Raw genomic sequence first — 71146 nt, forward strand, 5'->3', positions numbered from 1 at the left:
CTGCCCAGCCCTCGGCCCTCGGCCCCGTTGCAGCAGCTCCCGGTGCTGCGGCTCGAGGCTCCGGGCGGCCCCGCGCCGGGAGACGCTGCCCCGCGCGGCACCAGCCACCTCTCGCCCCCTCCCTCCCGGCAGCGCCTGGGCAGCCCCGGCCCGGCCCTCGCTGCCCTCCTCTGCGCCAGTGCGCATGCTCCGTGGGAGGCGGCACTTCCGGCCCCCTGGGGGCAGGGCCGGTGTGTCCATGGCCACCGCCCTGGTGCCGCCGGCCCCGCCCCCGCTGGGCCCCGCCGCGGCGCCGCTCTCGAGGCCGCGGAGAAGCAGCTGCGGCAGCGGCGGGTGTTGGCGGCTGCTGCGCAGGGAGCCCGGAGCGACGCTGCGGCCCGGCGTGTGCTCGTGTGCGCGGAGCGTGCGGCGGCTGCTGCCGGCCGGGCCGGGGCCGGGGCGGAGGGCGGTGAGCGAGGGGGAGCGGCGCCGGGCTGGCCCTGGGCTGCGGGAGTTGTGCTGCAGGGGAGCGTCGGCGGGGAAACGGTGCTGCCGGGGCGCTGCTGCCACAGGGCCCCGCTGTGGCCCGGGGCCTGGGCGAGTCTCCGCAAGGGGATGCAGGCACATGTGACAGGAGCCCTGGGAGGCCGCGGCCTTTTTTTCAGAAGTGGGTGAACAACCCAGGGGCCATCGCAGCCTTTGGCATTATCTGCCATGAGCGGGTGGCCCTGAAATTTTGTCTCCATCAGCAGCCCAAGAAAGGGGCTGGAGGGGGGATCCCAGAGTGTCCCTCTGCCGGGAGAGCATAGAGAAGCGCTGGAGGCCGGCCCAGAGGAGCCACCTGAGCATAGAGATGGTAGGGAGGGTGTCCCCTCCAGGTGACCATAGAGGTGGGGCGTGGTGCCTTGCAGACTGTCCCTCGCCATGGAGACCTTCAAGCTGGTGCGGGTGAAGCCAACCCCAGAAAGTCCCTGAGACTCGTGACCCTCCTGAACTCCCATTCTCACCGTGCTTTCCTTTCCACCCCTTCTTCATCCCACGCCACTTCCAGTGCTACCTCCAGGAGAGAAATGTGATTGGTTCCAGTTTCTTGCACGTGTTACACATCACAGCAAATACAGCCCTTCCCTATTTCTGGGGTTCAACCACAGGTGTGAAACACTAGTGCTGGCTGACATTCAAGATCTATTCACGGTAGAAAAAGCATTCCCAGCTTTTACAGTTGTGGTGCTTTTCCATGTAGACTGGGCTCCTCTCTCACAAAATCCTGGACAAACCATTTAAAGACTAATAGCCAGGGCCTTGTGCTGCCCCAGATCTACACATCAGCTTGCAGTTAAGGCCCCTTATTCTTGTGCCCATGTTATCTTGTGCCCAGTCTCAGAGCAGGCAGAAATGGCAATAATGCAGCTATGGAGATGTTTGTGCAATGCCTGACGGAGCTCAAAAAAGTTCCTCAACCCAAACACCTTCCTACTGTGATATGTGCTAATTTGTTGCATCAAAGTGAGAAACAGCCTTGGGAACATCTTGTATTGTGGTATGTACTAATTTGTTACATCAGCGAGAAACAGCCTTGGGAACATCTGTGGGAACATCCTACAGCCTGTGGTGGGGGGCATGTACTCCGCCTGAGAAAATTGAGCTGAGCTAGCGAAGCGGCAATGTTAGTTTAGATAGCCTAATATGGCACACAATGCAGAGGAAGACTCCAGCCTTCATCCCCACGAGCACCAGAGGGCTGAAGAAGACCCCCTAGCAACAGCCGGCGCAACCGCAGAAGTTCCAGGAGGTGCCCCGTATACCCGGAACTGGAATCGCATATAAGGAGACTGTGAGGGGGGGGTTGTGCGTGCCGTTGGTGGAGCAGGAGACTCCCCCCGGCCGCCCAGCGCTGTTTTGCTTACTTGTGACTTGCTCAATTATTTTATAAATTGGAATTTATGCAACCCGGCCCGAGTGGTTGTCAATTTGTCACGTTTACCTATAACAATTTTGGTGCCGTGACTCGGATGCAGGCTTCCCTGGTTTCGGGACTCTGACTCGGGGGGGGCGCCCCATCCCGTTTTCGGATGGCCCCTGAGTGGGTGGTTCCCCTACCATAACCTGTATTTCCGAACCCTAAATCAGGACAAGTAAGCAAAAGAACTGCAGTACCCCGTAAACTTTGTGCACGAAGATCCGAACGAAGACTCAGGACTGAGTGAGTATATGTATGCGGTTCCGTTCGGTTGGGGTGGGATACCCGGAGCACGTGAGATGTCCCCAGGGAACGGAGTGAGCGCGGACCCTCCAGGAGAGGGGGTCCTTAGCGTGGACCCTCCAGGAGAGGGGGTCCTTGTGTAACTGGGGACGGTGTGAGTGCGGATCCTCCAGGAGAGGGGATCCTTGTGTAGTGGGGGACCGAAAAGGGGCACCCGACAGCCGACTGGGCCACCCTCTGCGAAGGGACAACCGTCCTAGCAGTAGAGACTCGGGTGGTGTGAGTGTGGTCCCCTGCAGAGAGAAAGAGAGTTGTAAAAGAAAGTGACTGAGGTGGGTGCTCCGGAAGATGGGACAGAAAAAGAGCAAGTCTTCTGATCCCATAGAGGGCTTTACGGTACGGTTACCGGATATACCGCCCGATAGCCCTTTAGGATTAATGATTAAGTATTGGAACGATTGGCCCTCCAGAAAAGGCAAAAGCCGAAAAAAAAAAAAAAAAGGTATATTACTGTATGCAAGTATGGGGTGGGAAGCAGATTAGAAGAGACCACCTTTATTGGCCAGTATACGGGTCTTTTGAAAATTGGATATGTCAGGCTCTAAATATATATGCGAAATCAAAAGAGCCCTTTAGTTTAGAAGAAAGTGAGTATGCTAGTTTATGGATAAGACCAGATACTCGGACCATGATATTTACCCTGAAAGAGAAAGGTCCGAGGAAGAAAAATAAAATGCTGGAGGAACTTCCCGTTTTTCCTCCCCCCCCCCATATTCCCTCAACTCCGGCTCAGAATGCCGAGCATCGGACGCATATGTCTGATCTAAGGACCATAATGGTTCAGGGAACCAGGGAATCTGTTCCCAGGGGGCAAAATATTAATAAGGCCTTCATGGAACAACAGAAGAAGGACAAAACACCAACAGAATGGCTCGAGAGACTTAGGAAAAATCTGCAACTTTATTCCGGGGTAGACCCCAGTACCCCTGTGGGACAGGCTCTATTGAAAACAGTTTGTAGCAAAGGCCTTTCCAGATATCAGAAGGAAGTTAGAGAAGTTAGCTGATTGGCAAGATAGAGGACTGGACGAATTGCTGAGGGAAGCTCAGAAAGTGCATGTGCGAAGGGAGGAGGAAACCCATCAGCGGCAGGCAAAGATTCTGGTGGCAGCAGTCCGAGAAGGACAGAGAGGAATCCAGGCACAACCCCCTAGGTCGTATAACAGACCTAAAAGAAAGCCACTTCACCAAGAAGGACAACCCAGAGAAGTTGTGACGAGGGACTTGAGGCAGGTGGAGTGTTTTTATTGCCAGAAAAAAGGGCATCTGAAGAGGAATTGTAGGAAGCGAATGCAGGATGAGCAAATGTTCCAAGAAGATTAGGGGGGTCAGGGGCTCTATCTGCTGGGGATTCATAAAGGAACCGAGCCCTTGATAAAACTGAAATTGGGTCCCCAGCGACAAGAAGTAGAATTCCTTGTGGATTCTGGGGCAGAAAGATCTACTGTCCAAACGGTACCCTGGGGGTGTAAACCATCCTCAGAGAAATTACAAGTGATAGGAGCTAAGGGAGAACCCTTTAAGGTCCCAGTAATTAAAAATGTGGAAATAGAATCAGACTCTCGACTAAGTGTTGGATCCTTTTTATTAGTTCCCGAAGCTGAATATAATTTACTGGGCCGAGATATGATGGTTGAATTAGGAGTCAATTTAGAAGTAGAGAATCAAGAATTAGTTATAAAATTATGCACCCTTACTATTGAAGATGAGGCCAAAATCAACCCTGAAGTTTGGTATACCCCAGAATCAGTAGGAAGACTAGATATTGCTCCCTTTGAAGTGAGTATACGGAATCCAGAAATCCCTGTTAGAGACAAGCAATATCCAATGTCACAGGAAGGGAGGCAAGGACTCCGACCAGTAATCCAGAGGCTAATAAATCAAAGGTTACTGGAGCCTTGTATGTCTCCCCATAATACCCCCACCCCATACTCCGTGTGTTGGCTGAAGAGCCTGTCTGCCCCCCATGTGCGGCTCCAGGCACAGAGCGATGAGACAGCCCCCGCCCTGGCAAGGAGCCCCCTTCCCGCATCAGCCCCTACACCGCCCCGGGAAGGCAGGATGAGACCCCGGCTGCTCCTGGGCTGAGCACCCTGCTTGGGGTCCCAGCAGGCGCTGCGAGAAGTGGGGTGCAGGCTTCCCCCTTCTCCCCGCTTGTTGGGGCCCTTGCGGTACTTCAGAACAATAATCTATATGAAATATAGAGTATGGAACTACACTGTTTAGGATTAGTTGCTTAGCACAACTTGCTTAGCATAAGTAGCTAAATTTGCTGAAGCCTTAGGCCTCAGACTGTAGCTGCTGCTATGTGCTTTGAAGTAGTTTACCAAGGACACTGGTGCAGCTGGGAATGATACATCCTGAGAAAGTACAGATAAACTAGCAGAAGCCAGTGGGAACCAAGGTTAAGGGCTAGACAGCTTTGCTAAACAAGCAGCAAGGTACAAGGCATGACCGCTGTGTGCGTGATCGGTGCAATGATTGGCTACCTGTGACATAATCTGTATGAACCACAAATCAAGGGCCAGAGCGCCGAATACTTGTACTTATAAAATAGGCAAATTGCTGAATAAAGATGGAATTGAACCTGCATTCTGTGAATGCGTATGATTCATTCCCGTCACTCCCGCGGACCGCGACATCTGGCGACCCCGACGTGATACTGCAGAGGAGAAGCTGGCTTTGCTAAGAGTTCGAGTAACGGGAGTGGATACCGCCCGGGAGGCTCGTGCCCGGGGAAAACGAGCCTGGCCGTCTGAAAGAAGACGGGAAAAGAAAAGTCGTAGCTACGCAACTCTTCTGACCGGTGAGTCAGGCGCCCTTGTGAGGCGGCGGGCGGTATGGGAAACGCTGTATCAGCGGTAGAAAAGGCCACGTTAGAAAAATTGTTACAAGTGGCAGCACAAACAGAGCGCCAGGTGGAGCGCCAGGCGCTGGTGGACTTGCTGTGGTGGAGAAGGCGGCGCGGTTTGTTACGGGAGTCCAGCCAGGTCTTTAGCGCGGTAACCTGGAAGAAGGTCGGGAAGGAACTGTGGGAATCCATCCAGAACGGAGAAAAAGAGGCCAGGCGTCTGGCCAAAATATATCGAGACGTGCGGCTCATGATCGAACAGCTGCACGGGGAGGCACAGGCGACTGCTGCCATACGGAGGGCGCTGCAAGTGGAGCCCTCTGCAGCGGCACTTTCGCCGGGGAGTGAGTGCGCGGAAGGAGCGGAGTGCGCGGTGCCCGGAGCGGAGTGCGCGGTACCCGGAGCGGAGTGCGCGGTGCCCGGAGCGGAGTGCGCGGTGCCTGTCTTTGATACACCATCCGCGGGGGGGCCCTCGGTGACAGATGAGCCCTCCCTGCCGTGTGCGGCACCTCTCTCTAAGCTAGAGCGGGAGGCTTGGGGGACTGGCTCAGGATATGAGGACTTGCCACCGTACAAGAAAGGGGACGTTGCTGATGCCTTTGCCGCCCCCCCGCAGCCGTCCGCTCCCCCTATGGAAGTGGATCCGGCCACTGTGCCTTTACCTGAGGAGAAAAGCGTTGATCTGACTGAATATTCAAAAAAAATGGAGGAACTGTTGGAGGAAATGAGGAGGTTGGATAGGGGGTCGAAAAAGGCGCATGTGAGGGAGGCGTATAAGAAGGCACATCAGGCTATTGTGGACGGCCTGAAGGCGGTTGAGGAACGGTTCTCCGGGGATCCTGCCGGCGGATCCCAGGAGAACCAAGAGATCGCCCCCAGAGACTGGGTGATTACCAATGTACTCAAAGGGACGTGGTCCCTTGAGGAGGCGGAGCAACATCTGCAAGCCTGGAAAAAAAACCCTTTAACACAGAAAGAGTATCGAATGATTTTGGACTGTTTACCGAGAGCACCGGAGAAAGCCCTACCACCTAGGGACCCTGACTTTGACATGGCAAAAAGGTGGCGCGGGATCATTCAGAATGCTGAACTGGTTGGGGACATGCAGTTTTTCCCTATAGTAGCCCCGGTCGTGACCACGGGTCAGGGACAGACGAGGTGGGAGCCTCTGGATTGGCAAGTGGTAACAAAGCTGCAACAGCTGGTAATGCAGTACGGGATAAATAACCATCAAGTGCAAGCGCAGCTGAGAGCACTGGTAAAATATCAAAACTTGGTGCCGAGCGACATCCGCGCCCTTGCCGAACTGATTTTGGGGCCCACCTCTTTGCTGGTGTTTCTGAATAAGTGGCAGGAACTGCTTGGTCAATGCCAATTATCTAATTTGGACTTACCGGCAGATGACCCGTTACGTATGACATCTTTGGACGTGCTGATGGGCAACGGAGCTTTTAGAGACCCCGCTCGACAGGCGGCACTGCATCCCCGAGTCCTGATGCAGTCAAAAAACGCTGCCTTAGAGGCATTCGCTGCACTGCCCCAAATAGGGAAAGCTAATCCGCCTTACCTGTCAATAAGGCAGGCGGAAGACCAACCGTTCCTGCAGTTCGTGGACAAACTTAAGGAAGCCGTTGATGCGGCCCCGAACGTGCCACAGGATATGAAAACAATCATGGTTAAGGAGATCGCTACGCAGAACGCCAATCCAACCTGCACAAAACTGCTCGCCACCTTGCCTCCAGGAGCGACTTTGCTCCAAATGGTGGAAATTTGCTCCCGAGCACCCATGGAGCTAGAAAAACAAAAAGCGAAGATCCATGCTACTGCATTAGCTGTAGCTATGAAACAGGGCCCTACACAAGGAGGGGGCGGCCGCAAAACAGAGAACTGCTACATCTGCGGACAACCTGGGCACTGGAAGAAACATTGCCCCCTCAGACGACTGGCTAAAGACAACCGTATCTGCCAGCGTTGTGACAAGTTTGGGCATCGGACAAGTGAGTGCCGTTCAAAATGCAAGAAAAGCGGCACCCCGTTGTCGGGAAACTGGAACAGCCGCGCCTGGGACGCGGCGAAGAAATATCCCATGGTTGCCTCTTCGAACACCATGCAGCCACAAGAGGGAGCGCCGGAATCGATCTGGCCCTGGCAGAATCAGTAAGCATTGCCACTGAGCAGGTCCACTTGGTAAATTCAGACGTTTGTGGCCCCTTGGGGGGGGGGCTGTCAGCCTTACTGATAGGACGATCATCTGCCTTTAGACAGGGAATTTTTGTTCTCCCTGGATGCATCGACGCCGACTACCGTGGACCTATAAAAATCATGCTGAAGGTCTTCTGTCCCCCAGTTACAATACCAGCAAAAAGCAAAATTGCCCAATTGATCCCTTTCAAGTCTGCGGTCCCCCTGGCCAGCGGAGATGATAGAAGAGGAGGTTTCGGCTCTACGGGGACGCCCCTGGCCTTGTTCTCGACTGCTGTGTCCTCGACTAGACCCATTCGAAAGGTCATCATTACCTCTCCAGACGGAATGAATCACCTAAAAGCCGAGATGATGATGGATACCGGTTCCGACGTCACCATAGTACCTCGCGACTCCTGGCCTGCCGCTTGGGCGCTAGTGGATAGCACCACTGCAGTACAGGGGATTGGTGGTTCAGCCCCCACCTGGAGAAGTGCGAGACCCGTGAAGATCTGCGACGAAGAAGGTCATTTGGGCGTGGTAACACCATACGTAATGAATACCCCTCTCTGGATCTTAGGCCGGGACCTTCTGTCTCAGTGGGGCCTAGTTCTCTCGTGCCCTTTTTAGTAATGGCCGCTGCTGACACTTCTCCGCCCACGCTGAAAATTACATGGAAGACTGACGAACCAGTGTGGGTCGAGCAGTGGCCGCTGCAAAAGGAGAAGCTAAGGGAACTTAACAAATTGGTAGAAGAACAGCTACAATTGGGACATATTCAACCTTCAACCAGCCCATGGAACACACCTATCTTTACCATACAGAAAAGGTCAGGAAAATGGAGACTGCTACACGATCTGCGAGCTGTGAACGCAACAATGGAAGATATGGGAGCGTTACAACCAGGACTGCCATCACCTACCATGCTCCCGCGGGAATGGAGTCTGCTAGTAATTGATCTGAAAGACTGTTTCTTTAGTATCCCCTTACATCTGGAGGACTCCAAACGCTTTGCATTCTCAGTGCCAACGATAAATCGATCTGGTCCTTCGAGACGCTATCAGTGGGTCGTTCTACCCCAAGGTATGAAAAACTCCCCCACGATATGTCAATGGTATGTAGACCGAGCCTTAGAACCCTGGAGGCAGAGACATCCCGAGGCTATAGTATACCACTACATGGACGACATATTAGTCGCAACAGAAACCCCGCTGCTAGAAGAGAGTCAACGGGAATTGAGTCAACAACTCCAGGCCTGGGGTCTTACCATCGCCCCTGAGAAGATCCAGCAACACGCACCGTGGAACTATCTTGGTATGGTCATAACCGAGACCCGAGTCTACCCAATGAAAACCTCGATCACGCGGAAGATCGCAACAGTGAACGATGTACAGAAACTTCTTGGGGACATTCAATGGATCCGTACTTACTGCGGCATTACCAATGAGGAAATTCAACCGCTGGTGAATTTACTTAAGAATAGCAAGAACCCCAGAGAAGCAAGAATGTTGTCTCCTCCAGTGCAGGAAGTCATGGCTAACATAGAGAGGAAGCTTGGAAATGTACAAGCCTATCGCTATGACCCCATGAAACCCATTGACATAGTGTGCTACAATAAACAACAGGAGGTGGTTGGCATAATTGGTCAAACAAACGAGACAAATCAGCTCACGATCCTGGAGTGGGTGTTTTCGCCAGTCCAGCCACGCACAGTGATTATGCCCAGGAAAGATGCTGTGGGAGAACTGTTACTAAAAACAAGACAGCGCGTCCGCATCATATCAGGGAAGGAGCCCTCACGCATCATTCTGCCCCTGGTTTCTTTGGATCTCGTATCCGAATGGACCCAACAGAGCATTTCATTCGCCCTGGCGACGTGTGGGGTTCCCCTCGACAATCATTATCCAAAGCACCCACTACTGCACACGCAATTGATGCTTGAAGAAAGGAAGGTAATGGCAGATGGCCCCATCCACAACGCGAAGTCCGTCTTTACGGACGCTAGCGGCAAAACAAAGAAGTACGGATACGAATACGTGAATGTACGAGGAGAATGGGCTCGAAAGATCATGCAAGGTGCCCCCGAGCACTCCGTGCAAATTTTAGAACTCATGGCAGCTGTACTCGCGTTGAAGGACTTTGCAGAAGAACCTCTTAATCTTATAGTTGATTCACTATATGTGGCGGGTGTGTTACAACGACTACACTCTGCTCTTATTGGGCAGACCGCTAACCCCAAGATTCAGGCGTTGTTGATACAAGCAAGCGGCCATTTAAATTCTCGCGTTCAGCCATTCTGGTGCACACACGTCCGTAGTCATTCGGGACTGCCGGGAATATTGGCGGAGGGCAACCAGCGCATAGATGCCCAAGTCTCAGCCGCCGGTGAAGAAAAAACTAGGTTACAGCTGGCACAACGATCTCATGCGTTTTTTCACCAGTCAGCTAGATCTTTGCAAAAGGAGTTCAACTTATCCCGGGCAGAAAGCAGGGCCATAGTGGCCGCGTGCCCTGATTGTGCACACATTCCCCCGCTGCAGGATACAGGGACAAACCCACGCGGGTTAGAACCTCGCCAGTTATGGCAGACCAATGTCACAGAAGTCCCTGCCTTTGGGCGACTGCGCTTTGTCCATGTATCAGTCGATACATTCAGTAAAATGACCTGGGCCACTGCCGCAACCTCCACGCGCTTTACTGCCTGCCGCCTGCATTGGCTGCAAGCCTTTGCCGCGCTGGGGAAGCCGGCTCAGATAAAAACCGACAATGGACCTGCCTATACGAGCGCCGCGTGCGCTGAGTTTATGAGAGCTTGGGACATTACACATTCCACGGGGGTCCCCTATAATTCCACTGGCCAGGCCATAGTGGAGCGCCGTCATCAGGATTTAAAACGCCTTTTTGCTATTTTGAAAAAGGAGGGGGAGGTATCTCTCCCCGTCCATGACATCGTAGCAAAAAGCTGTTATGTGTTAAATTGGCGCAACCTCATTGAAATAGACCAAGGGGAGTTGATCAGCCCAGGGGCACGCCATGCACAGACTACGAGACCTATTAAGACGCTCGTGTCCCGATGGGTACCACAAACACATTCATGGCAGGGGCCTGTGGAATTACTCACTTGGGGCCGAGGGTATGCTTGTGTCATTGCAGGTACTGGTACGGAGTGGATACCCGCGAAGTGGGTTCGACCGTGGTTGAAGAAGAGTAACGTTGGACCTGCGGACGACTGCCCACTGGAAACAGCCCGTGAGTCAGCTACTACCTGCGCTTGAAGACCAGCGGCAGGAACTGGAAGCTCTTGACAGAGGACGAAAACAAAGCACCAGCCTCACCCGGAACGAACGGGATTGTGATTGTGAGCGTGCTGCAATGACTGGGCACGAACAAAAGAGTGTTGGGGGGGTTGGTGGAAGAGCGGTCATCAAAATGGGTAACCTTGAATTCCGCCTTAAGCAGCGGTGACGTGCATGGCCAGGTGTATACGAACTGCAACGCAACAAGCCACATAACAGCGAAAGCACTGCCGCCTGGTATATTTCTGATATGCGGGGATAGGGCCTGGAACGGTGTGCCACGCATCCTGCGTGGAGGCCTGTGCTACCTGGGGAGATTGAGTCTGTTCCACCCCAATCTCACCCAACTGCAGAACTTGGTCTTGATGAAGCGCGGGCGGGGCAGAAGGAGTGTGCATGAGCTAGAGTGCAAGGACATTGGCGATCCCGTATTTTGGTCAGGCTTCCGGCAGCTGGCGACTGCTACGCTACTGCCGGGAGCCGCTGGGCTTAAGGCGATGAAATTGGCAGAGCAATTGGCTTGTTGGACCAAAAATGAGTTAACTATTACATCACGAGTACTAGATGAGATGTCTCAGGATGCACTGAGCATAAACCACGCTGTGTTACAAAATAGGGCCGCTATAGATTTCTTGCTCTTAGCTCATGGACATGGGTGTGACGAGTTTGAGGGGATGTGTTGTCTCAATCTTACCGACCATTCACAATCAATCCACGCGCGTATACGAAACATTCAGAATGGGCTATATAAGCTGAAGCAGGAGAATGGCCTTGGGATTGACGGGTGGCTTCGGGGGCTGGGGATCGGGCCCTGGTTGGCAGCAGGATTAAAACAACTGATTACCATAGGTATCGTGGGTATGTTCCTATTGATTTGTGGGCCTTGTATACTACAATGTATCCTAGCTCGGGTACAGAAAATGGTTGATCTATTATTTGAAAGAAGAGGGGGAAGTGTTGGGGCCCTTGCGGTACTTCAGAACAATAATCTATATGAAATATAGAGTATGGAACTACACTGTTTAGGATTAGTTGCTTAGCACAACTTGCTTAGCATAAGTAGCTAAATTTGCTGAAGCCTTAGGCCTCAGACTGTAGCTGCTGCTATGTGCTTTGAAGTAGTTTACCAAGGACACTGGTGCAGCTGGGAATGATACATCCTGAGAAAGTACAGATAAACTAGCAGAAGCCAGTGGGAACCAAGGTTAAGGGCTAGACAGCTTTGCTAAACAAGCAGCAAGGTACAAGGCATGACCGCTGTGTGCGTGATCGGTGCAATGATTGGCTACCTGTGACATAATCTGTATGAACCACAAATCAAGGGCCAGAGCGCCGAATACTTGTACTTATAAAATAGGCAAATTGCTGAATAAAGATGGAATTGAACCTGCATTCTGTGAATGCGTATGATTCATTCCCGTCACTCCCGCGGACCGCGACACCGCTGGAGACGCTGCTGCCCTGGCCGGCGGTGGGAGCAGCCCCAGGCCCCCCCAGCAGGCAGGTAGTGGGGTGACGGTGCCTCCCCCAGCCCAGCACCGCCTGTGCTGCTCCGCGCGCCGAGGCGGCTCGCTGTCTTCCTCTGCTTTAGTCTGGTGCTTGGAGCCGGGGCCCCACCTCAGCTCTGCCAAACAGAGACCTCCACTAGATGTAGCCATTCACCGAGTTAACCCTGGAGACAAGGTTTTAATTAAAAACCTGGAAAGACTCGTCCTTGACTCCCCGCTGGGAGGGACCTTTTCTTGTCTTACTTACCACAGACACTGCTATTCGTACCGCAGAGCGAGGATGGACACACGCTAGCAGAATTAAAGGACCGATTTCAGAATCATCGTGGGAAGCCTTTGGAAATCCGGACAATTTAAAAGTAACCTTTAAGAAGAAACCTGGAATCCTCGATAAGTGAGACCACATTTTGTAAAACCTAACATAGTATTTGTTATAACCCCACACTGTATTTGTTATCCCTTCATGTGTTATGCATGTAGGGTTTGTAAAGGGAAGTAGTGGACTCATTGTTAGTACGGGTATCTCCCTAGCGGCATTTGCCGCCCTTGTTACGACAAAATTGACTTATTGGACATTAAAAGATCATAAGAAAAGATCGGTAGAATGGTGGGAAGCCTTTGTTAAAGGAGTACAACCTGAGAAAGGTTGTACCCATGCCAACCACCCCGATCACATAAGGCTAAAATTAAAAACACCAATTGTAGGTGGACTGTGCCGTATGTTGGGTGTCTCTCTCGAAAAACTGGGAAGCCTTTCAAATCAGAAAGGCACACAAAGGAAGTTCCCCTGAAGAATACGGCTGCTGTCGAGAAGACGGTACACCCTGCTGCTCTGAGCAAAAGAGTAGGCAGAGGAGACAGAGACGTATAGAAACTGTGGGGATCGAGGCCGACAAGCCACCTCCTAAGCAGGAATACCTGAAGTTATAAGACCCAGACTCTTTAAAGTCCCAGATACACCTGGCATCACGGATCGCCCCTCCAAGGCATTAAGGGTTTGTAAAGTATCCGTTAACCAAGCCATGGGTCCACTACTCCTCTGGAAGATGATTGTGCTAGGATTATTAGGAAGACGAATCAAAGGGGAACATAACGTACACCAACCCTTTAAATGGTAGAAAAATCCATCACCGCCTTAGAAAAGTCGTTGACATCGCTATCAGAAGTGGTGTTACAGAACAGAAGAGGGATGGACCTCTTATTTTTGCAACAGGGAGGATTGTGTGCAGCCCTAGGAGAAGAATGTTGCTTTTACGCGGATCATACAGGAGTTGTCAGGGATACTATGGCGAAATTGAGAGAAGGCCTTGAAAAACGTAAAAAAGAAAGAGAAGCCCAGCAAGGGTGGTATGAATCATGGTTCAGTCGTTCTCCCTGGCTAACAACCTTATTGTCTGCAATAGCGGGTCCATTAGCTTTACTAGTACTCGTGTTGACCTTTGGGCCGTGTATAGTAAATAAAATTATTAACTTAGCAAAAAGCAGACTCGAAGCTGCCCACCTACTGTTGATAAAAAGTCAATATGAACAACTCAGTGAAGATGAGAGTAAGCATAACCCTATGCTCTCCCTGGCACAGGAGGCTGTTGCTCGATTTGATGAACAAATTAGAAGGGACCAAAACAAAAAGGGGGGATTGTGATATGTGCTAATTTGTTGCATCAAAGTGAGAAACAGCCTTGGGAACATCTTGTATTGTGGTATGTACTAATTTGTTACATCAGCGAGAAACAGCCTTGGGAACATCTGTGGGAACATCCTACAGCCTGTGGTGGGGGGCATGTACTCTGCCTGAGAAAATTGAGCTGAGCTAGCGAAGCGGCAATGTTAGTTTAGATAGCCTAATATGGCACACAATGCAGAGGAAGACTCCAGCCTTCATCCCCACGAGCACCAGAGGGCTGAAGAAGACCCCCTAGCAACAGCCGGCGCAACCGCAGAAGTTCCAGGAGGTGCCCCGTATACCCGGAACTGGAATCGCATATAAGGAGACTGTGAGGGGGGGGTTGTGCGCGCCGTTGGTGGAGCAGGAGACTCCCCCCCGGCCGCCCAGCGCTGTTTTGCTTACTTGTGACTTGCTCAATTATTTTATAAATTGGAATTTATGCAACCCGGCCCGAGTGGTTGTCAATTTGTCACGTTTACCTATAACACACAGCCTCACTCCCTCTCTGTGGGCTCAGCTTCAGGACCTCCTCCAGCTGCTCTAACCCCAGGCCAGCTGCGGAAGCAGGAGCTCCCTGCTCCTGTGAACCTCTTCCTACTCATAGGGCTCATTTTCTGCCACAAATCCCTCTCACCACAAAATGGCAAGGACTGTCATGGGCTAAGAGCAGGACTGGAGCCGATGGGCCGTGCACTGCTGCAGCTTGGTTTTACGCCACCCTCAGCTCCATGTGTCACCAGACCCTAACCTGCACCATGAAAAGGGAAAAAAAAGCTGAACTCTAGTGCTGAGGTTCATGAGACGGGCTTGTTTCTCCCCACACTCATTTACCACCCACAAGCCCCCTGCCCTGTGGCTGCCCTGAAGAGCTGCGCCGTAGCCCCTTGACTCTGCCCTTTCCCATCGTGCCCCTGACACAGTCAGAATGAAAGGAAGCCCTTGAGTTGGAAGGGCAGGGGAATGGAGCCAATACCATTAATTAACTGCACTTGATATGCAAGCTACTGACTTTTATTGAAGAAAAAAAGGTTCTTTTCTGTTCTTCCTCTCAATTTCCTGATTTTTCCCATAACAAGAAAGCAGAAAATCTGTATCTTTTAACAGGCTTCCCTAGTTTTCAATACCTCCCTTCTGCACCTTTTAAGCACCCCCTCTCTCCCCCACCTCCCACACACGCACGCGCACACACACACACACTAGTGCCTTTCCTTTGCTTCTGCAGCATGCTAAGATTGAGAAAGCAGAAGTGGGGAGGGAAAAAAAAGGAGAGTCAAGAATGAACAGCGGAGGGAAGACAAAAGAACATTGTGTATGACAATGCTTGCAAGCCCTGTCAGACACACAGAAGAAGCGCCTAAAAAGGGAACCAGTTCTGAACCCCTGTGGAATTTGGTACCTATGGTTATCCATGTTGCCAGGGACACATGGCTGTAATAATCACTCCTGAGATGACAAAGCCTTCCAAGAGGCAGCCTAGCCTGGAGCAGACCACTTCCAGGACCAGGACAGAGCAGGGGAGATATCTTGAGGGTGCTCCCCTTCTCGTCTTAGCCAGCCCTCACTTTTCATAAACATGTTTCTGATCAAGCTTTACAGCATGGGAACTACAGGAAGAGGAAAGCAGAAATCATCACTTGTGCACTTCCAGATCAGCACACATGAGGGAAGGGGCAGTCATTAATAAACTGGTATCAAGGTACATGAAGGCAATATCAATTGTGGTATCTGAAATGCAGAATTAAAACATGAATGCTCAGGACATATTTCTTCTTCTTGCATCAGTGCACGCTCAGATCTGCACGGTGGCTGCTGCCGCTGGAAGCATGTTCCGTGCATCACTGGGCCAGGGCCAAGGCCACCCCACGGGCACTGGCTGAAGCCACCAGTCCCTCTTGCACTGACTCTCTCGCGCTCCACGGTGAAGCGGCAGCTTTGTGTCCCAGAATGTCCCCAGAACAAAGCTGATATCCTTAACTGCACCCTTCCTGTCATACAGAGAACATTGGCTACTAAAGTCGAACAGAAAGAATTGGAGGGGCTGATGTTAAATGCAAATCCATTCCTCTAAAAATACATTCTCCATCAGCACATGCTGGTATTTCAGAAGGTAAAAACCAAGGCAGCAAATAATGCCTGTGTGCTCCAGTTCAGCTTTTAGCCACAGACACATTTCATGCTGCTCCTTCAGTCACAACTCGCCAGCATCGCTCTCCCGGCAGACACAAAGCACAACCCAGCCTTCTCCAGGGATAACTACAAACAGGGTGAACATGGGCTGGGGAAGCTCCGGGGGAAGGAGCGGCCCTGGAAGCGCAGGGTCATTCCCCCATGCAGAGGGGGCTGCGTGGGGCAGGGCTGCTCACAGCTCCCGCTCGCCCCCACAACACTTCCCCAGGGGCTTCTCAGGAGGAAGCGCAAGGCAGGGACGACACCAAAGGCAAGGAGCCGCCCTGAGTCTCCGCTTTCAGGTCCCTGCTGCTGGCGTGGCGGGAAGGGAAAAGGAGCTGCCAAGCCTGGACAAGAGCCCCAGACTCCAAAGCCCACGCAGAGATCAGCAGGACTGTGAGGAAGCTCAGAAAGTGCCTTCGCCCACTCCCTGCCCACGGACAGCACCAGCAGCACCTTGGCTGGCCCCAGCAGCCTCTGTCCCAGCTGCTCCCGAGCACCTGCAAACACGCAGATGCCCCTGCACACCGCCCCGCTGCTGCCAGCTGCCTGTCTGTGGGGCAGAGCTGAGCGCACAGGGGCTGCCACGGCGGCTGGGCGCCCGGACAGGGAAAACACGCAGCACACACAAACAGCTGCCAGCAGCAAAAGCTCCAGGCACTGCAGACACGGCCAGAGAAGGAGAGGAAACGAAAGCAGAAATGCTGTGGCAGCGGGAGTTTGGAAACCCCCCTCCCATCCCCTCCACTGCAGACGTTGCCCTCCGAGCAAGCCCCCGCGCGCCCTCCCCACCCCGCACCGCCTCTGCCCTGGACGCCGCGGGGGCCAGGCCACGAGCCACCTCCGCTGCCGCCACACCTCCGGCGCAGGACAGGGGCCTCGCTCCTGCCGCGCGCCTGTGTCCCGCTGCCCACACAGGGGCTGAGAGCCACGGCCCTGCGACGCCTCCTCGCGCAGCTGGCAGCACTGCTGCGGCAGGGCAAGGCTGTCCTCAGGGCCGGGCTCTCTCTGCCCCCCGGGCTTCCCCCAGCACCAGCAGCACAGCGTTTCCCCTCCTTTCGGCCCTGCCTGTGCTGCTCCGCGGCTGCTCCGCGGCTCCCTGGGCAGCACGCTGCTGGGGGTGTCACCGAAATCGGGAGTAAAAAAACTCCTTAACACCAGCGTAGCATTAAGAAGCAGACATTCTCTTTATTACAGCGCCAGATGCACGGGGGATCGCTCCGCCCAACGTGCATGCCGTATGTTGCATCAACCAAAGTTTATATTGCTTTGTTACATACATATGCATTAAATTTCCCAGAATGATTATACATATTCATTCTATGTCCTGGAACTAATTATCATATTTGCATAGTCATTATGCATGCAGTCTGCGTCTCCGAGGGGCTTCTATGGGGGTCTCTGGTGGTCCCTAGTGGTTGCTTAAGAGGTGCCTCTTAGTGTCTTTCCATGAACTCTGAGCTCCTTTTCCATATATGGTCTCGGCTTGGCTCATCGCTTTGTTTGCAAAAGCTGTCTGGTTCCTTATCTTGGTTTCAACTGGTTTCTGCTGGTTTATCTGTACTCCTTCAGGATGTACCAGTCACAGCTGCAAGAACTGTGCTAGGGTGCATTCTTGTCTGAGGCCCCCGGTAACAGGGGCAGGAGCACGGTGGTCAAGCTCCTGCGCTGACACTGATGCTGAGGGTCCCCTCGCAGCGGCGACGGCGCTCACAAACGGCCACCGCAGCCGCCACCGAGCCCAGGGGCCGCCAGCACAAGGGCTGCAAGAGCCGCCGGCTAACGCGGGGCCGCAGGCGGCCCAGGCCCAGGCCCAGGCCCAGGCCCAGGCCCAGGCCGCGCCGCGCCTTCCCCAGCAGCTGCTCGCACACAGCCGGGCCGCGGCGGCTCCGGCTGCCCCCGCGTGCACAGCTGCTCGCTCTGCTCGGCCCGCGGCCCTCGGCCCCGGTGCGGCAGCTCCCGGCGCTGCGGCTCGAGGCTCCGGGCGGCCCCGCACCGGGAGACGCTGCCCCGCGCGGCAGCAGCCGCCTCCCGGCCCCTCCCTCCCTCCCCGCAGGGTCCTGGCAGCCCTGGCCCCGCCCCTGCCTCGCCCCTCCCCTCAGCCGCCCTCCTCCGCGCCAGCGCGCATGCACCGCGGGAGGCGGCACTTCCGGCCCTGTGAGGGGGCGGGGCCTGTGTGTCCAGGGCTTCCGGCCCCGTTGCTCGCTGGCCCCGCCCCCGCCGGGCCCCGCCGCGGCGCCGCTGTCGAGGCCGCGGAGAAGCAGCTGCGGCAGCGGCGGGTGTTGGCGGCTGCTGCGCAGGGAGCCCGGAGCGACGCTGCGGCCCGGCGTGTGCTCGTGTGCGCGGAGCGTGCGGCGGCTGCTGCCGGCCGGGCCAGGGCCGGGGCGGAGGGCGGTGAGCGAGGGGGAGCGGCGCCGGGCTGGCCCTGGGCTGCGGGAGTTGCGCTGCAGGGGAGCGTCGGCGGGGAAACGGTGCTGCCGGGGCGCTGCTGCCCCAGGGCCCCGCTGTGCCCCGGGGCGCGGGCGAGTCTGCGCGAGGGGCGGCCGGGCCGGGAGGGGCCATGAGGGGCGAGAAAGCTCTGCGCGGGGGGCGGGTGGGGGCAGGGGCTGTTTGTGAGCCCCCCAGGACCCAGAGGGGTGTTTTCAGCCCGCGCTGCGGCCTGGCAGCTGCAGAGAAGCCCTGAGCTGTGAGAGCTGCCATCGCCAGGGAAACCAAGGCAGCAGGTGAGGAGGGAGAGGAGCAGAGAAGCCGCTTTCTGTGCTCCTGCTGCCCCTCGATGTCCTCCCGCGGTGGAAAGCTGAAGGGCTCTGGGTGCGGGTGGGGAAAGCGGTGGGGAAGTAGATAGGCCTGAGCTGCCGTTGCAGTGTGCCGGGGAAGTGCAGCATTCAATGGTTTTGAGTAACCTGTGGGAATGTGACACTTGTTTTTTCAGCTTAAAATGCTGATCCCTGGCAATCTGTCATGTCCAGGAATGGTGAGAAAAGAGGGCTGTGAAAAGAGCAGGGCCTGAACATGGGTAAATATACGTAGAGTTCAGGTGCTTTTTTGATAGCTTCCTTTTTTCCTTCAAGTTGCTAAGGAGGAAAGTAAAAGGATGCCCCCAAATGGGCAGTGTCCTCGCTAGATGAAGGAGAAGGACGTGAGCACACCCTTGCACAGAGCATTTTCAAAAGGTTTACAGGTTTGGGCTCATTTTTTCAGTTTGTTCCCAACATTCATCAACACCGGGGTCCTTATTCCTTTCTCCCAGACCCTTAGTTATACCTAAATTGTGAAGTCAGAGTGTAACCCTCTCATGGAGGTGTGCTTTGCTGTTGGAGAAGGAGGTAGCTAAGCGTAGATTCATTTTTCCTTGCTTCTGTGTTGTGTCCATCTATTTTCCCTGGCTGTCACTGCTTTAGCAAATCCAGGATTTCCCCATTCATTTCTGAATCATGAAGAGAAAAAGGATCTTCCAGTGTGATCAAACTGCTTCTAACCCCCCAAGTGTCTGATAAAGAAGGACAGAACAAGAGTGTCGCGGGTGGTGAGTGCTCTTCTAAACCTGGCGAAGGATGTGCTTTTGTTCAAGAGCAGGTATTGTTACTGGAGCCAGGTCTTTCAACTGTAGGTATCCCTGAATGTCACATTGGGAGGGTTGAATTGTACTTTCTCTCTGCTGGGAGGCTGATGCTGGCAAGCTGTGACTGCAGACAGCCTGACTGAAACTTGTGTTGTGCTACATCTTGAACGGGAGGACACAGAAATAGTTTGCCTTCTTGAGTTTTACCTTCCGAAAATACCAGACCGTGCTGAATGAGAATGTATTTTATAGGAATACATTTGCGTTTTCCATCAACCCCCCAATATTTTCTGCTTGACTTTAGTAGTATATTGACAGCAAGTATTGCATGTGTTCTAGGAAGCGTGTGGTTAAAGATATCAGTCCTGTTGTGGGAAGTTTTTCTGCACGTGCCGCAGAAGGGAGATCATCCAGTAGAGATGGTACCAGTTGTGTTTGGGAGCAAAACAGTTGAGAAGGAGGGATTTTGTAGAAGACAGTCTGAGGAAGCCTTACAGAGTTTCCTAGTCTTCTTGAAAGCAACTAGAAGAAAACTTAGAAACCACTTTCAGTCTCTGTTGCTGAAGTAGAACTCTTTGCAAGACTCCATCTTTGTATCAGCTGACAAAATCTTTCAACTGACTGTTACCTTCTGCCTGGTGAGGAAGTGTGCAGCTGAGACTTATTGAAAGACGTAGTTCCTGAGCCCTGCTTTAGCAGGATGTTGTTTAAGTGGTTGTGAGCTGCTTTTCTGTCTTTTATCTCCTGTCCTACATAGACTTTTCTTTTCCTGGAGCTTACAGGAGGTCGTCATTTACATGTTTGCTTCTGCCCATAGATGGCTTAGTACTCTTTAGTGTGTTGCTTTCCTTGAGGAAGGAGGCAAGCTTTATGTCTAGGCCAGGGTAGTATGTTGTTGCTAGTACACCCAGAAACGTTGGGTGCTGGAAGGGGGTGTTAGTGGAAGGCATGTGAGAAAGTGGCCAAAGACGCTGCGGTGGGCGAAGTAGCCGTGTGTGAGCGGTCTGTTGCCTGGGCGAGCTGTGTGGGGTTGCTGAGATGCTGCAGTGGTGGCAGTAGCTGCTGCTGGAGAGACCTTCCCGTGTTTCTGTGGGAGATAATCCGGGATGTGCTTGGAGGGGAGAACTTTGGGAGCTGAAATGTGATGTTGGGAGTCAGGGCCCTGTGCAGGGCAGGCAGTCTGTGAGAGACTTCTCTGTAGCTGCGCAGCCCTGTTGTGCCTGTTCTTTCCTCAGCATTGAGTTACATGTGGAGGACCCTGGCCAGACTCGAGCAAGGAAGAGAAAATCAGGAGTTACGCATTATTCAAATAACTAATATGTCTGATTGTTCTTAGGTGTCATGTACCGTGGAAAAGTATGGTTCTTCTCCTGAATCATTGTTACTGAAGTTGTGTGGCTTTTCATCCATTCTTTTGTCTTTGTGAGTGTCCGTGTGGCCAGGGGCCCGAGGAGGTGTCGTGGGGGCTAGCCCTAGGTGTGATATTATCTGTGCTGAGTGAATAGGAGAGGATACACCATGTCTAGCGCCAGCAGGAGGGATCCCACGTCAGTAGAGTGCCCTGGACTCCAGGCAGTGTTTTCTGGTTGCGTGCCTCTCCCCGTGGGCAGCAGCGAGAGCATTTCAGCTGAAAGTCTAACATCTTTTGGTCGAGGAAGTCCAAAGCAGCCAGAGCATTTATGCTAATACAGCTTCTGTTGGAAGCTATAGAATGAAACAAGCTCTCTCTGGAAAGAAAGGAGGGGAAAAAAAGCAGGAAAGAAAACACCTCATTGCTAGTCGTTGGCTGAAGTGGCTTTGTAAGGTTTATGTGAAAGGGAAAATGTGTGTTAAAAGAGTACGAGAGAACCTTTAGTGTGCCAGTGGTTTTCTTAGGTGTCGACTGAGCTCTGTTCTCATGGGGGTGACCTTTGTAGTGTCTGGCTGTTTGCAGTAATGTCAGATAATAAATTCCTTTTGCAACCTTAGGAACCCTTTACTTAACTTAATGTTGAGTTTAGACAAGCCTCTTAAATAATTCCTTTTTTTTTGTTTTTTGTTTAGTGATGGCAGAGCTTTCAAACCAAGTAAGCAAATTGTTCGTGTTTTAGAGGAGCCCAGTTGCACTGTTTATATTATATTTATTTGTGAAAAGCTTGTTTTGTGGTGCAAAATGACAAGGTCTAGTGTGGAGCCTCGGAATCAAGCCCCTAGCAGGTGGCCTGCTTCAGTTCTCCTGAATGTTCCCATGGTATTCGAAAGGCCTGTTTGTCAGAGTTCAGGCTTCCTCCTCAGCCTGTCAGTATTAGGAAGTTGTCTGCTTATCACCCCTAAACTGAGAGCTCCCTACATGTAATTGTCCTTGAAAGCTGACTTGTGGTTTTTCTCTCAACACTTTGCCATCTTTCAGTGCAGGTGTCAAGGGTGGTGATACTTGGGGGCCCAGAGTGGTCTCAGAGGAATGGTCTGATTGGGTACAGGGTCTCTGTTACCACCCTGGACTGAATGCCTTTAAAGCACAGTGAGCGTGGGATACCATGAGGGTCAGTTGTAGGTCTCCCGGCTGCAAAGGGGGATCTTTGTCAATGAAAATACTGTTTTTTGGAGGAAAAGGGCTGTATATAAGGAAGCTTCCGTGTCTGTGTGTTTGCTTGGTCTTCAGAGTCTGCGTGGTTTTAATTGTGCTCCTTTCCAAACGGGGTTAGTCACCCTTCTGACTAGCCTCTAAAATACAAGCGAACCTTTTCACGACGTCCATTTGTAAGTCAGTGCGCTGGTCTTTGGTTTGAGGGAGCTAGCTGTGCTTGGATGCAAATATGGCGTCAAATGTTCCTGTTTTCCCTTGCAGGATAATACCTAGCTTGCAGTCTTCCTCCCCAGTAGATCACCAAGCACTTTACAGAGGAGGTGCTGGTGGCTTCCCCATTTTCCAGCTAGTGAAACTGAAGCAGAGAAAGAAAAGGGCTCTTGCCCTGTGTTGAGGGAAGAAAGAGGCAAGGGACCCCAGCTCTCCCTTCTCTGCCACTCCTGTTGCTGCAAAACAATAGTGCTGGAAGCTGATGTGATATTTGCTCTTGTTCATGTGTGCAACGGAGGTTGTAGCCAGATTCAGCTCTGCCAAAAGCCTTTCTTAAGCAGGAAGTGGGTTCTTCAGAACTGACTGTGATGACACTGAAACAGCTCGTTTGTGTCTTTCTCTGTTTCTCTCCGGCATTACAGACCAGCAGAAAATGTCCATGACGAGGGCAAACCAGTGAAGCAAGCCAGTGCAGAGGTAACCTGTGTTGTTTATTCATTCTTTTTTAGGGAAAGCTGACTGAGTATTTTCAGCCATAAATGTTGCACTCGTCCTTGTATGTTGTTGAGTAAAGAGTGCTCTCGTGCCATAGGCTCATTCTAGAATGGGAAGAAACCCATTCTGACTGATGCAGGAGAGAGAGAAAAGGAGCACCGGAACGAAAAGGATTCAAGGAGCAGCTGAATGCTGGTGACCTGTGTCTACACAACAGGGAAGTGTGGGCTTTAAAGGCAGAATGTTCTGTTATTAACAATAGCAACAGATAAACACTGTGTGCTCTTCAGAGAGTGGCGTCTAAACATTTGTCTCTTAAAAAAAGGACTTGATAATTGGTATGGATTAAAATCCTGTGAAAGGGAAAGAAATGCCATTGGTCTCCAGCTCTGCAGAAGTTAGAAGTAACACTGATACAGCTTTAATGGAAAATTCAAGTCTGTGTGTTTCGGTTTGGAGTTTTCTTTAATGATTCATTTGAGCTATTTAGTTCTTTGAATTATTTCTTTGAGATTCAGCGACAGGGTTTCTACTGTCCTCTTCTTTTCAGAATGCTTCTTGACATTCCTATATCAGCCAGAGCTTTCTTCTCTGTTACGGATGGGGACAATGAGCAGAACATGTAACACTCCTGTGAGTAAAGACTTCACCAGTAGCCTTGATTTTTGTGAATCCCCTAGGACAGCTGAAGTGGCTAGTGTTGCATCATTTAATTTGGATAAGTTTACAGCCTACAGTGAATTGTGGGGAGTTTGCGTCTAATACACAGACTTGAGAAAAACATGTTTCATCATTGCTATTCAGGTCTTCCATTATTGACACCTCTTTGAAAGATAAGACAGCTTGAAAGAAGTTCTCATGTTAACAGGGCTAGCTGCTGTGCTAGTTACTCGCTTATTTTTATGTCTTTGTCCTTACATTTATTACCATGGAATTACAAGTAGACGTTTGTGGTTTAAGTTGCAATCAGGAGAAAAGAAAAAATTGAATTTATAGTCAGGTTAAAGACTCTAGAGGGAAAGGAACTTGGCAAGAGGTCCTGAAATCAGAGTAGTAGCTTCTTGATTATTAGAAGTAATAAAACAGGTCAATAATTTTTTTCCTAAATGGTGTGCTGACCAGCAAATTTCAGTGGCAGTATTAAAGCTGTCTATAGTATGTTTTTTTTGTTTTAAATTATAGCTGGTTCTTCAGGGTGCTCATATACAGAACAGTACTTTTTAAATATCCTTTCTTAAAACAAACTGTTACAATTTCTTTTACATTCTAATTTTCTTGCAGTCATTAACGATAGAATTGCTCTGCCACAAAGGATTCTTCTTCCACCTGGGAAGATTTCCATGGATTGGCAACAAACACCAAGTGTTGGAGCTGGCCTCTACAGTCTGAGCAGTACAGGTTTCCTCAATTCTGTTCTGCAGCATATGACTTGGGCACCCTCTCTCATCAGTTACCTGCTTTCTCTTGAACACACCCACACTCGAGTGAGTCCTTTTGAACATGTTCTTTTCAGTCTGTTGGACAGGTCGGAAGGCAAAAGAGTGACGGTGATTCTGTGAAGAAAACTCTTAATTTTCCTATTTTACCTGCAGAAGCTGCCTTTGAATATTGCATTAAGAGTGGGCTCAGAATAGCTTATGGAGTGCGTTCTTTCGTTTAATGCACCATGCTAAAACTTCAAAGAAAGATCATTTCTTGCTTCATGTAAATAATCACATGCATTGGAAAGTAATGCATTTAAGGAATAGTTGGCATTTGGTTTTCCTGTCAGTAGAAAGATGATAAAATTTAGGATGTGGGCATCATAGATTCTCATTGTCCTTGACAGCCTAGTTTCCATCATGCTCTAGTACTGTGATAAAGGATATGGTCACTGTTGAAGCACTGGGGCAAAAGGAAAACGAAACAATAAAAAGCCACGTGAGGGAGCCTCATGTGAACTCAGATAGAAATTTCTGTGGGAAATTATATGTATTAAAATCTAGAGTTTTAATTTGGGTAAAAACAATGCTTATTTTTCAAACACTTGAGTTTGTGTTCTTTGAATTTTATTCTTGGTCTTGAATTTATTTAAGCCTAGAAGCTCCTTGTCATATCTTTATGTGTTTATTTTGACAAAGGCACCTACATGCTTTTTGGTCTGGCACCTTAGTACATATTCCTCGCAATTTGACTCTATTTGCATATTGCATATAACAATTATTTCAGTTAATCATCCATTTGAAAAAAGGCGGGTAGAAATACTTATACGTATGTGAGTGCAAGGCAGGAAAGGGAGGGTTGGATACTGTGCAGAGAGACACTCAAGGTTCAGAAGGGGTTAAACAGGATAGATTTAATAAAGAATTTACACTGCAGACTGCACGGGGAGCCCTGGGAACCGCGCAGAGGGGTCGCTGATGGGAGGCTGCTGGACACATGGGCCGGACGCATGGATTGGATGCCCAAGTGAGACTTCACTCGTTGTTAAGAATTAACTGTCTGCTTACATCTTCTGAGCTCTGCTTACAATTTATTTCCAACTTGGACATGTCTTCTGAAGCTACCAGAATCATTCATCAGATATTTGGATCATTTCTAGGATCCGGAACTACTTTTTTAAACTATTACTCTCCTTAGAATTGACATGTGCCTTTTCTTCTTTTTGTAGAAAACAGCTTATAGAGTGACTAAGTAGAATGTATTAATACTTTAAATCAGCACAGTTAGGCTCCTTCACATATAGTTAAGCATTTACCTTTGGATTCCAGTAACCTGCTTGAGCTGCAAAGCAGTTTTGGCTACCTGCAAGGCATTCCTTGGTGTTCCTTTGGATCTAAAGGTAAGATTGTTTGTAGCTATGGTTCAAGATATTTAAAGGCACCTGCAGCTTTCCAAAAGAAACTCTGTTTATTTAAAAATGTTTACCGTTAGCACAAAAGAGCTTGGTGGTGGATGGGAAGTGGATTGGACTTTGCCCTTCTGTGGCAGCCCTGCGTGTGCTGGATTTAAGCTGGACAAATAAAAATTATCGTATCTACACACATGATGATACTATCATACTTCCATGTTTTGTACTACCTCGATACACATCTGATTGTTATACTGATGGCTTTTATTGTTTTTGTTATTTACGACATCGCATACCACAGAGAACTTACCTGTATGGTACCACAGCCAGGAAGCTACATCTGTCAAAGTAAAATCATTTTAAAATGAGGTAAATGTTCAGCTTACTCTGTTTCTGCCTCCCTCTTCACTGCGTTTGCTGGTTCCCAGTAGGTCTCTGAAGTGTGAACTAGCAAGGTCCTGTTGTAAACTCCTGATAAGTGTTTGGGATTTTGAGTTTGCAGGAACTTAGTGCTCTACTTTCTTACTCATCCTGGCAGCCTCATGTGTCTCTGGAGCTCTAGAAGAATTTGTGAAGCCTAAACAGCTGGGTGGTGAAAATTGCTATAAATGTATGAAGTAAGGTTACTCCCGATTACCTCTTCATACTAGATTCCTGTTTTTATCTGTTGCATGCCTTAGAACATAAGTTACATTTTGACTTAATTTAGGAATACAATGAGACAGAGCTTCCTTTATATGTAACTCATCCACAGAAACCATCCAAAGCTGGGAAAATCCATTCGTTTCTAAGAGAGTCATTTTTTTCATTCTGTTTGAATATTGGAACTCTTTGGTAAGAAGCGCAGTCATCAAGTCCCATTAGAATTTTATTCCTAGCGCTGGCTACACTGGGTCTGGTCAGCCTCCCTAACTGTGAAGTTGCACGCAGAAATGTTCATGCGGCCAGAAGTTAAAAGACATATCCTGCATGTAATGGTAAGCTGAAGCAAGGAGGAACTGTGGAAAGCCACCTCAGAACTTGGTATCTAATTCTGAATTTCATAGGATTTTACAGAATGCTGGTTTTTTGGGTTTTTTTCTTGTTCATAGGCATTCTCCATAGGTCTGGAATTCTCTGCCTTGTATTCTGACACAAGAATTTGAAAAGAGATTATTTAGATCTTTCCACTCTATTAGCTGTCGACAGTATTTTTCTTGATGATGTAAACTGACGTATTTCAGTAGTAATCTCCTTCTCTGTAGTAGCAGTTGAATTCCAGTGGTTACCCTGTATGTGCTATCTTTGAGTGGACTGTGTAACAAATTTACAATTAACAATTTCATTTCAAAGGTTTTCAGATGTTTCTATCCCTTTTCAGACAACCTCAGTACCTTCCTCCTGTCAATGTCAATTAGTGACTCATTCCTGTCAATGTCTTGCTCTTGTAGAATGACTGTTTTCTGCTTTTGTGTTCTCAGCCTTGATAAATGATCCATTTTGGGAATTCTTTGCAGTTTCTAGTCCTGAGGAAGGAGGCTCCCTTTCTGCAGTTCTTTCCGTTTTTGTATTACAGCAGAAAGCATTTATCCAGGACAGGAGTTGGAAATAGGCACTTCTGCACGACAAGAAGTGCAGCTTTGTGTAACAGTGTGGTCGTATGCTCTAGGGAGAGATTCACCTTCCTGCAACATTATGAGCTGGTGGCAAGCCTTACTCTCTGGCATAACAGAGATACCTAATCTGTCAAAAGCTAATGTTCTCAATGCTTTGTTTTGTAGAGCTGTCCTCTTCTGTCCTGCTGTCTTCTCTGTATTAGCAAATGTGAAATGCAGCATATGGATTTATGAAAAGAAAAACTGTATTATGCAAGTAAGTATCACTCAAATAGCAGAAGCATGTGCGAGATGTTAAAATTGGTTTGGCTCTTTTTGGGGGGGTTGTTTAGGCAATGCTGTGAGGTATTGGTCAGATTTGGGTGCCCTGAAGCAGCATCTGAGGGTGACTGGAGCCTCTGTGGCAGGTTTCGGTATGTCTGGGGGCACTTTGCAGTGTTTCAGAGTGTTTGGGGGCTGGCGGGAGTTTTGGGGCAGCTTTGGGGAATGTTTTGGCATTGGTGCTGGAAATGCAAAGCGAACTTGGTGTGAAAAAACTAGAAATGCCTGGAGAGCAATGACAGGCTATGCACATGAAAGTCTTTCCCAGCTAAAAACATCAGGATGTTTTCTATTAAATGTCTACAGTTGGAAGCTTCTTCTTTGCACCTGTAGCAGGCAGATCCAAAGCAAACAGTTGTGTGGTAAAATCAATTTCACAGAGTCACAGAAGCGATGAGATTAGAAGGGGCCTCTGGAGATCATCTAGTCCAACCCCTTGCTCAGAGCATGGGGTGGCTGGGGGGACCATCGTCTTCCTCAGCCCACATCACTGTGGGGTATCTGGGGCGCCTGGTCATGCACTTGGTTGGCCCTCTGTGGCCTCCTCACCCTCTCACCCTCTCTGAATGACCTGCCATGGTGCCTGCATCTTTAGAGCCAGAACAGATCTGAGTCCCATCTCCTGGGCTCACGGGTTACAGGGCATCAGCAGGGCTGTACCGGCTGCAGGGAGGGAATCACTGCATGGAAATGTATTGGGGAACTGTGTTGCCATGTGGTGCTGCGAAACGTGACCCAGAACCTACGAGAATCTTTCTGGAGCATTAGGTGATCACCAGGAGAAGCATCTCAAGACCCCTCAGTGAGACATCTTATCTCTCTCCCTTGATTAGAAAGGGAGCTCCAGACTCCTGGGTTAGACGGAGACATCTGCAGTGAAGGTACCTGGCATTGTGTGAGATCAGTGTCATCCCTGTTGTCACCTAAAATGGAGTCGCATTTCATTGATGCATTGCAGGGAATGAAAAGGGAGTGTGGCTGGATGTTTAGAGACTCCTTTAAGATGTCACTGTAACACAGGTATGTTGAGAGAGGTGCAGATTGGGCCACCCAAAAATGCAGCGTTTCATGAAGCAGCATGCTATTAGCTCTGTCCAAAGAGTAAGGAGTGGCATGGACAGCCCTGGGCAGGGAGTGGTCTTGGGCCCCTGGGCTCTGTGTGGGATGTAGAAATAGCTTTTTTAATAGTGTGGGTCCTATTAGAAAAGAAATGTTTAAAAAAGTCAATAAAAAACGAGAAAGAATAATAAAAAAAGATCTAAAGAGAAGAAATGTTTTAATAAACTTTTTGGCTTTTAACACTCTGTTCATATAGTCCTCCTTGATTTTGTTTCTTTTTTAATGTACTGGTCTCCTGGAGGTTTGTGTGTGGTCTTTTTTTAAGGAAAGTGATTTTCAGAACTGGGGTGGGATGCCATCACAGGGTCACGGACATCTGGTGCCACTGTAGGTGCCCTGATCCCCTCTGCCCAGCCTCCATCTGCGGCTCCGAGGGGCTCCGGACTCCCGCAGGTCCCCTTGAGAGCTGCCAGGCCCAGGCAGGTACCTCGGAGACCCTGGGGCCTCTCCAAGTGCCACTGGATGCTTGTGGTTAAATGACTGAGCTCTGCCTGAAGAGGTGAAGTACTGTTTTCAACATTTAAATAAACATGAGAACCTTTTCCTCAGCTGAAATGGTTGAATAATTTTAATAAAAACGTCCATGTTTTCCCATGATGAAATAATGGAAATCTTCAGGAAGGGCGTGACTCTCAGCAGAAGAAATATTGATCTGCCCCTGAACTTGCATTACCGCTGCTCTATTATTCTGTGTATATAATCTCAGTAATCTTTCCAATATTTTCGGATGTCCTGATTCAATTGATCATTTCTGAAGGCATCTTTGCATCAGACTCTCTGGGCATATGCACTTCCACTTGTTTCCAGTTTTCCTCCTCCCCTTGCTCTTTATCCCTTCAGATACCTCTCACCTCTCTAGTTGCTGCTCTGAGCTTCAGGGAGTCTAAAGCTTGCCTCATCTTTCAGGAGTCCTATTGCCTCTTTAGCCAACTCCGTAATTGTATTTCTATCCTTTCCTATCTATCTGTCTAGAACACTTCTAGTAAGGCTGTCCCTTGTGGAAAGTGGACCTCACTGGCGGCAGCCTGCACTTGAAATAAAGTTGAGGAGTGTGGGTTTTGTTAAACTGTAGCATGGTTTATTTTTGTCTGATCACAATTAAGAAAAATCCTTCTGTATCTATTTGCAGCTAGTTTTCTAAGGAAAGCGGGTGGGAATTGGTGCACAGGAGCTGTAACGTTCGGCTACAGAGTCTAGTGGAGAAAGGTTAGATTTTTCACAAAATGATGCGAGTCCCCAGTGGCTGATGGGAGAAATGGCAGGCTTGGGGAGGTGAGGGGGTAGATTGTCCATACAGGTCTCCTGTCAAAAATACTGCTTTTTTACACAGAAAGGTTCATTAGGACACACTCTGTATCAATAGCAGTTGGAGAATGTGGCTATCATGTATTCTATAAGCTGAAAAAGAAAGCAAGCTTTAAAAGCAGAAATACTTTTTTTTTTTTTAAGTGCTCATTGAAATCTTCTTTTAAATGCTCTCCAGAAACCTCTCCAATTAGCCATACAAGAATTGAAGAGCTGAAGAAAATTATGGGGAGTGCCATGAGTTGCTAAGGCTTTTTGCATTTAACGACTCCTCTGATGTATTTGGTGCTGAGTCCATTAATCTCAGACACTGAGAGGAGACTGAACAAATCTCTGAAAAAGTTAAAGCAAACCTGAGTTTCTTGAAGCATTAATGGGTCCCAGTGGGGGCCATTACTCACAGAGCCTCCCCAGGGGCTGATTAGAGCTGAAAGTTGGAAGCACTGATGCAGGTAGGCAAAAGCAAGGTGCGGGTGGCTCTGATGCCAAGTAAATCTTGATGTGTTTTATCAAGCAGAATGGTCAAGCCCCACACCCAGGCCCTGAGCAGGGTGATCCTTTCCCTCGCACTTTGCTCAGGGCTCTTCCTGGAGGCAGTGTGAGGGTGGGGGTGTGCAACGCCGAGTGCAGCACAACGGTATGGCACCTCCTGGCCTCTCCAAGGACAAGAAGGCAGCGAGGCCACAGTGCCATAGGGAAAGAGTGTCTTCTCATAGGCCTCAGTGGCAGATACACCAGCCATAGCCAAGAGGACAAAGACCTCAGTTCTGTCACAGGCTTTCAGCCTCGGCAGTGCCCTTTGTTGTTTTCTCCACCCCAGACTGTCCCATGCTGTCCCAAACCTGTGCCTGTTTCCCTGCAGCCTGTAGACATCCAACCTGCTTCCCCACCTTGCTCTCACCCTGGGATCTCCCCGCCTCTGCTGATGTCTCTCTGCCCTCACTGGCTATTCCTTGAAACACAAAGCCAGGGGCTGATCACGGAGTCCCTCTGGGTGTCCTGTTGCACCACAGCACAAGTGACATTTCTTTTTTAAAAGGGTCAGTCTGAACTTCTCAAGATGCAGTTTTTTGGCTGTTTCCCCTTCTCATGCTATTTACGACTACCAAGAATATCTCCATCATCTCTGAAACCACCCTTCAAGCAGTCACAGGCTACTTCTCTACTGCCCGTAGCCTCCACTTCACCAGGCTAAAGCAGCCCACATCCCTCAGCCTCTGCATACAGGCCAAGTGCTTCAGGCCCTTAACCCCATCTTGGCAGACTCCTCTGGACCCTCTCCAAGTCCTCCCCATTCCTCCAGCACTGGACAGTCCACACTGGGACACACCATTCCAGATGTGAGCACCAGTGCTGAGTCAAGGGGGATAATAACTGCCCTGGCCTGGGTGGCCAGGCTCTTCCTAAGGCAGCCCCATATGCAGCTGGCCTGATTTGTGGTGAGCACGCACCACTGGCTCATATGGCATCCCTTGTAAGATCCTGGCCCTTCTCCTCAGGGTCACTCCTCTGCCGGTCAAATCCCAGCCTGTCCTGATTCACAGGTTTTGCTGCCCCCAGCGCTGGACTTGCCACTTCTCCTTGTACAATTGCATGAGGTTTCTGTTGGCCAAATCCGCAAGTTTCTCAAGGTCCCTCTGCACTGAAGCTCCTTTGTGTCAGCTATAAATGTGTGTGCAAATGGCGCATCCTGTCTTGCGGTGCCTCTGACAGTGTAACAGCATGAGGAACTGCAGGACACTACAGATAAAAGAAGGAAGCGCTAGTTTAGTGGAACTGCCAGCCAAGGTTTTTCCTAATACCCAACCTGAACCTCTTTTGCTTCAACTAATGCTCGTTGGCCCTCATCCTCCCATCATTCACAACAGTGAAGAGCATCATCTCGTAACGCACAGGTGTCGTAGGCTGTGAGGAGGGCCCGTTCTGGACAAGCAGTCATTCGTAATTAAACTTTGAATTGAAAACCTTTCAGGCCCAAGAGGCACCCTCACACCGCTAGGAGGAGCTGGCTCTGGGGATGCCATGTCTTGTGCTAACCCTTGTGCAGAAAAGGCATTCACGACTGCAAGAATCACAGTAGCTATTGCCAGAGGTGACAGACTCACCAAACCATTCCGGTTGGAAGGGAACATGGGAGTCTCTAGTCCAACCTCCTGCTCACATCACGATCAACACTAAATTCAAACCAAGTTCCTCAGGGCTTTGTCCAATAGCATCCTGAAAGCCTTCGCGAACAGAGCATCCATAACCTCTCTGGACCCTTCCTCAAATGCTTCATTATCCTCAGTGATTTTTCTCCCTTATATCCAATTTTAGTTGCACTTCTTTCATCTTTTAGCCATTGCTTCTAATTCTCCTGCCGTGAATCTCTATGAAGAGTCTGGTTCTTTATTGGTGGTAACCTTAAGCTGAGAAGCTGCTATGAGTCCCCCAAAGTCTTGCCTTCTCCATGCTGAACAAGGCCTGTTCCCTCAGCCTCTCCTCACAGGGCAAGTGCTGCAGCACCCAACAACCTTGGGTCCTGCCACTGAATTCACTCCCAGTGATCAACAGTATTCTTCTACCAGAGGCCCGAAACTGGTTGCAGTATCTAGATGTGCCCCAACGAGCCTAAGTAGAGGGGGAATAATCCCTTCGTTCAATCTCCTGGCTTTGCTCCTGTTCAGGCAGCTCAGGTCGCTGTGGCCTCCATTGCTGCCAGGACACACGGCTGGCTCACATTCACCTCGCTGCCCACAAACATTCCCAGGTCCTTTTCCACAGAGCTGCTGGCCAGCCAGGCACTCCCCAACCTGTATTACTGCAGGGTGTTGGTCTCTTCCAGGTGCAGGACGTGGCATTTGTTTCATTGCTGAATTTCATACGTAGTGTAGACCCTTGCATCCTCCACTTGCCACTAGCTTCCAGGTAAAGCGCAACTCATTCACAAAAATGCTCTGAGCTCGATCATCCAACCAGCTTTTTGCCTACCTTGTATACAAGAATATAGTGTGAGACAGTGTCAAACACCTTGCTAAAATCACAGCAAATGACATCCACTACTCTCTGCTCCTCTGCAAGTACAGGTCTTTTATCACAGAATTCAATCAGGCTGCTGAGGAATGATTTACCTTCAGTAAATCCATGCTGACTGTTCCCAGGCACCTCTTCTCTCTCACATGCCCAGAAATGTGATGCAAGAGGACTCACTCCTCACCAAAGTGAGGCCAAACAGCCTGCAGCTCCCCAGCTTGTCCCTGTAGCCTTTTTTGGAGATGGGCATAACATATTCCTTTTTCTGCTCATTGGGACCTCCCTTGATCTCCACAACCTTTCAAAGATGATAGAGAGTGACCTTGTTGTGATAGCAGCCAGATCTGCCAGCGTCCTCAGAAGCCACCCATCCAATCCCATAGACTTGTATGGGCTGAGTTCTTGCAAGTCATCCCTCACTCAAATTTCATCCACTGCTTGCAGTTTTTCTCCTCCGGAGGCCTGACTCTAGGCACAACAGCCCAGGAGACCTTGTTGGTGAAGCTTGAAGCCAAGAAGGTACTGAGCTCCTCAGACCTGCCTGCATCTGCGGTTACTAGATTTCCTGCCCCATTCTGCAGTGAGCCAACATTTTCCTTTTTATTCTTTTACTGTACTGAAGCAGTAGCAGCTCTTCTTCATGTGCTTGATGTCCCCTGCAGGTGTCTACCATCGAGGAGCTTTGGCTTCCCTAACACCATCCCTGCTTCACTGGACACTGTTTCTAAATTCCTCCTTTGCAGCATCTCCCTCCTTCTGCTTCCTGTATGCTGCCTTAATGCCCTGAAGCTCAGCTGTGAGTTCCCAGCACAGCCAAGTCGATCTCCTGAGATGTCTGTTAGTTTTACGGAGTATTGCGATGGACCATTTTTGTGCTTGGCAGGTGCTGTCCTTAAGGACCTGGTGGCTTTCCTGAGCTCCTGGGCCCTTCAGAACTGCCTCCCATGGAATCCCCCATCAATCCCCTGAACAGGCCAAAGCCTGTTCCTCTGAAGTCCAGGGTCTGTGCTCCGCTACTATGCTCCCTCACCCCCTTCAGGATCTAGAACTCCACTTTTTTGTGGTCAATGTAGGGAAGTATGACACTGACTATCCCATCCCTTGTCAGTTCCTCCGTTTGACATTTCCAGATACAGAAAGCATCACGATTATTGGCCCAGTGTGCACCTGCATGAAGAAGTTGTCCTTGACGCCCTCCAGAAACCTCCTGGACTGCTTGCACCCTCCTGTTTGCCCTTCCAGTGAATGTCACGGAGATTAAAGGCCCTGCCATAAGAAGGCTGGTCTCTCTTTGTGAATGGGCTGGTCTCTCCCGAAGAGCTTGTACCCTACCATGGGGGCCCACCAGTCATGCAAGTGACCCCACCACATCTCAGTTATTCTAACAATGTTTCAGTCAGACTGGTCATGATGAAACCTGTTACCAAGGGCCAAGGACATCGTGTGTGCAATGACCCCACTTGAGAGCAGAGACAGGCTGGCATACAGAGCAGGTGGCAATGTAATGGTGGAACAAGGTTCCCACTAACAGGGAAAACCCTGCAGTACCCAAGGCCAGGGAGAAATAGAACTGGGCTGTACAGGAATGGCAGGAGAGGGGCTTGCTGCCCGAGTTGGCTCCGCAACACCTTGGGGCCTGTGACAGAGGTGAACCAATCTCCAGAAAGGACAAAGTGCCATGGAGAAAGTCCCTGAGCGTGGACAGCCTGTGATCCAACCACCCTGTGGGCATCATTATCACAGTCCCTGTTCATATCCTGTGGGGGGTGAAAAGAGGGTCAGGGAGAGGAGAACTAGAAGGTTTTAAGAGTCCAGGGACATGAGTGGAGACCTTGGCCTGACATGCCTCCCATTTATGAAGCATGCTTGCATGTAGATGGTATGGACTGTGCCTAAAGGCAGAGGTAGGACTCATTTGTTTGGGCGCAGGTAGGAAATCCAAGATGCCCTGGGGCACTTGCCCACCAACCACTCCAAAAGGGCATGGTTTTTCCTCTAGGTCCCATGCTGTATCTGCTAGAAACGTGGGGTTGTGCAAGAAACCCCAGGCATCTGACATGGCCCTGCCAACCTATTTTTGTGTCATTAAATCAAGGGTCTGCACTGAATTACATTAGCTGTTTGCACTGTAGGGGTCTGATTGTGTCTCAGCTTCATAGTGAGTGGGGCTCTAGTCTTAGTAGGCATCCACTGTCATTTCAGATGGCCAAGAAAATTCCCCACCTGCCCCCCACCTGATGCTCTAGAAGGAAGTAGGTCTCACACTTGCTCCATCAGAGCAAGCAGACACTGGCACATGCCTTGGACCCCCTCTGTCTCTTCAAATGTCGCCAGGTGTTTGTGTGTGGGCAACTGTCTCCCACCCTCCATCTCTGGTGATTATAATGGCAGCTTAAATAAGGATCTCACCTGCTGGTATCTCTGTTGTGCACACTTTGGCTTTGGCAAAGGGAATCCCACCTCCTGTGCATTTGTGAAGTTCACGGGAGGGAGCTGAATCCCACTGCATCCCAGGGGGTTCTAACCTGGCATAAGATGCCCAGATTGACTCATCTGAATCAATACCAGAAGCATGGGAAAATGAACTCCCTTCTTGTCCCTGACGAGGTGTCCTGCCTAATTAAGAGATGGGAATTGGGGCTTCCAGAGGGGGATGCTTCCACCTCTGAAAAGGTCCCTGGGGTAGGACAGCCTTTGATCTACCCACGCTGTGGACATCATTAGCATGTTCGCTGTTCATATCATTGGATGAGAAGATTCAGGAAGAGGAGAACCGTCAGGGTTGAGAGCACAGACACAGGAGTGGAGACTCTGGTCTGATGTGCCTCCCAATCCTGCAGCACCCCTGGATGCAGCTGGGATGAACCTTCCCTCCATGCGGTGGTGTTGGTGTTCAGCTGCTGGCACACAGGCCCCCAAATCCTTTGAGAAACCCTGTGGTGTCTGCCCCATATCCACTCTACCAGCACATGGCTTTCCTAGAGGTTCTGTGTGGTATGTGCCAGCCACATGCGGTTGTGCTGGGCATGCCAGGCACCTGGCATGGCACTAGGGGCTTTTTTTATTCTCTGAAAATGAGATCCCTGAATGTGTCTCTAATGCCAGGATGTACACGTGTCTTAGCTTTGTAGTGACTTGCACTGTAGTATATACAGCTGACAGAGCCTAGAGAGCAACCTGGCTCTCCTTAAGGTGAACTCCTCCTTTTGGTCAGCTGAACAGCTCTGTGGGCTCCATGGAAATACATGGCTAAGGAAAGTTCAGACGCCAAAAAAATTTGGTGTAGTTTCAGGTGGCCAAGGGAACCCGCACCAGCACCCCTCTGGCTCACAGCTGATGCTCAGGCAGGATGTGGGTCTCTCAGAACTGCTCCATCAGAGCTTGCAGACACACACACACGTGACTTGGACCAAGCCTGGAACCTCAGCCGTCACCAGGTGTTTGGGTGTGCGCAGCTGACTCCCCCCTCTATCCCTATTGCTTTTTGTGGGAGCTCAGACAAGGGGCTTGCATGCAGGCACCTATTTTGTGCACACCTGAATTGAGGCAAGAGGAATCCCACCTCCTATGGGTTTGAGTCACGCATGGGAGGGAGCTGAATCCCCCTCCTGCCCAGGGTCTTCTAAGCTGAGATTAAATGCCTGCATTTCCTTCTCTGACTCACTGCCCTACACAGGGGAAATGAAGCCCCCTCTGTCACTGTCTAAGTCCCCTGCCCAGCAGTGGGACAGGAATAGGGGTTGACAGAGGGGAACATTTCCGCCTCTCTCCACCTGCTGAAATCAGTCTCTCTCCACATTTAGGGAGGGACCGTAGGTCATTAGTACACTTCAAAGAGCATTTTGCAGAAGGGACCCTGCTGCCCTTCAGGAGCTGTCAGCCTTGGAGCCCCAGGAAAATCTCGAGAGAGCCCAAGGGCAGAGAAAGTCTCGCCTTCAGCTGGGCCTCTGCTCCTGAGTGGGGCCAGGCTCCTGGGATGCAGGGAGCTCATGGCAACCTGGCAGCACTGCTGAGAGACAGCTGTGTCCAGGAGCAGCTCCTCTGCAAAGAGCAGCAGGGCTCTGGGAACTGCCTGCTCTTGCTGACATAAGATGAGAGAAGACCAAGAGAAGTGAAAGGCAGCCTGGAGTGGGAGGACAGAGGAAAGCTCCTTGTGGGAGAAATCTTCATAGCCTTTAACACGGTAAGTCTCTGGCTGCAGGGCAATGCTACTGAGGTTCCTGGAGGGGTCTTCTAAACACATTCCGTCCCATGACTGATAGGGTTTTTCAGGCCCACTCTCCCAGCTTCTCCAGTGTGGAAGAGGAGATGCTTCAGAGCAGGGATTCCCTGCCACACTGTCAGAGGGACAGGGCATCCTGCTGCCTTCTCCCAGGGATGCTGCAGGGGTGTGAAGCTGGGGTGTGCACACAGATCTGCCCAGGACAGTGATTCAGAGCAGTTTCCCTGTGCCCCAGGGTGCCCCGTGTCCAGGACAGTGACTCTGCTGCCTGCAAGGGTCAGCACTCAGCCTGCCCAGGGAACTCCCCATGGCACTGCAGGGAAAAGCTCCTGGTGAGAGGAGCGACCCCCAGCAGGGCAGGTTCCTTCTCCTGTTCAGAGGGTGCTGCACGGATCAGGGCTGCTCACAACTCTAGCTCACCCTAAGAACATTTTGAGAGTGGAGTTTTCAAGAGGACTTGTCTCTGCGTGGTGGGGATGGAAATGCAGCAGTCAGGTTTAAAGAAGGCACTAAGCCTCTTAGCCATCACACTGAGGGATGAATAGATTTGCAAGGAACCTCAGCAAGTGCCTTCACCACCCCTCAGCCTACAGACAGCACCAACATCACCTTTCCAGTCTCATCCGAGATTTTTCTGATCTGCTCTTTAGCACCTGCAAACTGAGGGATGCCCTTGGGCAATGTCCTGCTGCTTGGAGGTTTCTGTAGGGCAGAGCTGGGTGCCCAGCAGTGGGATGGGCTCTGTGTGGGGACAGAGGAACAGCTCCCATCAAGTACATCTCAAAGCATCAGAATTATGGTCAGAGAGTGAGGAGAAACTGCTACCAGAAATGTCATGTGAGGTTGGGGTGCAGGAAATTCTCTGCCAGCCCCTGCAGTGCTTTCCCCTGCGCAAGCTCCCTTCATCTTTCCTCTCCCAGCCAGCAGAGCCCTCTGCCTTCAAGGCCATGGGATCTGGGAGAGGAATTGCCTTTCTGGCAGCCGGACCCCCAGAAGAGGAGAGGAGCAGCTCTCTTGCCACATGTCCATTTCCTAAAACACGACAAATGGGCTGAGGGCAACCATCCTGCGATGTCTCCACCTGGGAGGTGGCATGCACAGCTGGGTTGGGGGAAGGCAGTGTCCCTCTGTCTTGCTCTCTTTGTCACCCTAGGCAGAAACATCAAGGTGTTGCTCCTTGTTTCTCCTCCTGCCTGGGCTGCTCTTGTCCTTCCTCTTGGGCTTGCTGTGGGTGAAATTTTCAGCTACAGACACAGACCCTGTGGTTCCTGCCACAGAGGTGTCTCCAGCGGAGTGAGAGGAAAAGGTCCCCTTCTTGCCTTTAGGGCTCAAAGCAGCACAGTCTGTGGGGCTGGGGAATGAGCTGACTGTCCCTTCAGGAGCCCCCACCTTTAAGACGCTTAACCTGCCTGGGGTGTGCTGCTGGGCTGTGTGCTGCCCTCCAGAAGGGCACAGCTCTTCTGTAGGACGTTTGTGATAGCTCAGTGTCCCATGCAGAAGTCAAAGAGGGGCTAAGGAAATGGAAATGCTGCTGGCGGTGCATGCATGTGGGCAGCAGAGCTCACAGGCAGAGGCCCCTGCTCCTTGCAGCATGCTTAGCCAGCACAACCTGGAGCTCTGGACAGGGAGCTGAATGAAGGTCCTTCCGAGAAGGAGAAAAGCAAAGTGTGTCTGTGTGTGTGTCTGTGTGTGTTGGGGGATGTCTGTGAGAAAGGAAAGAGTTTTGAACAGAGAAGTCTCTCCTGACTTGTCACTGTCTTTTCCTTCTTGAACAGATCCCCTGTGCCCCAAGAAAGCAAATGTCCAACAGCAGCTCCCCCACCAAGTTCCTCCTCCTGGCATTTGCGGACACACGGCAGCTGCAGCTCTTGCACTTCTCGCTCTTCCTGGGCATCTACCTGGCTGCCCTCATGGGCAACAGCCTCATCATCACTGCCGTTGCCTGCGACCACCACCTCCACACCCCCATGTACTTCTTCCTCCTCAACCTCTCCCTCCTTGACCTTGGCTCCATCTCCGTCACTGTCCCCAAATCCATGGCCAATTCCCTGTGGGACACCAGGGCCATATCCTACTCAGGATGTGCAGCCCAGGTCTTCTTCCTTGCCATTTTCATTTCGGCTGAGTATTCTCTTCTCACAGTCATGGCCTATGACCGCTACATTGCCATCTGCAAACCCCTGCACTATGGGACCCTCATGGGCAGCAGAGCTTGTGTCAAAAAGGCAGCAGCTGCCTGGGGCATCAGTTTTTTCAATGCTCTCCTGCACACTGGAAACACATTTTCAATACCACTCTGCCAAGGCAATGCCATGGAGCAGTTCTTCTGTGAAATTCCCCAGATCCTCAAGCTCTCCTGCTCAGACTCCTACCTCAGGGAAGCTGGGGTTATTGTGGTTAGTCTTTGTTTAATCTTCGGGTGTTTCATTTTCATTGTGTTGTCCTACGTGCAGATCTTCACAGCTGTGCTGAGGATCCCCTCTGAGCAGGGACGGCACAAAGCCTTTTCCATGTGCCTCCCTCACCTGGCTGTCGTCTCCCTGTTTGTCAGCACTGCCGTGTTTGCCTACCTGAAGCCCCCCTCCACCTCCTCCCCAGCTCTGGATCTCGTGGTGGCTGTTCTGTACTCGGTGGTGCCTCCAACACTGAACCCCCTCATCTACAGCATGAGGAACAAGGAGCTCAAGGAGGCACTGAAGAAACTCATTCAATTGGTACTGTTTCAGCAGCAGTAAGCTGCCCATCTCTCTTCACAAGTGACTGCCATGCAACTGTTGTGCTTTGGGTCTTCTGTCTGTGATAATCATGTTTGTACACCAGTGCTTGAATTCATCCCACTTCTCCCACGGCACAAACCTCATCTGACTGACCCAGAGGCCTTTGCTAAATCTGCCTATCGCTGTGTCAGAGCTGGCCTCCCAAGTAGCATCTCTGTAATAAAAGGGAATTTCCTCCGTATGGGTGGGCTCTTCTTCCAAAGCTGAAACCAAGAATGCACTGAGGGAATTGCACCCCAAAAGGCCCTGTTGGTGTGTCTGAGTCTTCCATGTGCTAAGGAGGATGCACTCACAGAGTGATGTGTGAGGGAATGAGGGCTGGATTCAACTGTAACTTGCGGGTACCCAGTGCCCCTAGAAAGGGTGAGTGGTCAAGAGGTATCTGCCAGGGACTGTTCCACATATTACAGGGCTGGTGACAGATGCCCATCCTTCTGGAAGGGAATATGAAGGCAGTAGGGAGCACAGGGCATCTCCAGGGTCAGTGTGGGCCTGAGAAGGGCAGTGAGTGGAGACTCACAAAATCAAGTGGAGTCACCCAAAGACAAAGGGCTAAACTGAAGAATACGCCGAATGAGGGCTCTGCAGTCTCAGGAGAGGCCATGGGGACTCATCACGCACAGGGAAGGGAGTCTTGAAGGCAGTTCACGGCACCTACCATGAAAAACCCTGGGCTGCAGCTAATGACACACCTGAACCCATCCTGAGCCATCTGAAACGCCCTGTGATTCATCTCTCCCAACCCTGCCCTCTTGAACAGAGGTGTCTGTATCTGAATCAGTCACACCAGCTCCTACTCTAGCAAGGCAGAGAAACAGTATAGTGAAGGCAGGGGGTGCCTGACCCTTTCTACACGTCTCCATTCCAATGAGATAGACCCTCTCCTCACATCTATTTACCATCTATGCTCTTCCTCCAAGCGCTGCAATGGGAATGGGAAGTGACTGGTTCAGATGTAGACATCCTGCAGCAAATTATGTCCAAACCTTATGCAAAAGGACTGTTCAACATTTTGACACCTATGATCTCCAGAAAATAGTCTTCATCAGAGGAGTCTGATTATATATTGATTTAGTTTTCAGATGCCTCCATCTCACTGTGGGAGCATTCTTTGACGGGGTAGAAATCTTCGGCACTTCAGTTGCTCTTAGCATGAACACTTGTGCATCCCAAGAGGAAAAAAGGGCTCACTGTGACTTTGTGCAGAGTCACGAGATATCATCCGTCAGTGAGTCTTGCCCCTCACTGCCCTGCGCTTGCACCTCACTCAGCTAAAGGACACTCACACTCACAAGTTCCTCTCAGAAAGAAAGTGGACTGAGCCGAGAGAGGAGGAGTTCAGCTTTAAAGAGAAGATTTCCAAAGTCTTCTCTTTCAGCCCAGATATGCAGAGTGGTGAAGAGCATGACAAAGTCAGCTCATTTCCCAACCCTAGGACTGCATTTGCTGGAGCCCCAGAGCCTGGAAGGGGGCTGGGGCAACCTCAGTCCAACACAGACCCCTCTGTTGCACAATTTGCAGGGTCAGTGTCTGAACTGCAGCTGAAACCGCCCTACCCCAGGGAGCCCGAGAGAAGACCAGGAAGAGCATGGACAGGAGGACAAACAAGGAGCAACACCATGATCCTGCTGCCAAAGGAGGCAAGGAGAGAGAGAGACAGACGGGCACTCAGGAAAGCCTTCACCTTACCCAGCAGGGCATGTCGCCTCACAGACAGTGATGTTGCTGGGCAGTCATGCTCAGCCCCTTTGTCAAGCAGCAAGAAATGGGCCTGTGGCAGGACACATGTCCTTCTCTGCCACAGGTCTGCCTGCGGAGGAGGTGGCTCATGCCCTGGACTCCATGGCTGTCAGTGCAGAAGTTCTGCTGGATGGGAGTGGAGACACGGGGGGCTTGCTCAGAGGATGGTGCCTGCACCGGAGGGACTGACTGTGACTTGCCCAAATCCATCCTCCCATGACAATTCTCTTAGCAGCTCCCTCTCATTCCCTGCCCATCTCTGCTGCCTGGAGCTGTCCTTGAAGGTTGCTGTCTCTCTGTCCTAACATCTTTCCCTGGTCAGTGCTCACAGACCCCATCCCACCCTCTGTGGGTCCAGTTCTGCCCTACAGAAACCTCCTGGGTCAGGGCACTGTCCAGGGGCATCTCTGTGCTTGCAGCTCCCATAAACCCTGATGAGGCCACAAAGGTGATGTTGGTGCTTTCTGTAGGCTGAAGTGCAGACCCTGTGCAGACCAGTGTGCACGCCCTGGCTTCAGCCCCCTGCAGCTGTTCCCTGGAGAAGGGAGCCATGATGCCGTGTCCCTCTGACAGTGTGGCAGGGAATCGCTGCTCCAAAGCACCAGCTGCTCCATGCAAGAGAAACTGGGAGAGCCACCCTGACAAATCCTTTCAGCTGTGGGATGTGCTAGCTTTGGAAGACCCCTCTGGGAACCTCAGCTGTGTTGTTGTGCTGCCAGAGAGTTACTGTGTTGAGGGCTGTGAAGATTCTCCCACAATGAACTCTCTTCTGCTGTCCCACCCCACACTGACTTTACCATCTCTTCACTCGTATCATCTTGTCTTGGCACCCACAGGCAGCTTCTGGAGCCCTGCTGTGCTTTGCAGAGGAGCTGCTCCTCACAGAGCTGCCTCTCTCTGCAGCGCCTGCCCAGGTGCCGTGAGCTGCCTTGGTCCCAGGAACCTGGCCCAGCTCAGGAGCAGAGGCCCAGCCAAAGGTGTGATGTTCTTTGTCCCTTGTGTATCTTTGAGACGTCCCTGGAACAGCTGTGCTGACAGCTCCTGAAAGGCAGCAGGGTCACCCCAGAGTGCATACTTTGAAGTAGACTAAAATAATCACCTGCATTCACAGAATCACAGAATGGCTGAGGTTGGAAGGAACCTCTGGAGATCATCTAAGAGATCATCTAACCTCCCTGCTCAAGCAGGGTCACCTAGAACACACCGCACAGGACCCTGTCCAGACAACTTTTGAATATCTCCAAGCATGGAGACTCCACAACTTCTCTGAACAACCTGTTCCAGTGTTCTGTTGCCCTCACAATAAAAAAGCTTTTCCTTATGTCCAGATGGAACTTCCTGTGTTTCAGTTTGTGCCCATTACCTCTCGTCCTATCACTGGGCACCACCGAAAAGAGTCTGGCCCCATCCTCTTGACACCCTCCCTTCAGATATTTGAACACACTGATAAGCTCCCCCTCAGTCTTCCCTTCTGCAGGCTGAACAGGCCCAGCTCTCTCAGCCTTTCCTCATATGAAAGATGTTCTAGTCCCTTCATCATCCTAGCAGCCCTTTGCTGCACTTGCTCCGGCAGCTCCATATCTCTCTTCTACTGGGGAGCCCAGAACTGGACACAGTTCCTGGATCCTCCTTCTGAACATAAGGGTGACATTTGCTGTCTTCCAGTCCTTGGGTCTGGGTACTTTATCAGCTTGCTGATGAGGATGTTATGTGAGACTGTGTCAAAAGCCTTACTGAAGTCAAGGTAGACAACATCCACTGCTCTCCCCTCATCTAACCAGTACTTTGGTCTGCCTGCTAATCTTGGCCCATCAGATCTTGGCCGGCTCAGCATCCTTCCCAAGGCAGAGCTCCTTGCAGTCCTGCTGCTCTCTCACACCAAGGGCAACTCTCCAGCTTCACCATCTGGGCCTGTCCTTCCCGAAGAACCTCTGCCCATCCACTGCAGCACTCTAGTCCTGTGAGCTCTCACCACATCTCTGACCCCATGAGATCACGGGCCTGCAACTTCACACACATCTCTAATTCCACTTGTTTGTTCCCCACGCTGTGTGCACCAGTCTGCAGGCATTTTGGAGAGGTGCCCAGCCATGCTGATTTCCCAGATACGGTATGAGACCTTTCCCCATGACGCTGGCCTCTCGGCACTTCCTTCTTTATGTGCATGTGCTTGGGATGACCCCACTTCAGCCTTGGTTTGTTAATTACAAGGCCCCTTCAGTTCATATCAGTATGCACTCTGTGCTTGTTACCTCCATCCACCACTTCTTCACTTGATTGTTAGTCATCTTCTTCCTCCCCCGTCATTGCTAGTTTCAAGTTTTCCTCACCAGGTTGGCCAACCTTTTGGCAAACATGCTTTGGCCTCACTTAGGTGGAGCCCATCTCTTCCAAGCAGTCCTTGATTCGCAGAGAGGGTCCAATGGTCATAGAAACCAAAACCCTGTTGCTGACACCAGCTGCGACACCAATTGTAGACCCACAGGATCAGTCCACTCTTCCTCATGCCCCTCCTCATAATCAGCAGGATTGAGGAGAAAACCACCTGGGCCCCCATGCCCTTCCCCATTGCCCTCAGGACCACGTAGTCATGCTTGATCCACCCCAGGTCTCCCCTGGCAGTATCACCGGTGCCCACAGGGAAGAGCAGCAGGGGCCCGTGCCCTGCAGCACATCACCATCGTTGAGCCGCCAGCCCCTTCTGCACACCCTTCTGTACAGACTGTTGCATCTGTTCTCTGCCACTGTCACCTTCGCTTGCTGCCAGAAAACTGCTTTTAAATCCCATCAAAACTGTGGGAGGATGGGCTCCAAGCAGAGTGCTCCAGCTGAGACTGCTCCAGAGCAAAAGGCCCCATCTCCACCAGGATCCAGGCTGCCCTCAGCTGGGAAGGAGCCTGCCTCAGTGCAGACTTCCTCCACCTTGGCAAGGCTCCTGAATTCCCAGGAAGTGAAGACAGGTGTTTCCAAGCATGGTGGCCCAGCAGTCTTGCATCAGCTACTGGGAGGCTTTGTGGCAAGGCACAAGTTTCTGTGATGGCACCAAACTTTCCTGTCCCTGCTCCTTTCCAGCTGGGTGGGAATAAGTAACTCTACAATAACTAAGCACAGAGTAACTCTGCAAGAAGTATCCTGTCTGCAGAGTCAATGTGCCCTAAGTATAATACAACCAGCTCTGCACTGACTGTACTGTAAGAAGCTCTAAGGAAAGTCCAACAGTTACTTTATGAAACCAGCCTACAGCCACTCTGTGCTGCCCCCACCCTCGGCCTGCCCCTCCCCTGCTCTGAGCTTCCCCCAAGATTGCCCTGCTCTCCCCACTGCCATGAGTTTCCCCCGATGGTGCCCTGCCCCCAACTGTTTCTTTTTTGTTTGTTTGCCAGAAGGAAAAAAAAAAAACAGTTGTAAGGGGATGTGATGGAAGCAGAGCACCTCCAGCTGGAGGTGCTCTTCATAACGACTGTCATTAATAAAACCAAGCTGCTATTAATGATAGCAGAGAACTACTGATAGAAAAGGTAGGGCCAGTGTGAGGTTTGGGACAAGATTTGGGTGCCCAGGGGCAGGTTTTGGGGTGTTTCAGGTCTGTGGGGTTGCTGCAGCCCCATGGTGGGTGGCAAGGAGGATCCCAGTGTGGCATGTGGCTGTCAGGAGCCACGTTGGCATCCAGCTGTAGTGGTGTCTGAGCCAAGCAGGTTGTGGGGCTGCCTGGGTGGGACCCTCTCTCTCCCCTAATTGATTCTAATGACATCCATGTTAATTGAGGATAATGTGTCTTCAAGGGCTAGCTTCTGCTGTTGGGTGAGGGTTTGGGGGTGGTTTTGGTGGTGCTGGGGTCTGGTATTGAGGGTTGAGGGGGAATCTGCAGGGCTGTCAGAGGGGGAAGGCTTTTGTGGGCTGGAAGGAGGGAGGTTACAGGCAGGGAGTCAGGGTGGGGATCCATCCCCAAGGGGTGCTGCATGTGTAGGGGTGCCTGTGCTGCATGTGGCTGTGGGCATTGCCGGAGGAGGCATGGGGGACCCCAGAGGAGGAGGCATTGAGAAACTCATGGGGGACCCCAGAGGAGGCCTTGTTGACCTCCCAAGGGCCTCATGTGCCACAGGAGCCATGAGAGTCCCCATGTCCCAGAAGAGCTGTGTGGACCCTATGTTGCAGAGGCAAGGAGAGGAGGAAGCATGGGGCTGCTGTGGCGATGCTGGAGACATGCAGAGCTCTGTGTGTCAGGTGGGTGCCTGGGTAGACGCAGGAGGTGACATGGGAGCCAGCACCGTGTGTGGAATTGGGGAGCCCCATGGCTTAGGGGCAGCTGTACAGGGGGAGCAGGGCTTGAGGAGGCTCCACGGGGGTCGGTGATTTGGCACGCGGCTTAGTGGGCACCCACAGGCTGTGCCTGGAGGTGGCCTCAGGGTGCCCAGGGGTGTCTGTCTTCCCTCTGCCTTCTTGTTTCCCCGGTTACACCTCTCCAGTAGGAAGCCTGGGGCCGCTCTCCTTGTGCCTGACCCCTGGCGCAGAGTGGAGATGGCCCTAGCCCCCAGGCCCTGCCCTGCACCTCCACCTCCAGGCAGAGATGGCCCTGTGGCAAGAGATACCTCAAGGCCCACAGCACCCTGGGGGCTGCGCTCGCCTCCCTGGTGCTGGCACTGCAAGGAAGGGCAGGAGCCAGCACGGTGTGGCATTCCACTAGAGGGGCGTCCGAGATTCTTTCCGATTCCGGGATTAATTGCACTGAACTCGAGAGATCATCGTTTGTCAAGTATAAGAATTTATTAGAGCTAGGTGGTTCTACACACACAACAGATGCTGGACAACACAAAACAATTAACAGCAAACAATCTACAAGTATAACAAAGCTACAAAGTATAGTAAAGCTAGAAACAGAACAGAATTAAAATGGAATATACGTATCGGAGCTCTACGGTTAAGCCATGGATGCACGGTACAACGACCGTTCTTGCCCTTTCCTTGTCCTTATGGGCCACCCCTCTGGTATAGGTTTCCCCGTATTGTTCTCACTACACTTGAGCTGCGCCAAGATGATTGAGGTTCTCCCTGGCAGTTGGCATCAGGGGTGTCCCTGCTGATGGGTGGGTTGTTGGGTCCGCAGGCCAGCTGACGGTGAGTCCAGGTCCACACCAGAGGTATGTGGCTTACTTGCTTTTATCCTTCCCGGGCTTAATTCATTATCCAGTCGAATTGGGCCAGACCACACTTGCACAATAGAACAGATGGTCTCAGCCAGTAACAGGATGCTCAACAGATAACAGGATGCACATTCAACAGATAACAGTACGGATGTTCAACAGACAACCCAGTGCAAAGTTCCACAGTACCTAGATGCTTACGGTGAGAGTCTGCAGTGTCACTTCTCCTTTGCTGAGTAGGTTTCCTCAGCGCTCGTGGGGTCATTGGAGGGCTCCAGCAACCCCACAGTGTGGTGACTCTGGCTGCCCCATCCCGAGTCCCACTTGCCTGTGTGGCGGCTATCACTCGGGGTGGAAGAGATGACATGCGGGTCATCTTGAGGGCTCGCCCCTGCGAGTGCTGGCCTCTGCCCGCTCAAAGGGCAGTGGGCTCAGCCCGGTGGAGCCGGGATTGAGCTGTGCAGGGCCATGAACGCAAAGGGGTGGGAGAGCTCCAGTTTGCTTTAACTGAGCCTGCGGCACTGATCCCTTGGGCTCTGAGTGGTCACTGCTCCTGTCTGCAGCCTGCTTTGGGGTGCTGTGGTGGGACTGCTGCTGAGGAACCTGGACTGAACTGCTGGCCCTGCTCCGTGTCCCTGAGCAGGTCGTATGGCTGGTTTATAGTGAAGCGACTGCTCTGCGGCACTGAATTCACCGAACAGGACTTGGTGGCACATGGGCCCAGGGGCCTGGTGCCCCCAGCTCTGGATTGCAGGGTGCCCCATTGAATAAATAGCTCACCGCTCCTGGCTTTTGAGGTCTTACAAGGGAAAATATAAGCAAGTAGCCATGGGGAACAGGGATAGCAGAGAAAAGAAATCATTCTTCAAACCCTCCTCTGAAAGGTGTAAACCTCTAGGTAAATAAGATATCACTGTTTTGGAGGACCCCATTCAAGCATTGTCCTTCTATTTGACTTTTAAAATAAGGTTGCCTGGAGAGCTCCATTTGCAAAGGGGTTGGAGTCCCCAGCACTGGGCAGCCCTCTGGGCTCCATTGCGCTGGCGTCTGTGCATACAGATCCTGCGGTGTTTGGGCACAGCAGGGAGGGCACCTTCTGCCTGAGGGTCGTTGCGAGCACTGCAGCTGATTTCATTGCTGGAGCCAGAGTGTCCTGGCTCCAGGCAAGCCCTGTGCCCTTCCTTGTGCAGGGGTGGCAGAAGAGGGGCTTTATTTCCAAGGCAAATCTGTCAAGACCTCCTTTCTCAAAAACAGCATTTAGACCGAGGCCAGATAGTGAAATCTCTTGTGCCCCCATGGGGTAATGGGACATTTAAAAGAGGGTCCAGCCTCACTGCAGGACCTTCCCCGTTCCCCTCAGGCTCAGTGCAGAGCGCTCCAGACAAAACGTGCAGCTCCAGGATCGGCGCGGGGTAGGCAGTGGTGATAGAAATAGAGCTGCACAGCATACCCCATCCCTGCCCTTCCACAGGAGATGCAAGCCCTGAGGACAGCGGGTGCCTGCTCTTGCCCTGGGGTGTCTCTGGAGAGGGCAGGGGCAGCTAAAGCTTTTCTGCCTCTTTCCCTTGTGTTTTCTAGTCCAGCAGAACAACTGGCGCTTTGCAGCAAAACCAAAATGGGTCAGTCTGCTCTGCACTGTCTTGGGATGCCGGAAAGAGAGGACACCCTGTCATGCCCAGGATAATCCTGATTCACGCAGGGAATAAGATTTTCCCCTTGCCTTTGCCTCCCTAAAACAAATAACACTCACACGGGATGAAGAAACAGGGCTTTATCTTTGGGGAAAGCACACCGAAGGGATGAACTGGTAGAACAATAATGGGACAGGATGCGCTTGAGCTGTCGAGCTGTCCTGTGGCTGCAGGAGATGCCAGCAATGACCCAGCCCCTCCAGCACACTTGCATGTCTGCGGTGTGCGGCACCATGGCATTGGCCCAGCTGCGCCAGCTCTGCTCAAATAGAGTCACCTCCTGGCGGGAGGGTGACGCCTCTCCCATGCTCTCTGGAGCCAGTGACCCAGTGCTCTGAAGCTGAACCTTGATGGAGACCTTTTCCTTGGAGTTGTCAGGTTCAGGATGGTCTGTGTCACCAGGCAACACACTGAGGGTTCAGCGTCATTTTCCAGGGGCTGGAGGGCTGCGACAGAAGGAACAGAGCAGATAACAAACTCCCCTATTTGCAGAGATCCCAGCAATTCCCCCCACCCCAGGCAGGGCCAGTCCCACCCAGCTCTTCCCAGGGTGGGGAGGGAGCATGTGGGAGAAACGGATCAGCTGCAGGTTGCTGGTCAGGAATGCCCCAAATGACCCCCAAATCCCCCCTCCTCTCCCCCACACAGGGAGACAGGGCCTTCCTCGCCTGGGGCAGGGCAGGGAACTGGGACTCACTTCCCGGGCTCCTTCTTCTCCCCTGCCAGGGTCACCTGACCCAGCGCTGCTCTCACTCACCGTTGCAGATCTCCTGCACCTTCCCCTTCCTCTGCTTCATTTGCTGCCCGATGAGCCCTAGGCAAACACCTCCTGTCACCCCTCGTACTGCCCACCAAGCCCCCAGCAGCACAGCTCCCATCTGGCCTTGCCAGCCTGGCCATGCATCCTCCTCCCCTTGGGCAAGGCTGGCCCAAGCGCAGTCCCCAGGGCGCAGGATCCAGGCATGCTGTGAGGGACTGAAGAACCTCCTCTCAGCCCTTCTGCATGGTCAGGGATGGCACCGGGGTTGGGGCTCACCAATGAACCTCACGGCTGCCTCCACCAAGGATGCCTCAGGGTTCTCCAAGTATGGCAGGCTCTGCTGCAGGTATTGCTCCACTCTGCTCCTGTCCCTCCGCAGCTGGAGACAGCACAAGGCCAGGGGGTTGGCACCGAGACTCCCTGGGGAGCCAGGCCTGCCCCTCCGCCCAGGACCGGCCTCCTCTTCCTTCCTCCTCATGACTCCCAGTGGCCTATGGCTGCTGAGATCCCCCCAATTCTTCTGCCAAGGACCAGCCAGGCCAGAGGCCCCTCAGCATCCCGGGGGGCAGCAAGAGCAGAGGGGCCTGGAGCAGAGCCTGTCGTGGCTGGGGCTCTGGCTGGAGCAGTGGGTGAGGGGCACAGCTGTGTGCCCTGCACACTGGGCAGGGGGCCAGCCCTCATCCGGCCTCGGCCCCGGGCACTTTCCTGTTGTCCTTACCAGGTACTCCCCGATCCTCCACGTCTCCCCTCTTCTGGCCAGATGCCAGAGCTCCCCCCGCTTCAAGAGCCACGCAGCACCGACGAGGGCTTCCTGAGAGGCCTGCACAGCAGCAGAGACCAGGAGATGCTACCACAGCCAGGGAAGGACATCCTGGGTCCCCCTCATCTTGGTAAGGCTTGGAGTCTTTCCCAGCCCGGAATGGGAAGATGCAGCTTGGGACCAGGTCTGCCCCTCGCTGAAGGCAGACGCAGCTCTGCCTTATCCTTGGCGACACAGGAAGTTGGACCTCATGCGGACATGCATCCAAAGGGACACTTGTCAGCAGCCCTTGCCATGGTGCTCAGGCCCACCCAAGGGACGTCAGCATTGCTTCCCAAAATCACTGCTCCATACCCGGGCCACGCTCTGGATCTCCTCGCTCATGTGGAGGTAGAGTGGGACCAGGCTCCTCTGCACATGCTGCTTCATCCGCCGTTCGTTCTTCCCCACCACAGTCCTCATCAGGTCTTTGAAGAGGAGGATGGAGAGCTCTCGCACTGTGCTGTCTTCCTGTGGGGAGGGAGGAGAGGAGGGGAGGCCTCAGCAACGACTCCAGGAAGCAGGCATGAGAAGACGGTTTGCCATTGCAAGGCCTCGTCCTCCCCAGGCACAACCGTCCCTCACCCCGGCCGGATATCGGAGCTGGGGACAAGCCTCTGCGGAGGCAGCCTGGAGAATGAGGGTTGTCGGCAGCAGCAGCAGGACAAGCTTCCCGGGGCTCTGTCTCCCTCTGCCTCTGGAGGGAACTTTCTGGGGCTCCATCAGGGCCCCCGCACAGAAGAGAATGACAGAAAGGGACAGCCCTGGGGCACGGCCCCTCCCTTGCTCTCTAGCCTGCTCCTGCCTCTTTGCTCCTCTCTGCCCCAGGCCGTGACAGGCGCCACAGGGAGTCAAGCATGAGACGGAGCAGCTCAGGGCAGAGAGGGCGCTGGTTTGGTCTAGTCCCACAGCCCAGGACACCAAGGCCAGCACAGGGAATGGGCTGACAACCACAGGGCAAAAGGCTTCCTGGCAGGCAGCAGGGCCTGTGGCGGGAGGTGCAAATACACGTGCCAATGGGCACACGTGCAGAGGGACCCACAGCACCCATAGCCATGCATACAGACCCCCGGACACACCAGGAGAGCCCCTGGCTCTCCCACCAGCCTTACGTCGTCAAAGCGTGGCAATAGCTTCTCTGCCAGCTGCAGAGCGATGAGGTTGGAGCCCTCCTGGTCCAGGTAGCGGAGGATGTTTCTCAGCAACATCAGGCTTCCCACGCATATGTCCTTGCGAGCGTCCTGCAGCCACTCCAGGATGTCTGGGAGCAGAGTCTGCATTTTCATTGCCTGTGTGAAAGACAACTTCCTTTTTGTGAAGTAAGGCCAGAACCCCCTGGCCAGAAGTGCTCTGGGTGCTGATTTCCCATCAGGACTCAGGGCCAGGGCCAGGGCTCTACACACACCCATGGCTTGGGCACAGAGGCTGCAGTGCAGGGCAGAGATCTCCAAGGGGGCCCTGAGCATGTTAGGGCCTCTGTACGGAGGAAGGCTGCTGCCGCAAGGCCCAGCAGCAGCCGGCTGCATTAGCCTGGCCCTGTGCTCTGCCTCATCGTCCCTCTCCCAGCGGGTGTGTTGCAGATCACAGCTCTCCCACGACTGAGGCCATTTGGAGCTGGCTTGCTTGCTGCTGGGCCTGGATCTCTGCCTGGCCCAGCTGAGACGTGCCAGCAGTGGGAGCTCCTCCCAGTGGGCACTGGTGCCTTTCTCCTTGTGCAGCACAGCCAAGGGCCTGCCGTGAAAGACTCGGGGCAGATGAACGGGGCGGCGGGGACTTGGGAGCAGCTACCGCGCCTCCTGATTGCCAGCCAAGTCCAAGCCACTGTGTGACCCAGCGCCTCCTGTCAAGCCCCAGGCTGCCAGCATAGCCTCACCCAGCTGCCCCTCTGCTCACCATTGTGAGGCTTTTCGACAGCCTCAGGAGGCTTCTGAACACCAGTCTGCGCATCTCCAGGCCCTGAGCCTGCACATAACTCCGGAGGAGCAGCACGACGTCATAATACACCTCGGCAAAGTCAGGGCATAGCACCAGCTGAAATGCACACAGCAATGAAAGACTGGCAGGGCCGACAGCGTGCAGCTCTGGATCCCACCCACCACTCAGGGCAAGGGCACCAGGCCCTGACAAAGCTCAGCCCACAGGCAGCAGGGATTCTGGAGAGACCCCCCCCTCCCCATGCCCTGCTCCCAGCCCTGGGCCTCACGGCACACTGCACACACCGCTCGCCTCCTCCTCACAGCCTCTGAGCCCTTGGCAGCCTCTTGTTCTCATCCCTTGGAGGAGCACTTGAACACAGAGAGCTGCCACAAAGGAGGCACGAAATACAAGTGCTTGCGAGTGGTCGCCCAGCAGAAATGAGCCAAGGCCAGGGCTACTAAGAGGAGCGTGTGCATTGCCCCAGCTCCGCTGACCAACATCACCCCACAGGCATGTGCACAATGCGAGCAGAGAGCATTTAGAGGCACCTCCAGAGAGACACTGCTTGCCATGAGGCCCATCTCGACGAAGAAAGTCATGGCGGGCATCTGATGAAACTGGTCCTCCTGCCTCAGCAGCCTTGCCAGCCGGTGGAAGATCCAGCGACGCAGGTGCTCGGGAGCGCTCCTCATCTCTCTGGCAGAGGCAAGAAAGCACCATTGGTACTCAGCCAAGCAGGCACACCTCCCCTGGGATTGCTCGGCCCACTCTAGCCATTTCCCCCTGCGCAGGGCAAGGCAGGCCAAGGCAGTGCTTGGCACGCACCTACTGCAGCCGGTGGCATTTGCTCATGGAGGGCTGGTCTTTCCCTACCACACCTTGCCATTAGAAAGCCAGGGTCAGTCATCATTATGTTCCTTTTGGTGGGACACCAGAGAAACACCCTCCCTCCCTGGAAGGCATGGCCTTCCCACGCATCCCTTTTCCTGACCCCTTTGCATTCCTGTCCCCCTGGGGCCTTCCCATGTTCTTCTCTGCATCTTGCACCTTTCCTGGCACTGCAGCCAGACCATCCCCAATGCTCTCTGTGATGGCAGCCCAGGCCCCACGGCAGGGCACTCCAGGCCTTTGGGAGGGGACCACTCCCACAACTCCTAACACCACCTGCTCCCCCAGCAACTCTCCAGGCTGGGGCAGGGAGCTCCCACGGCCATTTTGCTGGGGGACCCCTTGCCACACGTGCTGAGGCTGCAGCCCTTTTCTTGGAGAACTGGGCTCCTCCTTCACTCTCATGGAGGACATTGTGTAGGGCACCTCAAATCCAGGGAAGAGGTGTTGGGGGACAGCAGGGCGTAAAGGGCTGTACCTGGCCAGCACTGCCACTCCCTTCTGAGATGTCTCTGCACGCAGAAACAGGTCCCAGCCACCGTTTCTCTCAACAGCCAGGGCTATATGCTGATAACCAGCGCAGCGGAGGAGACCTTTCATGGCCTCCACGGCGCACCTGCATGCAGAGCAAAGCCCAGGTCACACTGGCAGCCTGGCCCTGCCTTCAGGTCCAAGGCAGAGACAGGGAGACTGGGATCGAGCACCTGACATGGTTGCTGGCACGGGACTCATACCATTGGCATTCCCTCAGGAAGATATTTGCTTCCTGGCGCGTGAACTCTGCTGTGAAGACCATCTGAAAGAGCAGCGCCAGGAAGAGCTGGGGGAAAAACTCCTTCACCGCCTGCAGGCAGACGGGCTCCTGGAGAATCACATGCAGTGCTCTCGTTGCCTGCAGAAAACACCCAGAGACACCTCTCACTCCTGAACTGTCTCTGTCCTGCTTCCTGAACCCTCGAGGTGGGAGCCTCAGGCACAGCCTTGGACCACAGAAAATGCAGATGGAGGGCACAGACGTGCTGCCTGACCAGGGCCAAGGCCCGCAGGTTCTTTGGCCTCAGCTCCAGTCTGTACACAATGAGCCTTCCTGCGTCAGCATGACCATCGCCTGGGCAGGCTTCATGCATCGTGCAGGCTCTGCCAGGATCCCTGTCCCAGGCTTTGCCATCTGCTCAGGTTTTGCAGGAGCCCTACTCCTGCCCCTAACCTTGCCCTGAACCCTACCCTGCGTTTCCAGCCTGCTGAGCGAGGTCAGGGGACGCAGGGACAGGGGAGGATGGAGATTTCCTGAGCATGGCCAGCCTAGGTGTTGGCGTGCAGAGAGGCCCAAGCAGCACTCGGCAGCCCTGTGTGCTGGCCCAGGTGGAGGCCTGGCGCTGGGCATGTTGTATCCATGGGCTCAGGGGAGGTCCCTGCTTGGGGGCACACAGGGAGGGGAGAGGGGGCCTGGAGAGGCAGGTGCCAGCCTGCGGGCAAGCGAGGTCTCGTCCCGTAACTCACAGCCAGGGGAAGGATGCAGCTGTTGTCCCTGTCGGAGCTGGACTGCTTGCGCAGTGGCCGCTCCTCCAGCAAGCTCAGCAGCTCCCGCAGCACGTTTGTCGCAGCCGGGGGCTTAGCCATCAGCACCTTCCACATGGTCACGGCGGTGCTGCAGGCCCAGAGTGCTCTGTCAGTTGCCTCCTTGGCCACAGCACCGCAGCCTGGGAAGCCCTGGAAGTCCCTAGCTGTCCAGCAGCCTTACCCCTAGCCACCCCCTCCTCGCTGGCAGCCCCAAGGGCATCCTGCCCATGCAGGCAGGACATGACCAAGCTGAAGGCCCCTGTGGGGCAGGGAGTGAGCATAGCTGCTGGGTGCTGGGCATGAAGGCAGGGACACTTGCTCAGCTCTGCCGTCTGAAGGGCTGCTTGATGCACCAGCGCTGGGCAGTGGTGGGAGAGACAGAGGGCCCTGCCCCTCAGGGGTGTCCTGGGAATCTCCTTGGCTCTGGCCCTCTTTGGGCCTTTCTCCCCATCTGGATGAGCTCTCGAGGCTGACGGGCCCCATACCTGCTGCAGAGTGGGGAGCAGTACAGCAGGCTCACGGTCACCTCACCAGGGTTCGAGCAGGCCAGCTGGCAAAGGGTCTTGTATAGGGTGACCTCGGCCGACCACTTCCTGACATACTTCAGGTTCCGGTAGAGGCACCTTATGAGCCGTGGCACCTGGAAGACACATGGGTGAGACACATTACCCCAGCTCCCACTGAGATCTCCTTCCCTCTACACCACTCCCAATGCTCCTTGCGGCCTTCAAACGGTGTCGGGGGCCCAAGAACCCTGGATTTGGTGGGGGGAAACCATGTCCCAGAGGGCTCAAGTCCCAAGCACGCCAGCCCCAGGCTGCTTACATCTTCCAGCGGACAGACAGCGTCCCGCAGGAACACCTTCAGCATGCGCCTAGCCACCACCGTGCTGTAGGTGCTGCAGTTCCTCATGCCCTCCATGGCTGTGACAATGACATCTGTCCACTCAGAAGGATGAAGGCTTTTCACAAACGGCTATGGGAGAAAGGAGGTGAGGGAAGAAATGTCACGCTGTGGGCCATGTCAGCGGTGCTTAGCTGAGCAGCGGACACTGCTCTGGAGAGGGGTGCAGAGCAATGCTGGCACCGTGGCCCCAGCAGAGACAAGAGTGGGCGCTGTGCTGAGCAGCGGCACCGTGGGGCATGTGGCCAGAGGGCCATCAGGGCAAGGCAGGATGGCTGGGATCAGGGTCACAGTGCACTGGCTCTGCAGGCAACCACAGCTTGCTGGTGGCCAGCAAGGCTGGAGCTGCTGCTGGCACTCTTGGAGCGAAGCCTCTGGCTAGTCCCCGCTCAGGCACAGCGGAAGAGACACCGGTGAGAGCGGTGGCTGCTACCAGCGTGCAGCCATTATGCAAGGTGCCACTGAGAGCTGCTTCCCTCTCCACCACTCCCTCTGCCCATTCTGCATGAACCGCGAGGCCCTCTCAGCTCCACTCATTAGGGATCCCTTTGCTCATCCAAGTCTCCTGATGACTCCAGGGCCAAGAGTCCCAGCAAGGGAGGTGCTCCTCACCCTAATGTTCTCACGGATGCTGCTGGTCCGTGAAAGGCAGAGTTCATCGTCAGCTTCTGACTCCTTTTGGGACGCTACATGCTCTGGATTATCCTGCAAGAGCTCCCTGCCTGAACAGGAGTGGAAAGACAGAGCGGTCAGGAGGAGTGATGGAGACTTGGAAGTGGCAGACTGATGGCGTCAGGGAGAAACCAGCCCGCAGAGAAAAAGAGCGTGCCGGGAGCGTACGGGGAGCAGGATTCCCAGGGAGGGTCAGGGCCTATTCCAGGGCAGAGAAGGGGCAACTGCTTCAAAGGGTACCAAAAGCCTGCTAGGTTCGACTGGATGTTCTGGTGTGAAGCACCTCAGAAGCCACAGGGTGAGCAGGGGCTGCTGAGCATTTTCCAGGCCAGGGGTATCCAGGACAGGTACTAACATACTGCTCCTCTACTCCTACATCAGCCATGTTTCCTGCTTCTTTGTCTCACGGAGCAGAGCGGCTGAGGCAGTGTGATGCCTTCCCTGGCCTTGCCACAATGTCTCTGTCCAGAAGGACGCAGCCCACCACAGCTTCTCTTACGTTTTCGTTGCATGACGAAACTGAACAGGCAACCAAGAGCATCCAAAGCCCCACGGTTGGTCTCCGCGTCCTCATAAGCACAGCAAAGGATGAGACGCCCCACCAGCTGTCCCAGGATTGGGACAGAGGTCTTTCCACAGCAGGCGGGGCTCTCATCAACTCCTCCAAAGGGGTGCCAGACCTGCGCAAGGGGGTGGTACAGGTATGAAGGGCCGATGGCAGGCAGTCGCCACCAAAGCCCTGAAGCCAGGAGTCTGCCCAGGCATGCATCCCAGGTGAGTCCAAGCTTTGGAAGGCCCTGCAGGCCTTGGCTCTCAAAGCAGCTGGGCAGCAGCCCAGGCAAGGCAGCGCTGCCACACCTGGCCTCACGTCACGCTCCCCGCACACTCCTGCCCTGCACAGGGCTAGGGGCACAGCTGGCTCCTCAGAAAAAAAGCACTGGAGAGAGAAGCTCATGGCAAGAGGGACAAAGACCTTTTGCTTCAGGCCAGAGCCTTGCTGAGCACTTTGACCTCTGCCCAGGCTTCCCTCAGAGGGACCCCTGAGCTGAAAGGTGCTCTGGTCTGCAGGGAAGGGACAAAGGGCTGGCTCAAAGGTGCCTGGCTCCTTACCTTCAGCGAGGAATAGCTGGCCAGCAACTTGCACAGCCTCCCAATCCTCCCCACAGCCCTCTCACGCACAGCTGCTCTCTCCGAGTTGGTGAAGGACAACAGGAGCTGGGAGGAGAAAGGCTACTGGTCTGCCCGGGGAGCTGACGCCCACTCCAGCAGAAGCAGCTCTGCTAAGCCCCTGGCTGCATTGCTACAGTCCATCAAGGCTTCCTCAGGGCTAGAGCAAAGCCTGGAATGGGGTTCCTGCCCCTACAGGCCAATCCAGACCCCCACCTCCTGCACAGCCCCTGCTCCTTTCCATGCCTCCCCTCCAGAACATCGCCCAGTGTGCCCTCCTCAGCAAGGAAGGGCTTTAGGGCAGCACCTTCCCTGGGACTCTGCATGGGGGAGGCTGGGCTATGGCCTCTTGGGATGGCAGAAGAACCGAGCTTCTCAGCTGGGCTCCCCTTGCAGGATGGGCAGCTCCCAGGAGGTCTCTGCCTCATTCAGATCTGGGGACGGAAGTACAAGGGAAAGGGAGGCAGGGGGATGCAGCACCAGCTGCCACCTGTGTGGTGCCAAGAGAAGAAGGGTCCAACTCCTCCCAGGCCTTTAGTGCCAGAAGAGCTTTGGGGGCAGAGTTGGCCCAGCAGTGCAGGGGGCAAGGCTCTCCTGTGACCCAGGAGGAGTCTGGGGAAGGGGAAGGCACTTGGGCTGCAGCCAGGGGACACTGGGCTCACCCCAGAGCACAGGGGGGAACCCCTGGTCACCAAAGGCAGGTGGCTCCCCTCCCTGCAGTGTGCTGCCTGCACATGGCACTGAGGTGGGGAATGTCCACCTGCGGGTGTCACTTCCCTCTGAGCTGAAGAGCAGTCCCTGGGAAGCCCACTCTTTGCAAATGCCACACCTGCAAGATATTCTGCAGCTCCAGGAGGCTGGAAGTGGCAGAGTTGAGCACCAGCATCTCCAACATGCTGTCCATGGCGTCCAGGGTCTGCAAGGAGGACACAGGGTTGTGGCACTCTTTCACTGCCCCCTCTGACCCACAGCAGAATGAGCTGAACTCCTGCTGCCAGGGGACGACACCCACTGCCCTGCAGTGGCCAGGGAGAGGCCTCAGGGTAGGGGAGAGCTGCTGTGCACGGAGCAGCCTGGGGGCTCTGCCGTGGCCCAGCCCAGAGGAAGAGAACGAAGGGAGTTGCCTCACAGCACAGGAGAGCCGGGGCAAGCCCAGAGGGGCTGACAGGCTCCCTGTAGCTCACCCAGCACATACCTTGGAATAGAGGGATGTGTCCACGTTCTCCATGTCTTCTTTGGGAGGAAGCAAGAAGACACTCTGGAAGCAGGCATGGAGGAGGCTGCTCTTTTCGCCCTCCAGAACCGGCTCCACTGCACTGCAAAGAGAGAGAGAGAGAGAGGGGCCTGCTCGACACTGGTGCTGGGAGGGCTGCCTTGATGCCCTGGGCAGGTGGATGTGGACCTCTGGGGCAGGAGTCCCCGCGCTGGTATGGAGAGCAGTTAGGGGAGCCCTATAGGGAGGTGCCCCCTCCTTCCATGACACTGCTCCAGGGACAGAGGACAGTCCTGGCGGGTAGGCCTCACGCCTTCTCAACCATCTGCCTCCCCTTCTGGGGTAAAAGCCAAGGTGCCCTGGGGACCTGCAGGCACCCCTCTGCCCTCCCATCTGCCCTACTGACCAGCCCAGGGCAGGGGAGAGCAGAGGCCCAGCAGACAGCACCGCCAGCCTCCTCCCAGGACGGGGGACACCTCCCAGACAGGGACACCGCCATCAGGGCCATGCTGTGGAGAGCTCTTGCGCCAAACCAGGGGCTGCGGTAGGTACCTCATTGCCGTGATAGCAAGCATGGCTTGCTGACGCACTGCTGTGCCCAGGTGGTCCATGGGCTCCTCTTGCAGCAGCACCTGGACAGCACAACCAGGATTCAGGCATGGCAACTGCCACCACCCAGCACCAGCAGACCCAGCAACAGTCTGCGAGGCTGGCAGAGCCCTCATGCCCCCATCCCTGCACTGCAGCCCAGAATGACCCCCACCCTGCCAAGGTCTCAGCTTGCAGGGCTTCTCAGGAGCACCCGGACTCCTGCTGGCAGGAGCTCTGCCAATGCACACATGCCCCAACCCTCCCAATGCCCAAGCTGTGCCTGTGCCCAGCTGCCCTTGACCCCTTCCTCACACCTGCTGCATCTCCCCTCACCTTGATATTCTCTGCCAGCTCGTATCTGCAGCAGAAAACATCCAGGCCCCACTGCAAGGCCCTGGAGCTGCTGTCTCTGCAGAGGGTGCAGATGGACGCTAGAAACTTCAGCTTCTGCACCTCTTCCTGACACACAAGGAAGAGAGACGGAGTGTGAGAGGGGAGAGGAAAGGCCAGCAGGACCAGAGCAGTGAGGGGGCTGCACTACTGTGCAGGACCCCTGCACAGGAGCAGCTCTGCACAGCCAGCAGCCCCCCAGCAGCCTGGCAGCAGGCAGCAGACCCGACAGGACCCGGAGGGAGACACACGCACCACCCCGACGGACACGGCTGCAGCTACCTTTTGTCTGCTGCTCACAAAGGCCTGGATGAACTCCAGGGCTTCCTCATCCTCTCTGGACAGCTTTGACCAGCTGCAGATGGAAAACCTCGCACCTGAGAAAGGACGAGAGCCAGGACGACTGCAGACACTGACCACAGGCAGCAGAGAGTAGCACACTGAGCTCTGCCCTCTCTCCAGCCATGGCCTGCTCCCGTGGACGCAGTCTCCCCCAGGCTTCTCAGGGCTGCAGGGTGCCCAGCACACGGGCTGCGATGCTGGAGCCAGCGAGGCAGGGGAGCGCCTCAGCTGCACCACGGTTGGGAACTTGCTCACAGGCGGGCAGGAAAGGTCCCCGTCCCGCAGCATCACTCCTCCTGCTGCAGAGCTGCCGCTCGCTGCCCGTCCCAGGGAGCAGGAGCTGGGTCCATCTGCGCTCTCCTTCCGTGGCACATACTGTGCTGGGGCCGGCTCCCAAGCCCCGAGCGGGCCCAGGCAGCCGGGCACCACTGTGCCAGCACCCCTGGGGACCCCGACACCAGCCTGCCGGGGAGATGGGAGCCCGGCGCAGAGCAGGATGTGCTCCCCAGCCCCGGCCCAGACCAGCCCCACGGGGCCGCTCACTCACCGCTCTGCGGAAAGCTGCTCCCCTTGGGAGCCCTGTCCTGCTCCCGGGCTGCCCGGGGCCTGCGGGGGCGGCCGCCCTCCTTCTCCCAGGCCACCCGGGGGCGGCTGGGGGGTCTCTCCTCCATCCTGCGGGGCAGAGCAGAGGTGTGAGGGGGAGAGTTTTTAACACAGAGCCGGGGAGGGTCCCCACGGGGGTGGTGGCGGCACTGCACTGTCCCCCCACCCCGGCCCTGGCCCTGGCGCCAGCTCTCCTGTGCCTCAGCCCCTTCCGCAAGGCTCTGCCCCCACCGCAGCCGAGGGCCCCCACGGCCCCGTGGCGCTGCCCAGCCCCAGCCCCGTCGCCCTCATCCAGGCCGGGAGGTGGGAAGGCCTCGGGAAACGCCTCGGCTCTGCGGGGCTGCCAGGGCGGCAGGGAAGGATGCAGCTGCGCTCGGTGGCTTCTCCATGAGCCCCGCGTGCTCCTGACCTCTCCCGTCGCCGTCCTCTCGGACACTGCGGGGCCGCGGCCTCACCAGCGCCTGGCAGCACCGCGGGTGTCACAAGGGGGGGTCACAATGGCCCCGCCGGGTGGCGACTGTGAGGTCGCCTCTGCTGCCAGGAGCTGGGCCAGGAGCAGCAGCCGGTGCCATGAGGGACTCCCGGACCTGAACACAGCTGCCCCGGGCAGGAGAGAGCTGGGAGAGGGCAGGGGGGGCAGCTCGAGGGGCAGCGTGGGGCTGCGCACGGCCACATCCCTCGTGTTTCATCCCCGACTGCCCGGGGGCTGGAGGAACTAACCTCCTCATCACTAACCACTAACCTTAAGCCCTACTCCTAAACCTAACGCCAGCCCTACCTCTTACCCCAACCTCCCACTCTAATCCCTCACCCCAAACCCGAACCGCTAAGCCAAAACACAGGCCTGTAACCCCTTTCCCTAACTCTTACCTGAGCCCTCACCCTAATCCCTAACCCTCAGCCCTAGCACTAAAATGCTAGCCTTCACCCTAGCCCTCACCTCTGGTCATAACCCAATCCCCCACAAAGCTAGCCAGCACTCAGAACAAGGAGCAGAAACCCTCAGCAGAACAACAAAACCTCACCCTAATCCTCACCCAATCCCTAACCCGATACAGCGAGCTCTCGTCCCTGGCCCTACCCTGAACACGACCCCGAAGCAGAAACCTGAAGGAGATGCCTGAACCCTAACTGCTAACCTGGACCCCTTCCCCGTTAGCTCTGCCCCTTGCGCTCACCACCTAACCTGCAACCCCTCTGCTAACGCTCCCTCCGGGCTCCCTCCGACCCCGGGAGGCAGAGGACAGGCAGGGATTGGGAGGTGCTGGAGCAGCTGAGCTTGGCGGGGACCTCTGGAGATCCCCTGGTCCAACCCCCCCGGTCAAGCAGGGGCAAATAGGGCAGGTTGCCCAGGACCGGGTCAGGCGGGTTTGGAGTATCGCACAGAGTCGAGATTCCACAACCGCTCAGGAAACCTCTTCCCGTGTTTAACCACCTTCACAGTGAAAAAGTGTTTTCTTACATTCAAGTGGAATTCCCTGGTTTGCCATTTTGTGCCCACTGCCTCTCCTCCTCTCACTGGGTACCACTGAGAGCCACTCAGAGCCACGGTCTCCGTCTTCCTTACACCCTCCCATCACATATTTACACCCCCTGAAAACATGCCCACCAGCAGCCTGTTTTCCAGGCAAAACAGTCCCAGCTCTCGCAGCGTCTCCTCCTGCGGGAGATGCTCCAACTCTTCGGGCATCTTTGTGACCCACAACAGCAACATCTCTGACATCCGCAACAACAACAGCCATGACCCAGGGACGTGCCGAGTGGACACAGGGATGGGTTTGGAGCCGGAAATTCAGGACAAACCGCTCCACAGCTGCCGAAACAGGACTTTGTCCATGGCAGCACCAAACTGCTGGGCCGGGGCCAAGGCCGGGGGGGCGGGGGCAGATGGGCTGTGCCATGGCCAGGCACGGGGTGACAGCCGGGCCGCGCCACGGTGGGACGGGGAGCACAGCAGGCCGTTCCCGGCGCGGCCGTGGGGCAGACGCCCACGCCGCACCCCACTCGCCCACGGGCCCAGCCCGGGCGAGCCCGGGCCCAGGCGCAGGAGGCGGCGGGTGGCGGGCGCTGCACCACACTGGCCCCAGGGCCGGGCAGCAGGGACAGCCCTGCCAGGACACGCCATTGGGCGGCCTGCATGTCGCTCAGGGCACACCCCGCCCCTCCCAGGCACTCATTGGCTCGCTGCCACCCCTCGCTAGCTGATTGGCTGGCCGGGGCGGCACCCCTGAGGGCGGGCAGGCTCGGTGCCACCCTGACTCCAGCGCAGCCCCGGCCCGGCCCGGCCTGGCCCCTGCGCGACACCCGGCCCCAAACGGCGCCGCCGGGGCTGGAGGCAGCGGGGGCGCGAAGGGCGTCAGGGCGCTGCGCGATGGAGCTGGCAGCCGGGGCGGGGAGGGCCGGGCCGTGGCGGTGCGGGTGGGACCGCGCGGGGAGACTGCTGCTGTCAGGCCTGGCCTGGCCTCGCACCGCTTCCCTGGAACCGGAGCCGGAGCCGGAGCTGGAGCTGGAGCCGGAGCTGGAGCTGGAGCCTGCCCCGGCCACGGCCCTGCCCCGCTCCCCCCACCCCAGCCCCACCCCTGCCCCACCCCAGCTGCGGAGCCCCCCAGCTGTGACCCCTTCCCAGCTCGCACCCAGCCCTCGCCCTCAGCCCCAGCCCTACAGCGCTCGCCCGCAGCCCCAGCCCTGCCCCGAGCCCAGCCCGTGCCCGCACCGCTCCCCAGAAACCCCGAGCAGAGCCCGAACCCTCCCCGAGCCTCCCCTAACCCCCGCCTTAAAAGCCGAGCTACGACCCATAGCCCGAGCTGCATCAGCCCTGGGATTTGCATTCAAGAAGTAACTTTCCCCAGAGCCTACTGACCAAGTTCAGAGATATTTTCCCTTTTTTCTGTGTTTCATAGCCAAGCTATGAAATGCAGTATTAATTAAATGCAGAGTAGGTGGAACTGATCGTTTCTGGAGCCCAGACTTCAGGGTGGGAGTTAGGCTCGGTACCGTCTAAACCCTTTGAATACATGCTCGATTGCATGAGGATCTCCATGATCAAGCCCCTATGGAACAACTAAACCCAGCATGGAAACATGCCCCATAGAAAATTGGGTCTGCTGTGCCCTAACTACGAACATTTGCAGGAGCTGCTCAATCAAAACAGAAGCTGCAGCTATGTTCTTTGAAGAAAAGGAGGTTACAGATGGCCGCTCACTCTGCACAGAGCTCCACTCAATTCAGGCAGTATTATCGCACCGGTAATCTGGTCCCATCTCCGTATGGAGAGATTATTGCCCTTGGCAGTTCTGCTGGCAAACAGGGGAATAGGAAGGCTCCCAAATGGGCTGAAGGCAAAATTAACCAGCTTAGCTCAAAGGGCCGATGAGCAGACTGGACTGATTCAGGCTGAAGCACATTATACAGCACATAAATTATGCCCTCCACTAGTGTAAGTAGGAGGATGTTGGCCTATTCAGATGGCAGAGTTAGAATTGAAAGAAGATGCCTGTTCATTGTCTAAGAAAATTGTTGTAAAACTTAAGACGTTTTACCTATGCTTTACAAAAGCAAAACAGCTAAGCTCATGTGAACTCAAAATGCAATTGCTCTGGGATGACTGTATTAAAATTGAGAATTTTTTTTAGGATAAAAGCAATCCTTCTTTTTCAAACCCTTGAGTTGGTGTTCTTTGAATTTCATACTTTCCTTTGTCTAAGCCGAGAAGCCTCTTGTCATAGCTATAGGAGTTTATTTTGACAAAGGCATCTATGTGCTTTCTGATCTGGTCTCCTAGAACATCTTCCAGGAACTTGAACTCCACTTGCTTCTTGTACTGTGACCGACCAATAAATCCCCCCAATGGAAGCAGGGTCAGGGAAGAACGCAGGTGTGACTGACCCCAGCTGTCGCAAAGAAAGCTGAATTAATCTCAGCACAAAGGGAACCAGAGCCTAAAAGAAAGGCCACCCTCCAGACTCATGCGAACACCTGAAGGCTGGAAAGACATCCTTAGAGGAGGAGAAATAATTGGTGGTAGAGAGAATGTGCTCCCCAGCTGAGCTGCAACTGGTCTAGCAAGCATTGCTGGTTTGAACCAGTGGCTTGCTGCTTTCCCCTTTCCCAGGGAAATACAAGCTGATAATGGATCACATCTGAAGAATAAAGAAGTGCATACTTGGTGTGCTTCAGATGGAGTTCAGTGCGCTTTCCACCTACTGTATTATACCTCAAAGTAATGTGGTAGCAGAAAGATGGAATGGACGACAGAAACAGCAGCTACGCAAGAGTGACTCTTCTCTCGTAGAATACTTCTAAGTGGGGATCCCGTTTGTGGGAAGCCGTAAGTCGGCTAAATAAGTGACAAACGCCGATGGGAAGTCCCATAGCTAAGGGGTTTGTGTCAGTAGCTGCATGAATCCCTCTTAAAACAGAAATAAAACGCTCTCGATGTCCTGGAGATGAGGTTGTGGTTAAACACCCAACTCAGGGATCAGTCTGGGTGACTCTGCTGTTTTCCAAAGGAAAAGGAGTATGGGATGCTGTAGACCCTGAAGGGAGTAAGTTCACCATAAGTGAGGCTTGGATGGTGTCCAAGACCTGGGTGTCTTCTCTTGCAGGGAAATGGGTTGTTACCTTCTCACCGTGGGAACGCTGATAACTGGAACAGACACCCAAAACCTGTTTCTGTCAGGTTCTGCCTTTTCATGTTGCCCATGGGACAACTCGGGTATTGAAGATCAGTCGCAACCCCTCCTTAAAACTACAGTTGCAGGAGGAATCCCATCTGCAACAGCAGGAGGTCAAGGACTGATAGGAAGCACTAATGTTACCTTCACCCTAAGATCTAACTTTAGTCTAAATGTAACCGTATGTAATAACACTGGATGGGAAGCTGCCCATGGTTTGACATAGAGTGAAATGGGTACTACATACATGAAAGGCAACATTTGCTGTTGTAATGTAACATATATTTTTGACCAAATCACCAAGCAGACTTACTGGTTAACTTCTCATAGGACTGAGGAAACGATGCCTTTTTTTGCACCATTTAATGTATCAGTAACACTTGAAGTAACCTTCCACCAGCTTGAAAACTTTCTCAAACAGAACGCCAAGGTTACTCATGTAACTGTCTAAAACTGGAGAATGCTTAGAGGAAAGAGAAGGAATGATGATATATGATAATAGCAAATGGATTTGGTTAGTAAAAGTGGAAACGAGCCTTACTGAAGCTCGTGGATATGATATCCTTCAAGGCTGGTTTCCCCCAAAGCTAGCAATGTATTGCGGTTGATGTTACATCCTCTACTCCTACTGTTAATGATCCCTCTATTGTTCCTCAGCTTTCCCCATGCCACGGATGCAGCCCCAGGCAGGCAGAGGGATGGCGGCCTCCTCCATGCCAGCCCGCTCCTCCCATGCCTCTTGGCCCTTGCAGGGGGCTGGAGCTGCCCCGTCCCAGGGCAGCCAGGCAGCGCCAGGGCTGGGATGGGGCATGAGGGGACAGGGAGTGCGGGGGCAGTGGAGCAGGGTGAGCAGCCCTGCTCGGGGCCCTGTGGCTGGGCCAGGGAGAGCTGAGGCCGCTGGGGCTGGCCGGGCTGCGGATGCTGCTTCGGCATCAGCTCCGTGCTAGAAACATCGAGTTTCCTCCCTTTGCAGAGGAGCAGCCTGCAGCGGAGGCCCCTCCGTCTGGCGCTTGTGAGCCACATGCGGAGTGCTGTGTGCAGTCCCGGATTGCCCAGGAAAGAGAGAGAGTGACAGACAGGAGTGAGAACAGCAGAGGCCAGAAGGATGGTTTGGGCCTGGAGCCCATGAGGCACAAGGAGCTGCTGAGAGACATGGGTCTGTTCAGCCTGGAGAAGGGAGGGCTCAGGGGAGATCTTCTTGCTCTTTACGGTGACCAGCTGGGAGGGTGTAGAGAAATCAGAGCCACGCTCTGGTAAAAAATGGACAGTGGAAGGACAGGAGGCAACAGGCACAAGCAGAAATATGGGACATCCCACGTGAAAGAAGGAAAAACATTTCCTTCTTAAGGGATCAAACAATAGACCAGCTTCCCAGAGAGGTCGTGAGGATCTCCATCTTGGGAGTTTTTTTCAAAATTTGTCTGGACAAGGTCATGAGAAACCTCATCTACTTGGAGATGTTTTGAGAAGGAGCTAGGACTAGGGACTTATGGCCCAGGAGGTAGGACTAGAGACTTAGTAGAAAGTAGTGCTCTCTCCCAGCCAAAATTGCTCTGCAATGCCATGGTTCTACATGGTACTGAGGAGAATCACATCATAAGGGCATCCCCCCTCGCCGTTCTTGCACCCCTCCTCTGTGCTGCCCACAGGAACCCGGGCTGGCAGTGCTGCTCTGCAGCGCAAGCGGGCTGTGGGGCCCCGGGGTGACTCTGCCCTGGTCGTGCTGGTCAGGGCAGCCCCAGCTGGACCAGCATCATTGCACCTGACAACCCCCTCCCCAGGGTCTGTGGCTGTGGAAGACGTCTGGAGAGCATTTCACAGAGCATTTCCAGTGGTTCAGGATGGGTTCAGATGTGTCATTAGACCAAGGGCATAGTTTTTCATTGTGGGTGACATGAACCGCTCCTGGGGCTCTCTTCCCTGTGTCTGCTGAGTCACCGCTGCCCCTTCCGAGATTGCCAAGCCCTCGGTTTTTTTAGCCCTTTACTTTGAGTGACTCCACTTGTTTTTGTGAGTCTCCACTCACTGCCCATCCCAGGCACCCGCTGTCCTGGGAGATCCCCTGTGCTCGCTGTGTGGCTCCGTATTCCCTTCCAGAAGGAAGGGCATCTGTCACCAGCCCTGTAATACGTGAGACAATCTCCAGCAGATACCTCTTTAACACTCACCATCTCCAGCGGTCCTGGGCACCCACAAGCGAGGGCTGAATCCAGCCCTCATTCTCTAACACATCACCCTGCGAGCGCATCCCCCTTAGCCCATGGAAAACCCAAGCGCAGCAACAGGGCTTTTTAGGGTGCAATTCCCTGAGTGCATTCCTGGCTCCCGCTTTGGAAGAGGAGCCCAACCTTCAGGTGCTGCCCTGAGGAAACCCCCCAAAGATGCCACCTGGGAGGCCAGCTCTGACACAGCGATAGGCAGATTTACAGAAGGCCTCTGGCTCAGACAGACTGGGTTTGTGCCGCGGGAGAAGTGGGATGAATTCCACCGTTTCTGTACAAACATGAGCGTCACAGATAGAACTCGCAAACCACAGCAGTTGCCTGAGATCAGTTGGAACTTGCCTGTGAATAGAGATGGGCATCTTATTGCTGCTGAAATAGTACTAACTGAATCGGTTTCTTCAGGGCCTCCTTGAGCTCCTTGTTCCTCATGCTGTAGATGAGGGGGTTGACTGCAGGAGGCAGCACTGCGTACTGAACAGCCACCACCAGATCCAGAGCTGGGGAGGAGAGGGAGGGGGGCTTCAGGTAGGCAAACATGGCAGTGCTGACAAACAGGGAGGCCACAGCCAGGTGCGGGAGGCACATGGAAAAGGCTTTGTGCCGTCCCTGCTCAGAGGGGATCCTCAGCACAGCAGTGAAGATCTGCACATAGGACAGCGCAATGAAAACAAAACAGCCAAACACTACAGAGAAAGTAACCACAAGAACCCCAGCTTCCCTGAGGTAGGCGTCTGAGCAGGAGAGCCAGAGGATCTGGGGGACTTCACAGAAGAACTGCTCCACGACATTGCCTTGGCAGAGTGGTATTGAAAAGGCGTCCATAAAGAAAACTGCTGCCCCAGACAGCTGCTGCCATTTTGGCACAAGCTCTGCTGCCCATGAGGGTCCTGTAGTGAGTGCAGGGGTCTGCAGATGGCAACGTAGCTGTCAGAGGTCATGACTGCGAGGAGAGAACGCTCTGCTGAGCCTAAAAAAAAGATTAAAAAAGACCTGGGCAGCACATGCTGAGAAGGAAATGGCCCTGATGTCGCTCAGGGAATTGGTCACGGATTTGGGGCCAGTGGTGGAGATGGTGCCAATGTCTACGAGAGAGAGGTTGAGGAGGAAGAAGTACATGGGGGTGCGGAGGTGGTGGTTACAGGCGATGGCAGTGATGATGAGGCCGTTGCCCAGGAGGGCAGCCAGGTAGAGCGAGAAGTGCAAGAGCTGCAGCTTGCGCGTTTCTGTGAACACCAGGAGGAGGAACTCAGTGGGGGGGCTGCCGTTTGACATTTCGTCCCATTGGATATGGGGGACTGTCCAAGGAGAAAAAGACAGTGACAAGTTAGGATAAAATTTTCAAGGGAAATAAATAAATAAATAAATAAATAAATAAACAAAATGTTCCATTTCTCTTTGAAAACACCACATTGCCTCTCTCTTTACTGGGGGGGCCCTTTGTGCACTTCCCTTGCTTGAGCTCTGGCTTTTGCTGGCAGAGTCTGTCGCGAGGAGCAGGGGCCTCTGCCAACGGGCTCCAGAGGAGTCCGTCCTGCTGTACAGCAGGGGGTACATGGGAATGGGTGTAAATAGCTCTGACACTCACAATTTCTGTCAAATGAAATCCTCTCATCATGTGGAAGGGCTTTGCAGCATCTTCATTCCCAATTCTAAAGAAGGAGGGATGCAGAGGAGAGTTTCAGGGATTTTTTTTTTTAATATTGTTTATTTTCTTCGGGATGCCCCTGTCACACCTGGGCAGTGTTCTTCAGAGGTAGAAATCCTCCGCATTTCTACTGCGTCCTGAGAGGAAAGGATTCACTGTCTCTTGGTGCAGAGTGAGGACAGCCAGTCTGTCTATTAGCCTTGTTCCCAGCTGTCCTGTGCTTGCACCGCTTTGAGCTGGAAGATGGTCACGCTCATAGGTTACCCTGGAAAGAAAGCAGCCACTGCTGGGAGCAGAGGAGTCCAGTTTCGAAGTGCAGATCTCCAAACTTCTCTCCCTTTCTCAGGGCACCCGAGGGAGCTCTCCACACACCCCTTCTGGCCAAGGACACACAGGGCTCTTTTCAGCTGCCCATATACAGCCTCCCACCACCATTTCCACACTCTTTGCATCTCTGCAACTTCTTCATGGGTGTCTCAGCTATCACAGAGATGCTCTGAGACAGCTGTGCCCTTCTGGAGGGCAGCTTGCAGCCTGGCAGCACACCACAGGGAAATGGTGAAACGTCCTAAAGATGGGCTCTCCTTAAAGGAGAGTCGGCTCATTTCCCAGCCCCACGGAGTGCATTTCCTGGACTCCCACCAGTCAGAAGGGATCCCAGAGAGCCTGAGAGAAGAACAGGAGCAGCATGGGCAGGAGGGGAAACAAGGAGCAACACCATAATCCTGCTGCCGAGGGAGGAAAGCAGAGAGGGCCAGGCGGGCACTCGGGAAATCCTTCACCTTACCCAGCTGAGCATGCCATCTCACAGGCAGTGACCTCGCAGGGCAGTCGCTCTCGGCGCCTTTGTCCGGAAGCACAAAATGGGCCTGCGGCAGGAGAGATGCCCCTCTCCCCTGCGGCACGTCTGGCTGCAGAGGAGGTGGCTCATGGCCTGGACTCCAAGGCTTTCAGGGCAGAGGCTGTGCTGGGTGGGAGTGGAGACACGGGGGGCTTGCTCAGAGCAAGGCGTCTGCATCAGCAGGACTGACAATGACTTGCCCGAATCCATCCTCCTATACCGTTTCTGTTAGCAGTTCCCTGTCATTCCCTGCCCATCTCTGCTGCCTGGAGTTGTCCCTGCTGGGAGCTGTTTCTCTGTCCCAATGTCTTTTCCCGGTCAGTGCTCACAGACCCCATCCCACCCTCTGTGTGCTCAGTTCTACCCTGCAGAAACCTCCTGGGATAGTGCCCTGGCCAGGGGCATCTCTGTGCTTGCAGGTCCTAAGGAACAGGTCAGATAAAATCCGATGAAGCCATAAGGGTGATGCTGGTGCTGCCTGTAGGCTGAGGTGGGAATGAAGTGGCTTGCTGAGGTTTCTCACAGTCCTACTGATCTCTGAGAGTGAAGGCTGAGGAGTCCCAGTTCCTTCCCAAACTAGAAAACTCTTTCCTTTTTTCTCCTTGCCAAAATTAGGAAACTGAAAGAGCAGGCACCGGAAGGAAAGCTCCTTCCCTTTCAAGTAGCCTTTTTTCACTTTCCTCTGAAAAGCTCTCTCGGACATGCCCTGTGCATGAGCTAGAGCTGCGAGCAGCCCTGACCCTTGCAGCACCCTCTCAATGGGAGAATGAAGCTGCCCCGCCAGGGTCACTCCTTCCACCCAGAGCTTCTCCCCACAGCCCCATGGGGAGTTCCCCGGGCAGGCTGAGTGCTGACCCTCACAGGCCGCAGAGTCACTGCTCTGGGCACACAGCACCCTGGGGCACAGGGACACTGCTCCGAATTACAGCCCTGGGCAGCCCTGTGTGCACACCCCAGCTTCACACCCCTGCAGCCGTCTCTGGGAGAAGGTAACAGTGTTCCCTGTCCCTCTGACAGGGTGGCAGGGAACCCCTCTTCTGAAGTACCTCCTCCTCCTCCTTCGCACTGGAGATGCCAGGAGAGTGATCCTTACAACCCTATCACCATGAGATGGGCTGGGCTCAGAAGACCCCTCCAGGAACCTCAGTAGCATTGCTCTAGAGCCAGAGACTTATGGTGGAAAGGGCGATGAAGATTTCTCCCACAAGGAGCTTTCCTCTGTCCTCCCACTCCAGACTGCCTTTCACTTTTCTCGGCCTTCTCTCACCTTATGTCTGCAAGAGCAGGCAGTTCCCAGAGCCCTGCTACTCTTTGCAGGGGAGCTGCTCCTGGACACAGCTGTCTCTCATCACCTCTGCCAGATTGCCATGAGCTCCCTGCATCCCAGGAGCCTGGCCCAGCTCAGGAGCACAGATCCAGCTGAAGTCAGGAATTTCTCTGTCCCTTGTGCCCTGCTCCTGGG

Source organism: Apteryx mantelli, unplaced genomic scaffold (genome assembly GCF_036417845.1).
Source record: "Apteryx mantelli isolate bAptMan1 unplaced genomic scaffold, bAptMan1.hap1 HAP1_SCAFFOLD_34, whole genome shotgun sequence".
NCBI lineage: Eukaryota > Metazoa > Chordata > Aves > Apterygiformes > Apterygidae > Apteryx > Apteryx mantelli.